Raw genomic sequence first — 71881 nt, 5'->3', positions numbered from 1 at the left:
CTCATTTTTGACCACTTTTTCTGGCTTGTGATCCCACCAGTTCTTTGCCACTGGGAAATGGTAGTTCCGGCACAAGTTCCAGTGGACCATCATCATTATTATTATTATTATTATTATTATTATTATTATTATTATTATTTTGAGCAGTGTATGTTTTCATATGTGTAGAATGAAAAAATAAAAAAGTATACAAAATGGGGGGGGTTTAAATACGAGTCACTTTCCAAGTGTTGGGATTTTAATCACCTGACCAGGTGCAAAAGTCATAAGTGCGAAAAATGGTCATAAGTCCCTTTTTTCAGTACCGTCATAACTTCAAACGGTCACTAAGGGAACCGTTGTAAGTCGAGGATCCCTTGCAGAGCATGTTGGGCTGCTTCTTTTACTTCATTTCGTTCAAAATGATCATATGCTGCAATGTCCTACTGGTCAATGACTACTTCAGCTTCAACCACAATAACACAAGAGCACGCAACAGATTCAAATACGAACCGCTCCAAACTTGACTGTAAAAAATATGATTTCAACAATCGAGTTATCGAAGCTTGGAACTCATTGCCGGACTCAATTGTGTCAACCCCTAACCCCCAACACTTCTCCCTTAGACTCTCCACGATTGACCTCTCCAGGTTCCTAAGAGGCCAGTAAGGGGCGTCCATAAGTGCACTGGTGTGCCTTTCGTCCCCTGTCCAATTGTCTTTCCTCTCTTTCACCTATCTTATATATTCTCTTCCTTTCATATATCCTCTCCTCTAAGTTCACTTTTACCCTTATATGTATTACCACATGTCTATTTTTCTTCCTATGTATTTGTGTATTGGACAAATGAATAAAATAAAAAAAATAAAAAAATAAAAGCAACCTGCCTTTATTGTGGCCATAAATCCCACCCACGAATTGGGCCTTTCCAGGCAGGCGTTAAAATCCGAAAAGCCGTGCTGGATTTATTAAGACATTAAAAAGCTAGGTTTTAAACTTGCCTGAGCAGAAGTCTGCCGTAACCCCAGATCTAACCACAGAGGCAGCTGCAAAAGGAACCGGGAGGGGTGGGGCCTTTTTTATTTTTTATTTTTTTGTGTGTGCAAAGGAGTGTGTAAATGTGCAAGTGGTGTAACCGGGAGGGGAGGAGAACGCCTGATGCAAGCTCACGGCTCGGTCGGTTGGTTCTTTAGCTGGAAAACTTTGCCTCCGCTTGCAAAACTTCTGGTGAGGCTCATGAAACCCAGCAGCCCCTCCCTCCTCTGCCCCGGAGGAGGAAAGGAGTCAGTCGCCATGCCCGGTGCTCGGCCTGGCACGTAGCAGCTACTCCTCTGGTGGAGGGGTGAGAGAAAAATACAAACAGACAGGGTGTTCTTGCAAAGCTGTCTCGCAGGATCGCCTGTGCCACGAGGCAGACAGGGAACATATATACATAGGCTCCCTGTGTGTGTGATGCATTTTATTCTTACATCTTTTCTTCTATCCTTTCCTTGATATATATTACTATATGTTTATTCTCTTCAATGTGTATTGTGTGTATATATATTTAGTCCAATACACAATACACATTGAAGAGAATAAACATATAGTAATATATATCAAGGAAAGGATAGAAGAAAAGAATATGAACACACATATACAGATAGATATATATGTCACATATTTGTTTGTTTTTTGCTGCATTTGAAAATTAAGGGAGACTAGGATAGATCTATTTTGGCCTTATTTTGGCCTCATCAGCTAGCCATACCCACTGGGACTTGAACCTGCAACCTTTGCCTTGTAAGGCAGTGAATTATCCTCTAGGGCTGGCTACAGTATCCAATCCATTCAGCTCTGCACCAGGGAAGGGTTACATATTTTTGTGTCAAATCACCACAATCCTAGGTTTAGAAAGCTTAGAACTACATTACCTTAAAAACGATCTAAGCATAGCCCATAAAATCATCTGCTACAATGTCCTTCCTGTCAACGACTACTTCAGCTTCAACCACAACAACACACGAGCACACAATAGATAGAAACTGAAAGTGAACTGCTCTAAACTCGACTGCAGGAAGTACGACTTTAGTAACCGAGTAGTTGATGCATGGAACTCACTACCAGACTCTGTAGTATCATCACCTAACCCCCAAAACTTTACCCTTACACTACCCACTGTTGACCTTTCCTGATTCCTAAGAGGTCAGTAAGGGGCCTGCATAAGTGCACCAGCGTGCCTTCCGTCCCGTCCTAATGTTTCTTTCTTACTAGTATCATGAATATAAATATTATTATATCTCTGTATACCACCAATACGTACATGTCAAAAATAAATAAATGAATGAATGAACGAATGAATGAATGAATGAATGAATAAATAAACAAATAAATAAATAAGTCAGGGTTTAACTCAGCTGCCTTATCTTAATACAGGACACTGTTACATTTTAGAGTATGCTTGTACAGATGCTGCTAAAACTGATGTGGCTTTCTTGGGATTTTTTGCACTTGAAAAAAAGAGAGAAGGAGGAAGAAGAAGGAGAGGAGGCAGCATTCTTATGCAATATTTTTTTGTTCCTTGCGTAACAGCTGGTGGGTTTGTTTTAAAGGATATTTAAAAACTGGCAGAGTGAGATTTCAATGTCAAGGGATCAACCATAGATCTAATTTCCAGTTTGCACACTGAGGGCTAGAGGCTCTTAGGTGTGCAAGTGCACAACCAGCGATGGGCTGCTGCACCCACAAAGGGGGGAGGGGTTCTGGGGCGGTAGTACGTTTATGCACTACTTATTGAATACTTATTGTCCTTCCTTCTCTAGTACCTTACTATGATCCTCAATTACTTTTAAAACAGGAAAGAATTAAATAGTATGTTTTTACCCATAAACCCTTTAATCATGATCTAGAACTGAATTTTTATAGCAATGGAAGAAAATTGAGCTACTTGCCTAATCTGTTATCATACTTATGCGTTAACCATTTGATCAATTGCTTCCTTTATTTTTCTTCGCTGGAAGCCATGCCATGTGTACAGGGGGAGTCCCCTACCTCACCCCATGGATGCTTCCATGTGCTGTTCTGCATCATTTGCAATTGGAGGCGGCGTTGAGCAAGACACTTCGATGAAAAGTTGCGTCATGTGTAGTTTACACACCATAGGAAATATGGCCAGGGTTGGTTTTCCTCCTTTCTTGAGACCTTGAGCAGAAATGTCAGCAGCTAAACCAATAGATGATAGATAGGGATGGATGGATGGATGGATGGATGGATGGATGGATGGATGGATGGACGGACGGACGGACGGATGGACGAAGGACGGACGGACGGACAGACAGACAGACAGATAATTAGATAGATAGATAGATAGATAGATAGATAGATAGATAGATAGATAGATAGATAGATAGACAGACAGATAATGTGATTGATAGATAGATAGATAGATAGATAGATAGATAGATAGATAGATAGATAGATGATAGACAGACAGACAGACAGACAGATAATGTGATAGATAGATAGATAGATAGATAGATAGATAGATAGATAGATAGATAGATAGATGATAGACAGACAGACAGATAATGTGATAGATAGATGATAGATAGATAGATAGATAGATAGATAGACAGACAGATAATGTGATTGATAGATAGATAGATAGATAGATAGATAGATAGATAGATAGATAGATGATAGACAGACAGACAGACAGATAATGTGATAGATAGATAGATAGATAGATAGATGATAGACAGACAGACAGATAATGTGATAGATAGATAGATAGATAGATAGATAGATAGATAGATAGATAGATAGATAGATAGATAGATATGGGTGGGTGGGTGGGTGGATGGATGGGCGGATGGACAGACAGATGAACAGGCAGACAGATAAATACATAAATAGAGAGAATGATAGATAGACAGGCAGGCAGACAGACAGATACATATATAGGTACATACATAGATAGATAGATAATCCTACCAATTTGTAGAACTCTAGAAAGAGTGCAGAGAAGAGCGACAGATGATTAGGGGACTGGAGGTTAAAACCTATGAAGAATGGTTGCAGGAACTGGGCCTCGTTAGTTGAATGACAAGAAGGACCAGGGGAGACACGATAGCAGCCTTCCAGTATCTCAGGGGTTGCCACAAAGAAGAGGGAGTCAAGCTATTCTCCAAAGCACCAGAAGGCAGGAGAAGAAGCAATGGATAGAAACCAATCAAGCAGCCTGGAAATAAGGAGACATTGCCTGACAATTGGAACCACTTGCCTCCAAAGGTTGTGGGTGTTTCATCATTGGAAGTTTTAAGAGATTGGATGACCCATTTGTCTGGGATGTTATAAGAACTCCTGCCTTGGGGAATGGATTGGAGTAGAAGACTTCCATGGTCCCTTTCAACTCTGTTCTTTGGTTGATCAAGGAGAAAAGCCACCTAGAATTAAAGGAGAAATTTCCTGACACCGAGAACAATTGTCCAGTGGAACAGCTTGCTACCAGAAGTTGTGGGCTCTCCAACACTGGAAGATTTTAGAAGGGTTTGGACAACCATTTTCTGGAATGGGTTAGAGTCTCCTGCTGGAAGACCTCTAAGGCACCTTCCAACTCTGTTATTCTTTTAAAACAAGGAATAGCAGCAAATAACATTTGCAGCTGTCTCGGCAAATACCATAAGAGTAAACCATACAATTATGAGCTTGCCCCCAAATCTGCAAAACACCATTTCTGGGTGGTTCCCTAAAAACCTCGGATTAAGCCACAAATCTTGTTGTGGCGAAGCACTCAAATAATTTCAGTTTCCTCCAGGCTGGCCTCTTGAAGGAACTCGTGTGTGTGGTACTACGGAATTAATGTTCCAGCCTGGTAGAAAAATGAGCGTGCCCGAAGCAGTGTGGCCAGCCCTGTGGGTGGATAAACATGTTGTGTTTGTTGGTGAAGAATTCGGATGAATTCCTTATGATGTGCAAAAGTATTTCTCCTATGCAAAGGCAGAGCAGAGGTATTTAGGATGGGCAGAGGTGAGGAGGAGGAGGAGGAGGAAAGAGGAGAATGGGGAGGAAGGAAGGAAGGAAAGGAGGAAAGGAGGAAAGAAAGAAAGAAGGAAAGAAGGAAGAGGGGGGAAGGAAAGATGGATTGAGAGGGAAAGGAATGAAAAAAGAAAATGGAAGGAAGGGAGGGAGGGAGGGAGGAAAGAAGGAAGAAAAGGAGGAAAGGAGGAAAGAAAGAAAGAAGGAAAGAAAGAAGAGTGGGGGAAGGAAAGATGGATTGAGAGGGAAAGGAATGAAAAAAGAAAATGGAAGGAAGGAAGGGAGAAAAGAAGGAAAGGAGGGAAGAAAGAAAGAAAGAAGAGTGGGGGAAGGAAAGATGGATTGAGAGGGAAAGGAATGAAAAAGGAAAATGGAAGGAAGGAAGGAAGGAAGGAAAGAGAGAGAGAGAGAAAGAAAGAGAGGGAGGGAGGGAGGGAGGAAGGAAGGGAGGGAGGGAGGAAGGAAGGAAAGTAACCAAGGAGAGAGAAACAACCTAGAATTAAGGAGGAATTTCCTGACGGTTTAAACCAGAGGCCTTCAAACATGGCAACTTGAGGACTTGTGGTCTTCCACTCCCAGAAGTCCACAAGTCTGCCAAGTTTGAGGACCTCTGGGTTTTTTAAAATCAGTTAACCACTGGAACTGCTTGCCTCCAGAACTTGTGGGTGCTCTAACACTGGAGGTTTTTCAGAAGAGATTGGGCAGCCAATTGTCTGAAATGGTCCAGGGCTGGGATGGCGAACTTCTGCCATAAGTGCCACAGGTGGTATGCACAGCCATATCTGCCGGCATGCAAGCCGTTGCCCTAGCTCAGCTCCAGTGTTCAGGTGTGCGCTGGCCAGGGGATGTTAGGCCTTCCGGAAGGCAGGGGAGACTGTTTTCACCCTCTTCAGGGTTCAGGAAAGCCTCGGAGCCTGTGGATGGCAAAAAACGGGCCTAGTGGAAGTTCAGAAATTTATTTATTTATTTATTAGATTTGTATGCCGCCCCTTTCCATAGACTCAGGGCGGCTCACAACATAATAAAACAATTCATAACAAATCTAATAATTTAAAATTTAAAATTTAAAGTATTTAAGAAAACCCCATTTTTAAGCAGACATACCTACAAACATACCATACATAAATTGTATAGGCCCAGGGGAGATATCTCAATTCCCCCATGCCTGACAACAAAGGTGGGTTTTGAGGAGTTTACGAAAGGCAAGGAGGGTAGGGGTAGTTCTAATCTCTGTGGGGAGCTGGTTCCAGAGAGTCGGGGCCGCCACAGAGAAGACTCTTCCCCTGGGGTCCGCTAACCGACATTGTTTAGTTGACGGGACCCGGAGAAGGCCGACTCTGTGGGACCTAATCGGTCGCTGGGATTCGTGCAGCAGAAGGCGGTCTCGGAGATATTCTGGTCCGATGCCATGAAGGGCTTTATAGGTCATAACCAACACTTTGAATTGTGACTGGAAACTGATCGGTAACCAATGCAGACTGCGGAGTGATGGTGAAACATGGGCATACCTAGGTAAGCCCATGACCGCTCTCGCAGCTGCATTCTGCACGATCTGAAGTTTCCGAACACTTTTCAGAGGTAGCCCCATGTAGAGAGCGTTACAGTAGTCGAACCTTGAGGTGATGAGGGCAGGAGTGACTGTGAGCAGTGACTCCCGGTCCAAATAGGGCCGCAACTGGTGCACCAGGCGAACCTGGGCAAACGCCCCCCTCGCCACAGCTGAAAGATGGTTCTCTAATGTAAGCTGTGGATCAAGGAGAAATGAGGGCATTGCATTATGGGTGTGCGCTTTGGGCACCTGAGGTTAAAAAAACGTTCGGCATCATTGGTTATAGGGTCTCCTGTTTGAGCCAGGGGCTGGACTAGAAGACCTCCCGAGTCCCCTCCAATTCTGTGATTCTATTCTGCTCTGATTCTTTCTGGAGTTCACGCAATATATGTGTCTTGAAAGAACTTCAGTTCCCCTTGTAACTCATGTGTGAGAAATTCCCAGAATTCCTTAGCAAGTCTCAACCTTCACAGGTTTAAGATGGGTGGACTTCAACTCCCAGAATTCCCTAGTCAGTATCTCTCAACTTTGACAGCTTTCAGATGGACTTCGAATCCCAGAATTCCTTAGTTAGTGTCTTGATCTTCACAATGTTGAGTGGACTTCAACTCCCAGAATTCCCTAGTCAGTATCTCTCAACTTTGACAGCTTTCAGATGGACTTCGAATCCCAGAATTCCTTAGTTAGTGTCTTGATCTTCACAATGTTGAGTGGACTTCAACTCCCAGAATTCCCTAGTCAGTATCTCTCAACTTTGACAGCTTTCAGATGGACTTCGAATCCCAGAATTCCTTAGTTAGTGTCTTGATCTTAACAATGTTGAGTGGACTTCAACTCCCAGAATTCCCTAGTCAGTATCTCTCAACTTTGACAGCTTTCAGATGGACTTCGAATCCCAAAATTCCTTAGTTAGTGTCTTGATCTTCACAATGTTGAGTGGACTTCAACTCCCAGAATTCCCTAGTCAGTATCTCTCAACTTTGACAGCTTTGAGATGGACTTTGAATCCCAGAATTCCTTAGTTAGTGTCTTGATCTTCACAATGTTGAGTGGACTTCAACTCCCAGAATTCCCCAGCCAGCGTTTCTCAACTTTGACAGCTTTCAGATGGACTTCAAATTCCAGAATCCCTTAGTTAGTGTCTCAATCGTCACAGTGTTGAGTGGACTTCAACTCCCAGAATTCCCTAGTCAGTATCTCTCAATTTTGACAGCTTTAAAGATGGACTTCGAATCCCAGAATTCCTTAGTTAGTGTCTCAACCTTCACAATGTTGAGTGGACTTCAACTCCCAGAATTCCCTAGTCAGCGTGTCTCAACTTCGACAGATTTAAGATGGACTTTCAATCCCAGAATTCCTTAGTTAGTGTCTCAATCGTCACAGTGTTGAGTGGACTTCAACTCCCAGAATTCCCTAGTCAGCGTCTCTCAACTTTGACAGCTTTCAGATGGACTTTCAATCCCAGAATTCCTTAGTGTTTCAATCGTCACAGCGTTAAGATGAGTGGACTTCAACTCCCAGAATTCCCTAGTCAGTGTCTCTCAACTTTGACAGCTTTCACATGGACTTCGAATCCCAGAATTCCTTAGTTAGTGTCTCAACCTTCACAATGTTGAGTGGACTTCAACTCCCAGAATTCCCCAGCCAGCGTGACTGCCTGGGGAATTCTGGGAGTTGAAGTCCACTCATGTTAAAATGGCTGCTTTTGAGAAACACTGCTCCAGTGTGTTGAACAAAATCAGCTGCTGGGGTTTATAGAGTTATTGTTTATACCTTAGCCTGATAAGCGATTGCTAAACCATGGCTTAGCATTGATGCGCATCACGTTCCCCAAGAAGATAATAGTTTTGCAAGAATGAAGGCTTCTAAGCTGCCTTGATTTCAGTTCAATGACAATTTTCTAGGCTCCATCATTTACCATAAATTGTTTTAAACTGTTTTAAGGGGTTTTAATATTACATTGTATGCGTTATTTTCTTGTTGTGAGCCACCCAGAGTTCCTTGGGAATTGAGCAGCAGTTCGAATACAGTATATCCTCTATAACATTCATTGTGTATTATTGTGTATTGGACAAAACAAATAAATAAAATAAAATAAAATAAAATTTCTGGGCATATGCTATTCTTGCCACAGTTAAAATATGTAACCTTAAGTATACTTTATTTTTCGTCCACCATTGGCAAATTGTGAGAAGACTGAAAAACCCGAAGAACTGGTTTTGAGACATTATTTAAGGGTCATAAAAATGCAAATGTTCATCTATTGTATGCGGATTAAGGTATCATGGTTAACATTTAAAGTATTTGTAAGGGGGGGGGGGTGTCCTGGGTTTATTTCTTAATTAATCATATTGTTTCTTTTTTATTGTTATTATTATTAAAAAGTTTTTTATTTATAATACATTTGAAAAACATAACCTATACATAACAATATACTACCATATAGGATAACAAAAAGATTCATAACGGACTATTCAGTATATACATTGATTATTCCCTTTTTTCACTCCCCTATTAATTTTCCAGATCCAGGGGAATCCAGAGCTTGATACCATGGTCTTTCGAGACTGAAGGATGCCAATGCAATTAATTTTCCAATATCTGTTTAAGTTTGAACTGATTTAGAACTTCTCCATCATACTTTCTAGCTTTTAATCTTGGTTTTCTTCTCTATCCAATTATATAATTTATTCAAGGTTTCAAAATAATCCGTATTTCATTTGTCCTTTAACTCTAGCGTCAGTTTATCCATCTCTGGGCATGTCAGAACTTTAAATAAGATTTCTTCTTCTGTAGGAGCATCAGAGTGCCTTCCGTCCCCTGTCCTATGGTCTCTCCTATATCTCCTATATCTCCTCTTCTGTCTCTTCTATCTTTTCTGCTATTCTCTCTACAGTGGCACCTCTAGATACGAGCTGCTCCACATGCGAGTATTCCAAGTTACAAGCCGCGATGCGAGCGAAATTTCTGTTCGACACCCGAGCTCAAATTCGGGATACGAGCCGAGCTTCAGGATGCTACCGCTATTTGGCGCATCGCCTCTCTGACCCAGAATCCCCTTGCTTCCAGTTATCTCGGCCATTCGCACGTGTTAGCACACAAAACAAAGTCTCGTCTCGGTCGTGTCAGTGTTTAGAGCGGGTGTATATTTTAATCTGAACTTTTTGTGTGCATTATGGGTCCCAAAAAAGTACACCGCCGCACTCGTACCGTGTTTTATACATTTTGTTATTTCTCTTTTCATTATTTACTTTATTGTTTATTTATACATGTTGCATGTACATTCATTAATTAAAAACATGTCTTTTTTCATAATTTAAGCTAACTTTGGGACTTTTTTGAGGGGTGGAACCAATTAGAATTATTTACATTAATTCATATGGGGAAAATTCGTTCGAGATACGAGTTGATCTACTTACGAGCTCGGGTCTGGAACGAATTAAACTCGTACGTCAAGGTACCACTGTAGTTATATTCTTTCTTTAATATATTCTATTCGAATATATCCTCTATAACATTCATTGTGTATTATTGTGTATTGGACAAAACAAATAAATAAAATAAAATAAAATTTCTGGGCATATGCTATTCTTGCCACAGTTAAAATACAGTATGTAATATTAAGTATACTTTATTTTTCTCATATTTGTCAATGGTTATTCCTAACAAAAAGTAATTCGGATTTCAGACTGAGTTTCATCTTGAAGATATTATTATTATTATTTTATCTATCTATTTATTTGTTTGTTTGTTTATTATTTAATAAAATATTATTTATTTTTTAATAAATTGATCACCACCATAAAAAAAGACATTGAGACTCTAGAGAAATTGCAGAGAAGAGCGACAAAGATGATTAAGGGACTGGGGGATATAACATATGACGAAGAGAAGGACCGGGATGACATCATAGCAGTGTTCCAATATTTGAGGGGCTGCCACAGAGAGGAGGGGGTCAGGCTGTTTTCCAAGGCACCAGAAAGCCAGACACGGAACAATGGGTGGAAACTGACCAATGAGAGATTCAACCTGGAAATAAGGAGGAAAAATTTGACCGCGAGAGCGATCAACCAGTGGAACAGAAGTTGCTTTCAAAGGTTGCGAGAGCTCCAACAATTGAGACTTTGGAGAGGAAATTGGACTGTTATTTGTCCGAAATGGTGTAGGGATTCCTGCTTGAGCAGCTGGGTTGGACTAGATCTAAATCTAAATCAGTCTAAAGGTCTCAGTGGGAAGCTTAAATGCTGGACTGCTTGCAAAAGAGCTATCTGGAAAATGTAGCACATGGCTGCAAAGTAGATTAGTTCCATCAGAGAACAATTCATGTTCTCGAGATTCGAAAGTCCGGCTTCCCTGCAGGAGAAATGAATGAATTTAATTAACTAATTAAATAAAAGGCATGCCTGACAGAATGAGCCCAGGTCTATAAGTAGAGATAGTCTTCTTAGATTTATTTGTTTGTTTTGTCAAGTACGTATTGGTAGTATACAAAGAAATAATAATGATTATATAAATGAGATGGGTACTAATAATAGAGAAACATTAAGAAGGGGATAGTAGGTACGTTGGTGCAGCGGATAGCCTAAGGGTAAAGTTTTTGGGGGGTTGGTGATGATACTACAGAATCGGGTAGTGAGTCCCATGCATTAACTACTCGGTTGCTAAAGTCGTATTTGCCACAGTTGAGTTTGGAGGGGTTTACTTTGAGTTTGTATCTGTTGTGTGCTTGTGGGTTGTTGTGGTTGAAGCTGAAGTACTCGTTAATAGGAAGGACATTGTAGCATATGATTTTATGGGCTATGCTTAGGTCGTGTTTAAGGCGACATAGTTCTAAGCTTTCTAAACCCAGGATTGTAAGTCTATTCTCTTGTGAATGGAGGAGTGGAGGGCTCTTCTCGTAAAGTATCTCTGGACACTTTCTAATGTATTTATGTCTGAAGTGCGGTGTGGGTTCCAGACAGATGAGCTGTATTCAAGGATTGGTCTGGCGAAAGTTTTGTATGCTCTGGTTAATAGTGTGAGATTCCTGGAGCAGAAGCTACGTAGGATTAGGTTAACAACTCTTGAAGCCTTTTTGGTGATGTTGTTGCAGTGGGCTTTGGCACTTAGAACATTTTATATGAATATCTCAAGGTCTTTGACAGAGTGAGGGTTGTCTGTAAGGTCTTGTTTATTCAGCTTGTATCTGTTGTGTGCTCGTGTATTGTTGTGATTGAAATTGAAATAATCATTGACCAGGAGGGACGTTGTCGTATATGATTTTATGGGCTTTGCACAGCAAGTCATGTTTAAGGCGATGTAGTTCTAAGCTTTCTAAGATTAAATTCTAAGATTAGATTAGTCTCTCTTGGAAGAGTGAAATATTTGGAGAAATGTTTTTTAAAAGGTAGAATGAACTCTAACATGTTCTTAGAGATAGAGACCAAGACAGCCCCCACATTTTTAGATAGCCCCAACCGGACTAGGCCAGCCTATGTACAAGACATAGAAACATAGAAAATTGACAGCAGAAAAAGACCTCATGGTCCATCTAGTCTGCCCTTATACTATTTCCTGTATTTTATCTCAGGATGGATATATGTTTATCCCAGGCATGTTTCAATTCAGTGACTGGGCATTTACCAACCAGATCTGCTGGAAGTTTGTTCCAAGCATCTATGACTCTTTCAGTAAAATAATATTTTCTCAGGCTGCTTCTGATCTTTCCCCCAAACTAACCTCAGATTGTGCCCCTTTGTTCTTGTGTTCACTTTCCTATTCAAAACACTTCCCTCCTGAATCTTACTGAACCCTTTAACATATGTAAATGTTTCTATCGTGTCCCCCCTTTTCCCTTCGGTTCTCCAGACTATACAGACTGAGTTCATGAAGTCTTTCCTGATACAGTTTTATTCCCAAGATCTTCCACCATTTTTGAAGTCTGTCTTTGGACCCATTCAATTTTATCAATATCTTTTTTTGGGTGAGGTCTCCAGAACTGGACACAGTATTCCAAATGGGGTCTCACCAGCGCTTTCTACAGCGGGATCAAAATCTCCCCCTTTTTATTTATTTATTTATTTATTTATTTATTTAATTGTTTGTTTGTTTGTTTGTTTATTTATTTATTTATTTACTTACTTACTTACTTACTTACTTACTTACTTACTTACTTACTTACTTATTTATTAGATTTGTATGCCGCCCCTCTCCGAAGACTCGGAGTGGCTTGTTAGACCTCTAGCTATGCAGCCAAGCATTCTACTCGCTTTCCCTACCGCCTGACAGTAAGACAAAAGTTCTTTAGCTCCAGGGTGATGGAGTTAAGACATTATGTCCTCCAGGATAGTGGTCACCCATTGGTGGTCTGTGGACCATCGGTGGTCCACAAGAAACTGTTGGTTGTCTGCAGAAAAATTGTTTGTATTTTTGATATTACACTAAATCAGGGGTCCTCAAACTATGGCCCCTGGGATGGTTACATCCTTCGGGGTCCTTTTGTGTGGGTCGGAGGGGGGCTGAAATTCCAACTTGGGGTCTCCTTTGGCCTCTTGGTGCTGGGCTTTGGCCAAAGGCTGGAGGGAAGCACCGCTGATGGCGAAGAGCCGGAGGGCCTCGTTCTGGTGGTGCTACATCATGGCCTGGAATTGGTTGACCATCTCAGCCCGTTGACCCTCCAGGTACTAGTACCTGAACTTGCACTCCTGCAGTTCTTCCTTCTGCTTGGAAAGCCTATGCTCCTAGTACTCAATGAGGACTAGGAGCACAGTCAATAGAGAAGCTGTATTCTCTCAACAGCTGTGTTGCTAATTTAACGACGGCAGTGATTCAGGTAACAAGGGTGGCAAGAAACGTCATAAAACGGGGCAAAAAAGTCACTTGCCAAATTTCTCACTGAGCATCATGCAATTTGGGCTCAATTGTGGTTGTACGTTGAGGACAACATCCTGATAGCTGTTATACTAAGAAGTTTTTAAAAATATAAAGTGTGGGAGTGAGAAAAAATAGAAAAACAACAAAGCCCCCCCTTAATCAGTAGAGAAATTAAGCAGGGATTTTCCTGGGATCTGTTTAATACTTTAACTGTTATTTACAGTTTCTTTGCAGTGAGTAGAAAAGCACCTGGTTTTATTTTATTTTATTTTTATTTTTTTTACTGTGCAAAAATACTGGGTGGTCTTAGCTGATTATAAGACTCACCTTTGCACCATCAGGAAAAAAAACCCTGGCCATTTTCTTGGCAATTAAAAAGGGGGAAATTATTCCCAATTTATTTATTTATTTTAGCCTGGAAAGTTCTGTATTTTTCATTTGCACATTACTAATTACTCTTGACAGACAGGGCTTTCTTTTCCACACCATTGTTGCTGGTCTGTCCTTCCTCTTTCACTTCTCTTAAACTGAGTTTAAACTATGACCATGTTTCAGTTCCTGCTGGTGGAAATAAAAGCACCTGCTAAGCGTTTTTATTTATTTATTTATTTTGTCATACAAATATAGTATTGTATTGTAGTATGTTTAACATAAGTATAAAGTCGAGATAGAAAAGATAAAAAAAGATATTAGGACCGTAACGGTAGGCAGGAAGGTGCACTTATGCACGCCCCTTACAGACCTCTTAGAAAAAGGGAGAGGTCGATTGTAGATAATGTAAGGTTGAAGATTTTGGGGTTGGGGTCAACAGAGTCAGGCAATGAGTTCCAGGCGGTGACCACTCTATTGCTGAAATCCTATCTTCTGCAGTCAAGTTTGGAGCGATTTACATTCACTGACAGGGAGCACATTATGATGTATGGTTTTATGAACAACAGTTAAATCAGTTCGGAGACGACGTAGTTGTAAATTTTCTAGATGTAGTATTTGAAGTCTGGAGGAGTAGATGGATTTGAAGATGGATGTACTTCAATTCCCAGAGTCCGGTAGTGAATTCCAGGCATTGACCCCTCTGTTGCTGAAATGGTATTTTCTGCAGTCTAGTTTGGAGCGATTTACATTCCGTTTGTATCTATTGCATGCTCTTGTGTTGTTGTTGTTAAAGGTGAAGTAGTCTAAAGGTCTAATCCTGCGGAGAAAGCCTTGTGTTTCTCCACCTTAGCAACTTTAAGATGTTTTTAAGATGTTGCTCTTAAAGCATGCTGGCTGGGGAATTCTGGGGGTTGAGGTCCACCCCTCTTAAAGCATGCTGGCTGGGGAATTAACCTTGCTTGATGCTCCAAGTCAGCCATCCTATGTACATCCCATCTATTATTTATTTATTTATTTATTTGTTTGTTTGTTTGTTTGTATGTATGTATGTATATATATATATATATATATATATATATATATATATATATATTTGTATGCCGCCCCTCTCCGTAGACTCGGAGCGGCTCACAACAATAACAAGAACAATGTAAGAACAAATCTAATAATTCAAAAAACGCTAAAAAACCCATTATTAAAAGCAAACATACACACAAACATACCATGTATAAACAGTATAGGCCTGGGAAAGATATCTCAGTTCCCCCATGCCTGACGGCAGAGATGGGTCTTAAGAGCTTTACAAAAGGCAAGGAGGGTGGAGGCAGTTCTAATCTCCGGGGGCAGCTGGTTCCAGAGGGTCGGGGCCACCACAGAGAAGGCTCTTCTCCTGGGTCCCGCCAAACGGCATTGTTTAGTCGACAGGACCCGGAGAAGGCCAACTCTGTGGGACCTAACCGGTCACTGGGATTCGTGCGAAAGAAGGCGGTCCCGGAGATATTCTACCTTGATAATCTAAGGGCAAAGTGTTGGGGGTTTGGGGATGACACTATGGAGTCTGGTAATGAGTTCCATGCTTCGACAACTCGGTTACTAAAATCATATTTTTTACTGTCAAGTTTGGAGCGGTTAATATTAAGTTTAAATCTGTTGTGTGCTCTTGTGTTGTTGTGGTTGAAGCTGAAGTAGTCGCCGACAGGCAGGACGTTGCAGCATATGATCTTGTGGGCAATTTGATGCTCATGTTGTCTAATTAACTATATTATATATATAAGGTGTAGAGAAAAAAAAAGTGACATGGTAGAAGAAAACTAACTACAGTTTTGAAACCAGCATGCCTAATTTAACGATAAAAAAGCTGAAAAATCAAACTCAACAGAAAATTGTGTTACCAGTTGTTCCCTGCAGTGTAATAATAATAATCTAGCTGAAGGCCAATGGAGCATGTGATAACAAGGCAGGAATTAAGTTTATGATTGACCCGGCTATATAGGCTGCCTGAACCCAAACAGAAGTGTGCAATACTTGGATCCGAGATACCTTTATCTCTTTTTAATCCTAATATTGCACACCACTCCGCTCGGCACGTAGATGTCTATTTTCAGGTAAACAGCAGGCGCCAGAGCTGTTTGTGACCCTCGGTTTTCAATGGGAGGGATGGGCCCAAATATTTGGTTGCTTCGTACAAACAAAGATTGGAAAAGCAGGCGCTGGTTTGTAACCTTGGGGCGCCTAAATTGCTAGACCTTCACATGCGCCTTGCCAAGAGCTTGTTTTGATGTCCGAAACCCCCACACAGTGGCTTCTTCTTGACCCAGAGAAATTTCTGCCAAGGCAGATCATGTTCTGGTCCTCTGATAAGTGGGCCTTTAGGATTTGGGGTGTTTAAAACAGGGGTGTCCGATTTTGGAAATTTTAAAATTTTGTGGAGTCCACCCAGCGGTGGGCTATGAGCCGAAACACTAAATTGTGCTCGGTGCCGCGGCTCGTAGGTTCTTGCGGGACAAGCGCGATTTCGCTGCTGCACCTGTGGAGGTAGCAAAATCGCGCACGGAGCCACAGGGGCGCCTATGTTCCAGCGAGGTTCTTTGCTTCCACGCATGCTGAAACATGGGCACAATTTTGCTACCTCCACAGGTGCAGCAGCAAAATCGCGCTGGTCCCGCAAGAACTTACGAGCCGCGGTGGCGAGCACAATTAAGTTCTGGCTAGTAGCCCATCGCTGAGTCCACCCATCTTAAAATATGCTGGCAGGGGAATTGTGGGAGTTGAGGTCCATGCATTTTAAAGCATTCTGGCTGGGGAATTATGGGTCTGAAACTCCACCCATCTTAAAATATGTTGGCTAGGGAATTGTGGGAGTTGAAGTCCATGACTCTTAAAGCATACTAGCTGGAGAATTCTGGGAATTGAACTCCGTGCCTTTTAAAGCATCTGGTTGGGGAATTATGGGAGTTGAAGTCCATGACTCTTAAAGCATACTGGCTGGGGAATTATGGGAGTAGAAGTCCACCCATCCTAAAACAGGATGGTTGGGGAATTATGGGAGTTGAAGTCCACCAATCTTAAAGCAGGCTGGCTGAGGAATTCTGGGCCTGAAACCCCACCCATCTTAAAATATATTGGCTGGGGAATTCTGGGAGTTGGAGTCCACGTCATAATACAGTACTGACATTCACGGTTTAGAGATATGGCACTTCTCAAGCTATAGCTGTGATGGACCTGCCTATTACGGTTGAAAGTCGTGGGACTGGATAAGCTAGGCCAGGGGTAGGCAAAGTTGACGCTTCTATGACTTGTGGACTTCAACTCCCAGAATTCCTGAGCTAGCATGATTGGCCCAGGAATTCTGGGAGTTGATGTCCACAAGTCATAGAAGAGCCAACTTTGTCTACCCCTGAGATAGGTGCTCCTGTGATTGCCTGGTTTAAGGACTACAAGGATTGCTCTTCCTGTTAGCAAAAACTTCAGAAGAGAAGGATTTAGGGGTAGTGATTTCTGACAGTCTCAAAATGGGTGAGCAGTGCGGTCGGACAGTAGGAAAAGCAAGTAGGATGCTTGGCTGCATAGCTAGAGGTATCACAAGCAGGAAGAGGGAGATTGTGATCCTCTTATATAGAGCGCTGGTGAGACCACATTTGGAATAATACTGTGTTCAGTTCTGGAGACCTCACCTACAAAAAGATATTGACAAAATTGAACGGGTCCAAAGACGGGCTACAAGAATGGTGGAAGGTCTTAAGCATAAAACATATCAGGAAAGACTTAATGAACTCAATCTGTAGAGTCTGGAGGACAGAAGGAAAGGGGGGACACGATCAAAACATTTAAATATGTCAAAGGGTTAAATAAGGTTGAGGAGGGAAGTGTTTTTAATAGGAAAGTGAACACAAGAACAAGGGGACACAATCTGAGGTTAGTTGGGGGAAAGATCAAAAGCAACGTGAGAAAATATTATTTTACTGAAAGAGTAGTAGACCCTTGGAATAAACTTCCAGCAGACGTGGTTGGCAAATCCAGAGTAACTGAATTTAAACATGCCTGGGATAAACATAGATCCATCCTAAGATAGAATCAGAAAATAGTATAAGGGCAGACTAGATGATCATGAGGTCTTTTTCTGCCGTCAGTCTTCTATGTTTCTATGTTGCAGGTGTTAAATTGTTAAGACACAGGGTTCCTCAGAAGTGCGGGAGGCTCCACGAGGCCTTTGCAACAATTGCACCACGGTTCCAAATTGCATCAAACATTTATTTATGCCAACTCAAGGCACCCACACACATGCACAGTCTCCTCTACAATAATAACATTACCCTTTGTGGCATAATACAAAAGCCCTTGAGTTACAACGCAATTGCAACTAGATTTCCCATTGCTGTTAAGTCAGCCACGCCCTGTTTTACAACCATTTTTTTGCAAGGTTGTTAAGCCAATTGCTGCAACTGATGAGGGAAAGGTTAAACAAATGCGGACTTTGTCAGAGGCCAGCTGGGAAGTCATTAATCAGGTGATCCTGGGCCTTTGCAAACAATGCCTGGTTATATGATCATGCAGTCAAATTTTAGATACATGACCATTGCAATGGCCATCCATGTGAAGTTGCAATGGTCAGATATGTGAGGTTGTGGTTGTCACTTTTTTCATTGTAACATTGGATGGTAATGAATGAGCTACTTTGGTTTTTTGCAGCTGGTGAAGCATTTCATTCCTGCTTCTACAAAAGCGCTTTTTTCAGACTACTCATTGCTACATAGACACATTAAATGGAAGGATGTCCATCCCGCCTGGGATCATTTCCCGCCTTTTTTCCTTTGCTCCGCCCCCTCTCCAACTGTCAAAGGAATTTCTCCCGCCTCTGCCGCCTCCTGATTAGCCAATCCAGAGCAAGGCGTCGTTTCTGGTGAAGGAACCTCTTAGGGCCTGAGGTGATTTCTATCTCGGCGTTTCCCGCCTCATCTGGTTCCCACGCGCCTCACACACGCTAGAACCAAGCTCGTGATCCACGTGTGTCCATTCGCCATTCTGGCGTTACATGGTTGAGCATGTGGGTTACATAATCCTGCCCTTTCCAAGGATCGCTAAAGTACTATCGCCCGCCGGCAAGGGCGAATGACAGTTCGGTAGGCTGCCAATCCTAATAGTCCCGCCTCCTACATGGAAAAATGAGTTGGAGAAGAGGGCGCGAACGGCGAAGCGCGTAGCTCAGATTATTACCCACCGGGTTGACCGATAGGTCGGGCGGCTGCCAATCCCAGCAGTCCCGCCCTCCTTGGCGGGACTGCTGGGATTGGCGGGAGAGGGGGCGGGTTAGGAGGAGAAGGGGGTGTGGCGGCCGGCTCTCCAATCAGCGACGGGCCGTTGGCGCGAGCGGAGAAAGGCGGCGTCCCGATTGGCCGGCGCCTCCGCCTGCCAATATATATTTGGGCGCCCGCGGCGAGGACCGCGTGCAGTGGAAGGAAAGAGAGCGGAGAGGACGGCTGCGCGCGCCTCTCGCTTTACGGGTGAGGTTACGCTGAGGGCGGGGCCTGCGGGAAAGGGCGGGGCCAGCGGGTATCGCGTATCCCAGCTGCCCTTCGCGGGGACGAACAGGCCGGGGAAGGTGAAGGTGGGTGGTTGGGGTGCATTTTTTTTTTTTGCATGCACGCACGAAGCAATGCAAACATGCACCCATTGCATTGCGTTGCTGTTGCATTGTTCCCCTTTTTTCTTTGGCTTGCGGGGCCCCGGGAGGGTTAGGGAGAAAAGGAAGGACAAGCCGGCTTGCTTGCAAAGACCCGGTTGCTGCGCCATGTGTTCTGGGCGAGGCCATTTTGGCGCTTGGAGGGGGGGGCTTGTCCCCAGGAAGAGGCCTCGCGTGTGTGCGGGGGGGGGGAAGACTCGCGTGGAGCGCTTGGCTAGCCGCCACGTGCTTCGGAGCACGTGGCACAACTGAGTGTTTAAGGAGAAGGTTGAGCTGGGGGGGGGGTTCTCTGTCATTGCACGGGCAAGGACACCCCCACACACATGGAATAAGCACCTAAATGTGTATAATAAGTCCCCAATTTCTGCTTATGTGCTATGCAAAGTGTCTCTGGGCGGCTTGCAATAGCAGAAGGCAAGAAGGGGCGACCTTGGCCACTGTTAAGACCTGGGGACTTCAACTCCCAGGATTCCTCAGCCAGCTATGCTGGCTGGGGAATTCTGGGAGTTGAAGTCCCCAGGGCTTATCAGCGGCCAAGGTTGGATAGCCTAGTCCAGGGGTAGTCAAAGTTGGCTCTTCTGTATTTGTGGGCTTCAGCTCCCAGAATTCCTGAGCCAATCATGCTAGCTTAGGAATTCTGGGAATTGAAGTCCACATGTCATAGAAGCACCAACTTTGCCTGGCCTAGGCATAAATGCATTGAAATAGCATGCAGGTGTCCAAAATGATGCTTTCGGCGCCTATCTTGCCTGGAAAGTAATATTTTTTTTTAATGGGAACTTGCTTTGCTCTTCTTATTCCTGTGACATTACGGATTCTTGAGTTTCCTCTAGTGACTTAAGGTGCTTTAATTAAAGTTGAAATTTCCTCTCTCGGCTATAATGGCTGGAAGCTTGTGAGTGACCTCTTCGTCCTCTGAGGTTGCAGAAATTGGACTCCTTGGCAAGCCCATCTTTGGATACCGGGTTAATAGCTCCTCTTTAAAATGGCTTGGTCAGGAGGAGTTAAAATATTGGAATTGTTTTTCAAGGAAGCAGGAAAATTTAAGTTCTCAAGGAGCGCTTGAGGCTCTGGTGGCTGCTGCTTTAATGAATTGCAGCCCTTGCTGACGGTTTTGCTGATTAAATAAAGGTTGGGTTTCTAAGCCAGGATTTGGCAACTTTAAAAGTTTGTTTGTTTGTTTGTTTGAGAGCCACTTTCATTGTCCTCCCTAGGCAAGGAACCAGGAAACTCAATTGAGTTCTAATCCTGCTTTAGTTGGGAAAGCTGGTTAAGTGACTTTGGGGCCAGTCCCTCTTTCAATCCAACCTACCTAGCTGGGTTGTTTTGTGGGTAAAAGGCATATTAGAGGTGTTTTAAGCCTTGAGTTATTTATAAAAATGAAGGGGATAAAAATCTAAGCCGCATTAAATTGAATTACCTAAAAGCTAACTAATAAATTTGTTCATTTTATAATTAACAGTTATATCAGTTTACATGATTAAAAAACTGACAATTATCAACTTTATTATAAATTAAATAATTTATCAGTGTAGATTGCCTTATAAAAAACCTACATTTAAAACAAAAGCTATAAAGCTAATTGAAGGAAACTTCATATTTAATATTCTGTACCCTCCCTCTTTTTAATGTTAGAATGTTTTCAAAGATTAGTTTGCTTCTAACCAGAATGAAGGGCTTTGTTCTTGGCTTTATAATACTTTAGAAACTGTTTCTTGCAATGCCTATGTGCATTTTCTTGTAGAAGAAAGCAAAATGTATAAAGCTATGAATGACCCCCCCCCCCTTCAGTGTTCTCTCCTTTTCTTCATAAGGGACTTCCTTTAGGGGATTTGCCCAATCTCTTAATTATGCTTATAAATACATAGCAAACTCTAAATAGCTATTTTAGTTGTGTTCCTTTCCTCATTCTTTCCATCATATTGCTTGCCTTTTCCTAGGACTGGCTCTTGAGTCAGCACGGGAATTGTCCACTATAACCTTAATTTTCCTAAGACTAGTTCTGTATATGGAAAAAGATATTTCCCCCTTATTTGCACCCCTTTATAGTACACCTGATGGAAAATAGAATTTAGCACCTACCTAAACTTTGTGAAGTTGCTGACCATGGTCGTTGTAAGGGCTGACTCTATTTTAACAAACAGATAGATTGGTACATGAGACTGTCAATTTAAGTCTTCCCTTTAGGAAATTTAACTTTAAATATTACCATCTGGTAAAATTACTTTAAAACCAATGGAGGAAGTAAATGTTATACAGAGAGAGAGAGAGAATCTCCCTCTACAAATATATGTTGAAACATGCTATCAAATATGCTTTAATGGTTATAATAAAGTTTTATCTACATAATGTCCTATTTATTTTAACTTCTATGAGTATGCCACAAATGCAGTCAAATATTTACTTTTTTGCATTTTTAAAAGACTTGCAGTACAACCAAGAATGTCCTGCTTGGGCAATTAGTACAATATTAGGAAGCCCTGCATGTATAAACGCATTTGTTGGAAATAATTTTGTTAGGAGATTAGCAGCTTAGTGTTTGAATTTAGAAAATTTGAATAGATGGCAGCTGAACCAGTTCACCTGTCATTTCTCTCAGATTTTTAGATTGCCGCTCTCAAATACCTTGGTTGGGCTTAAAGATACTAAAAAGTTAATATTTTGAAATGCATAGATTTTCTGTTTCTATGCCCCCCCCCCCCCCAATGGCTTTATACATGCTTACCAATTGAAGATTAACTTCTAATTATTGCAACAGTACTTTAAACTGGATGGATTAATCCAACTGCAGTCATACCTTACCTTTATAAATTTATTTATTTATTGGATTTGTATGCCGCCCCTCTCCGTGGACTCGGGGCGGCTAACAACAGTGATAAAAAACAGCATGTAACATGCTGTGTTATATTTACTTATAAATATATACTTACTTATTCCAAGTAATGTGGAATATTTAGCATATGTTCCTATCAGACATCCTGACTTTCTAAATATCAGGTGTTTGCTGTGTTCAAGTGGTAAGGAGTTCCTTTTCTGCACAGGTGACTTGTGTGCAAAAATTAACCATGATTAAAGATAACTTCTCACATTGATCCATTAACAGTTTTATCTGTATAAATACATATTAGAGTTCCTTATTTTAGTTATAATCTGGAGGGTGGGATAGAAAGATGCAATTTCTTGCTGCTTCCTCAGAAACCAGTAATTTTACATTCGTTACTTGTTCCGATAATTACGCAAGACCATATGAAAAGTATGGAGCTTTTAAATATGTTCTAGTAAGTAAAGATAATTATGAAACGCTTGTTGCAAAAGAGACTGTGTTCCATTTATTCAGTTTTTGTGCTATGAAGCACTGTGTTGCCTTCCTTTCTCTCTCTAAATTTGCAGTGGGCTATTTCTTCATATCTTCTGCTGGAAAGGTGGGGTCTGACTTGCTTCATATCTCACGCGTAGCAGTCCAAACTAGCCAGAAACATCCAGTTTTCCTTGAAACGGTTAATCTGTTCTAGCCAGAACATGTGCTGGCAAAGAGCTTTAGCCAAGAATTAAGATTTCTATCTTTGCCTGCAACTTGAAAGTGGCTTCTTGTTTAGCTGTAAAAACGCTCTCATTACATGAATTCTAAGTATGCAAACATTTAAATAACTTTTGATTTGGGGACGGGGGTTGAAATAACACAGCATGGAAGTGACCTAAACCTTGAGTTTGAGCCCAAAACTTGTTGCTAAGTGAAATATTCGTTAAGTCAGTTTTGCCCCATTTTACAACTTTTCCTGCTGCTGTTGTTAAGTGAAACACGGCAAATGTTAAGTAGGTGACTGGGTTGTTAAGTGAACCCAGCTTCCCCACCGCATGTCAGAAGGTCTCAAAAGGGGAATCACATGACCTGTAACCATCATAAATATGAGCCAGCATCCAAATTTGATCATGTGACACACATGCTATGCTGCAACGGGTCATAAGCATGAAAAAGTCTTTGAGTCTCTCCTTTTCAGGACCGTTGTAACCTTGAATGGGAATGTTGTAAGTCCAAGGGCTGGGTGTAGTTCTATCTTCCTTTTCAGGGTTTGCCTGTGTACCAAAATCAAAGAAAATATAAAAGTTTGAGGGGGAAATATAAGGGTCTGAAATAGGAGCACTGGGAATTTTAAGTTGTACAGTTTGGTGCAGTATATAGAACATCAGCTGGTTTATAAGGCAGCACTTATTGTACCTGGCTGGTAGTCAAACCCTTGTTTGAAATGTAGGCAGGCCAGCTGGAAAACAATACAGGGATGTCCTCTAGTTACCACCACAATTGAACCCAAAAGCCCTTCATGGCATCGGACCAGAATATCTCCGGGACTGCCTTCTGCCGCACGAATCCCAGCGACCAATTACGTCCCACAGAGTTGGTTTTCTCTGGGTTCCATCGATGAAACAATGTCGTCTGGCAGGACCCAGGGGAAGAGCCTTCTCTGTGGTGGCCCCGACCCTCTGGAATCAACTCCCCCCGGAGATCAGGACTGCCTCCACCCTCCTTGCCTTTCGCAAACTCCTTAAAACCCACCTCTGCAGTCAGGCATGGGGAAATTGATTCCCCTGGACCGTTCCCTTTTATGCATGGTTTGTCTGGGATGTACAACTGTTTTTATATTAAGGGTTTTAAACTGTTTTTTAAAAAATCATTGGATTTGTACTGTGTTTTGTTGTTGTGAGCTACTCCGAGTCGGAGATGGGCGGCATACAAATCTAGTAATAATAATAATAAAATAATAATAAAATGTAAGTTGCTACCTGAAACATTTGTCACCCTTATAATTAATGACAACAACACAGATAGTCCTTGAGTTAGGACCGCATCTTGAAGCCAATATTTCTGTTGCTGGGGTTGAGTTAATTTTGCCCCATTTTGCAACCTTGCCTGCCACAGTCCTTAAGTGAATCGCTGCAGTTATTTTATTATTATTATTATTATTATTATTATTATTATTATTATTATTATTTATTAGATTTGTATGCCGCCCCTCTCCGCAGACTTGTTATGTTATGTAAGTAAGGCAGCTCCCCCATTGACTTTGTTTGTCAAAAGGTCACAGGAAGGGATCACGTGACCCCCCCCCCCCCCCAGAAGACTGTGACCGTCATAAACGAAGAGCAGTTGCCAAATATCTGAATTTTGATCACATGATTAAAATGTGGGGCAATGCTGCAGTGGTCGCAAGTGTGGAAAATGGTCATCAGCCTTGTAACTTTATAGACTGTCACTAAATGAACTGTTGTAAATTGAGGATTACCTGTAGTAAGATAATCCCCCCTTTTCTCCCCCCCCCCAAAAAAAAGTAGGGGTGGGAAAACCTTGAGTTTTAACCAACCCCTCAAACAATGGTTGTTTTTTGCCCCCTTGTAGAGCAGTGTTTCCCAACCTTGGCAACTGGAAGATATTTGGACTTCAACTCCCAGAATTCCCCAGCCAGCATCCGCTGGCTGGGGAATTCTGGGAGTTGAAGTCCAAATATCTTCCAGTTGCCAAGGTTGGGAAACACTGTTGTAGAGGGCACTATTCAAAGCAACTTGTGGTAAAACCAGTTATCAAACATCGAGCCAATTGAATCAATCCTTCCACACACACAGTAAGGTGGACTTTAGTATTTTAATTCATTTAGTGAGCGAAGTTACAGCAGCGCTGACAAAATGCGACTTGCAACCAATTTAACGCACCGTTGCAGCCTCTGGGGTCACGTGATTTCCCCCCTTTTCACAAGCAAAGTCAGTGGGGAAGCCGGGTTCACTTTGTACAACCCCGTCGCTAACTTTTAAGAATTGTGCAATGTGCAATCCTCAAAACTAACAACTCTGGTGCAGAAAGGTCATAAAACAGGGCAGAGCTCACTTAGCCTTGTTAGCAAAATAATTCTGGGGTTCAATTGTGTCGGTAAGTCAAGGACGTATTTGCAAATCACTGTCTAATAAAGTTTAGGGGAAGTGGAAACCAAGGGGCATCATTGTTGGTGTCTGTCTAACGCAGGGCTCTCCAACCTTGACTACTTTAAGACTTGTGGACTTCAACTCCCAGAGTTCCTCAGCCGGCAAAGCTTAGTTTTAAAGCAAAGCTGGCTGTGGAACTCTGGGTGTTGGAGTCCACAAGGTTGGAGAGCCCAGGTCTAAGGCACACGGTGAGATTATATAATTGCAATTGCAATTTAAAAGCTATTTGCGGTGGTTTGAGTACCTTGAGAGCTCTCAGCTTGCTGACTATGCCTTGAAATGCTGCTATTAACAAAAAAAAAGAGAGAGATGGGAAAGGGAGTGTATATGTGTGTTTTTATTTATTATTTTGATTTCTATGCCGCCCTTCTGCACTGCTCTGTGCTAATCCTCCTTTTGGCCAGATCTTTTAATCCCTAGAATTTGTCCTAAATCTACATTTATGTTGATTTTGTTTGTGGGAATTAAGCCTCTGCCGTGTTGGCCTTCAACTCCTCCGCTTTCCAAGTTTGCCTATAGTTTATGCTTCTAAAGACCCACCTTTGCCGGCAGGCATGGGGAAACTGACATACCCCAAGCTATTATGGTTTATCTAGGTTGTGTGATTGTTTTTCTTTTTATAATCAGGGTTTTAAATTGTTTTTAACATTAGATTTGTATTGTTGTGAGCTGCTCTGAGTCCTCGGAGAGGGGCAGCATACAAATCTAATAAATTTATTATTATTATTATTATTACTATTACTATTATTATTATTATTTATTTTCTAAACCTAGATATTGCTGAATGACACCAGGCTCTTGTAGCCTCAAACTAAGCTGCCCATGTTTGCATTGCTGTCATGAAATGCAAGAACACGTTGGGTTAATTTCCTAGACTTGGGTTCTATATTGCAGTGTTTCCTAACCTTGACAACTTGAAGATATCTGGACTTCAACTCCCAGAAGTCCCCAGCCAGCATTTATTTATTTATTTATTTATTTATTTATTTATTTATTTATTTATTTATTTATTTATTTATTTATTTATTTATTTATTTATGGGATTTGTATGCCGCCCCTCTCCGGGGACTCGGGGCGCCTAACAGCAATAATAAAACAGCATATAACAATAATCCAATACTAAAAGCAGTTAAAAACCCATTATTATAAAAACCAAACATACATACAGACATACCATGCATAAAATTGTAAAGGCCTAGGGGGAAAGGGTATCTCAGTTCCCCCATGCCTGGCGGCAGAGGTGGGTTTTAAGAAGCTTACGAAAGGCAAGGAGGGTGGGGGCAATTCTAATCTCTGGAGGGAGTTGGTTCCAGAGGGCCGGGGCCGCCACAGAGAAGGCTCTTCCCCTGGGTCCCGCCAAGCAACATTGTTTAGTTGACGGGACCTGGAGAAGACCCACTCTGTGGGACCTAACTGGTCGCTGGGATTCGTGCAGCAGAAGGTGGTCCCTGAGATTTGCTGGCTGGGGACTTCTGGGAGTTGAAGTCCAAATATCTTCAATTTGCAAAGATTGGGAAACACTGCTATATTGAACCACGTGGGTGCCGCTACCTGCTAAATGTCCTGCTTTCTGACAGTTGCCAGGCGATTGTTAGCATAATGTCTTCAATCAGCCTTTTGCTATTATGCTGGACATGCGTCAGTGCCTGGAAACCTTATTATTCATTGATAATACAATAACTGCAAAAGCAGTGGGTGCGGTTCGTGAATCTCTGTGGGGAAGGGATGCCGTGCTCTATTCAGAAAAATAACAGAGTTGGAAGGTCTTGTAATGCAACCTCCCAGCTCGGGCAAGAGACTGTCCGTCATTTCAGACAAATAGCTGTCCAGTCTCTTCTTAAAAACCTCCAGTGATGAACTCCCACCATTTTTTCCACTGATGAATTATTCTTACTGTCAGGAAATTTCTCCTTAATTCCAGATGGCTTCCCTCCTTGATTAGTTTCCCTCCATTGCTTCTTGTCTTTCCCTCTGCTGCTTTGGAGAATAGCTTGACTCCCTCTTCGATTTATATTCATATTGTTTCCGGATTTCTTATTTGAATCCTGTGATTATCATTTAAGTGTTGTACCTCGTGATTCTTGACAAATGTATACAGTGATCCCTCGAGTATCGCGAGGGTTACGTTCCAAGACCCCTCGCGATACTCGATTTTTCGCAATACAGTGGTACCTCGAGATACGAGTTTAATTCGTTCCGGACCTGGGCTCTTAAGTCGAGCAGCTCTTATCTCGAACGACTTTTCCCCATAGGAATTAATGTAAATAATTTTAATTGGTTCCAGCCCTCAAAAAACTCACAAAGTTAGTCTAAATTATGCAGAAAGACATGTTTTTAATGAAGAAATGTACATGTACATATAAATGAATAATGAAGTTTCTTTCACTTAACTTGTAAACTTTCTTAAACTTTTAAATTTACATATGTTCAACTTCTCTGCCACCCAATCCTGTAGGACAGAGGTCCCCAACCCTTTTTGCACCAGGGACCGGCTTTAAGCGATCAAGAGAGGAATGGGTGAATGAATGGACGGAGGGTGGGAAGGAAGGAAGGAAAGAGGGAAGGGACAGGAACAGAGGAAGGAAGCAAGGAAACTTATGAAAGGGGAGAGTAAGAGAGGAATGAGTGAAGGGAGGGAGGGAGGGAAGAAGGTGGGAAGGAGAAAGAAAAGAAGAAATAGAGGAAGGGAAGGTAAAAGAGAGAAAGAAAAAGAGCAAGAAAGAAAGAAAGGGGGAAGGGACAGGAACAGAGGAAGGAAGCAAGGAAACTTATGAAAGGGGAGAGTAAGAGAGGAATGAGTGAAGGGAGGGAGGGAGGGAAGAAGGTGGGAAGGAGAAAGAAAAGAAGAAATAGAGGAAGGGAAGGTAAAAGAGAGAAAGAAAAAGAGAAAGAAAGAAAGGGGGAAGGGACAGGAACAGAGGAAGGAAGCAAGGAAACTTATGAAAGGGGAGAGTAAGAGAGGAATGAGTGAAGGGAGGGAGGGAGGGAAGAAGGTGGGAAGGAGAAAGAAAAGAAGAAATAGAGGAAGGGAAGGTAAAAGAGAGAAAGAAAAAGAGCAAGAAAGAAAGCTGCAAGCACCCCCCCCCCGAGCCTCCCAGGCCGGCTGCAACCTTTTAAAACATGCGCGCCGCTTCGCAGCTGTCTCCTGAAGCCGAACGCGGAAGTTAGCATTTGGCTTCAGGAGACAGCTCCTTGGCGCTTGTATCTCGAATTTGGGCTTGTAAGTAGAACAAAAATATCTCTCCCCTCCCAGCTCTTATCTCGAGTTGCTCTTAAGTAGAGCAGCTCTTATGTCGGGGTTCCACTGTATAGTGGTGCGGAAGTAAAAACACCATCTGCGCATGCGCGCCCTTTTTTTCATGGCCGCACATGCGCAGATGGTGTTTTTACTTCTGCACCTGGGAAGACCCAGGGAAGGTTCCTTCCACCGCCCAGCAGCTGATCTGCTCGGCAGCGCCGCAGCAGCGAGGAGCCGAAGATCCGGGTTCCCCCGCCGCCCACGCAAAGGGGAAACCCCGATCTTCGGCTTCTCGCTGCTGCCGCGCCCGCCGCTTGTCCGTCCGCCGCTTGTCCGCCGCTTGCCTGCCCGCCGCTTGTCCGCCCGCCGCTTGTCCGCCTGCCTGCCTGCAACAGCAGCGAGCAGACGAAGATCGGGGTTTCCCCGCCGCCCACGCAAATGGGAAACCCCGGCTCCTCGCTGATGCGCCCCGCCCGCCCGCCGCCCGCCAGCAAGAGGGGGAGAGATAGAGAAAGAGAGAGAAGGAAAGAAAGAGATGAGAGAGGGAGGAAGAGAGTGTGAGAGAGGAAGAAGCAAGATAGAGAAAGAGAGAGAGAAAGAAAGATGAGAAAGGAAGGAAGAGAGTGACGTCATCGGGTGGAAAAATCGCGATATAGCGTTTCGCGAAGAACGAGATCGCGAAAATCGAGGGATCACTGTATTTTCTTTTATGTACGCTGAGAACTTACGCACCAGGGACAAATCCCTTGTGTGTCCAATCATACTTGGCCAATAAAGAATTCTATTCTATTTTATTTATTATTAGAGTTGAAAGGGACCTTACAGGTCATCAAGTCCAACCCCCTGCTCAAGCAGGAAAGCCTACACCTCCCCAGCCAGATGGCAGTGCAGTGTCCTCTTGAAAACTTCCAGAGTTGGGGCATTCACAACCTCCGGTGGCAGGCCGTTCCACTGGTTGATCGCTCTGACCCCCAGGAAGTTCTTCCTTATCTCCAGGTTGAATCTCCTTGGTCATCTTCCAACCGTTGTTCCTCGTCTGGCCCTCTGGTGCCCTGGAAAATAGTGTGGACCCCTCCTCACTGTGGCATCCCCTCGAGTACCTGTAGACTACTATCATGTCCCCCCTGGTCCTTCTTTTTACTAGAGTATCCATGCCCAGTTCCAGCAACCTTTCTTCGTATGGCCTGGTCTCTAGTCCCCTTATCATTTTGGTTGCTCTTTTCTGAAATGATAAGGGGACTAGAGACCAGGCCATACGAAGAAAGGTTGATGGAACTGGGCATGGATACTCTAGGAAAAAGAAGGGCTTATAATATAATATTATGTATTAGAATATAATATTAGAATATAATATTAGAATATAATCGAATATTCTATTCTTTGTGGCAGCCCCTCAAATATTGGAAGGCTGGTGTCCTATCACCCCATGTTATTCTTTTCATTAGACATACCCAATTCCTGCAAACATTCTTCGCATATTTTAGCCTTCATGTAATCTAGTATACATTAAATTTACACTACATTAAATATAATCTAAGATAGAAGTTATACATTAAACTTGTACAACACAGGATGGTTCACAACAATGAAGTACAATTGCACTATTAAACAAATTTTAATAATTTCTAGAGGTCCGATAGCTATACCTTTGTAAATTAGCTTTCATGCTCATGAAGCCTTGCTAAGTGACTATTTTTTCTGACTTCTAGGTACCAGTTAAGTGGCTGAAGAAATCTGGAATTATGGATCACGCCAGGAAAGCAATATTTAACATGGTAAGGCTGTTTATAATAAATAATAAATACTTTATTGTCATTGTATGTATATACACAGTATCCCCATACAGCAAAACTCACACGACACCTAAAGACCAGTCCCAACATAATAACAATCCAAAAAAAGCATGCCCCACCCACCACAAATTCACCACCCTGAACCACCCAAACACCTACACAACAGACCAAGTAATACTGTCCAGCAGCTCACTGATGGTGACCCTTTCGTTCATTGTTAATTGCGAGTATAGCTCTGGGATAATAACTATTCAGAAAACGTGGGGTCCAAGTTTTAATTGTTCTGTATCTTGTGCCAGAAGGCAACAGTTCAAAAAGATTGTAAGCAGGATGAGAAGAGTCTTTGAGAATGTTGTGCACCTTCCTAGAACAGCAAGATGCGGAGATGTCATCCAGGGCAGGGTAGCCGGAGCCCAATGATGTTCTGGGCAGTTTTAATGATTCTCTGTAGAGCTTTTTTTTTACAGAACTGTTCCCATACCATGCAAAAACGCCATATGAATGTGCTAGACTAAGATTAGAATAACATTGTCGTAGAATAACATTGTGGTGTTGTTGGCCCCATCCGTCATCTGTTAGACATTAATGGCTGTGTGTTGCATTATTTTGAGGGGACAGTACATCTACATTGTTGTTCTGTCGGGCTCTCTGGTAGACTCCTCCCAAAAATTCACAGGTACAAATTTCAGACACACACACACGTTTGAAATTCATTTATAATGAAAATTCAAATAAACCAAGCCCTCTTTTGGTATAGCAAAGAGCACTCGTCTCCAGACAAACTGGTAATTTGTACAAGTCCCTTATCAGTTCTGTGATACTTAGCTTGCAGCTGTGAGGCAATTCACAGTCCTTCTTCTTTCACAAAGTGACACACACTTTGCTCTGGTTTAGTTTCAAAGCAGGGAAAAATCAGCACACAAAAGGTCAAAGTCAGTAAAGCAGTCACGAAACACAACGATCAGATAATCCTCCACAATGGCCAAACCCACAGGCCGCTCTTTATAGCAGCCTCACTAATGACCACAGCCCCACCCAGCCACAGGTGGCCTCCTTTTCTTTGATAATAATCTCTCAGTTGTTGCTGCCTATGCATCGCTCTCCGCATGCGTGGCTGTATCATTAACTCTTGTTCTGAATCCAAGGAGGAGACAGATAATTGATCTCCTTCTGAGCTGTCTGCCCCACTCTCCTCCCTGTCACTCATGTCTTCTTGGTCAGAGGAGCCTTCATCATCAGATTCCACCGGGGAGGCAAAACAGGCCTGCAGCATGTGGATGTCTCCCCCACATCCACAGTCCTTGGGGCAGGAGCAGGGCCAGAACTAAACACAACACATTGTTATACAAGATGTATGCTCACTACTTTACATTGTAGCCAAGCGTCATTGTCAACCTGAACAGGAGGGGTGGGGGGAACTGGAGGAAGGCTGTTTCCCTAACTGAAAATGCATTCCACAAATGTTTCTTTTACTGATTGTGTCCTGGGGTATTGGAGTCAGAAGGCAGTGGGGTGTGGGTCACAATCCGCCAACGTGGTTCATTGGACAATGTGAATTATGGCATGGCCAATGAAAAGGGTTAATTCAGGTTGAATTCAGTTCTGGCTGCATCAGACTCTTGCCGAGATGTCGCTTTTAATACATTTTTGTATTTCTTTTGGACTTTGTCTCCTGAATTAATTACAGGGTCTTTCGGAAACTTCACAGCCATTTCTTCAGCCACATGAAAATATATACGGAGAGGGGCGGCATACAAATCTAATAAATAAATAAATATACACTTAAATATTTACAAAATGTGAGGGGTTGTATTCACTCCTGTGACATATTGTGTGTGGGTATATGCATAATTTTGTATTTATTTATCTTGTCATGTTCATGTAGAGTATATTACAGGTGGTGACCCTTTGAGAGCTGGATGCAACAAAATTTTGTTTAAATTTATGCCAATGAGTGTACATTCAAAGTGACCATAAAGTTATTCTAAGTCAGTAGCCACTTACCTGCCTGCGGACCTTAACCACCCGAGACTTGCAAGTGTCCGTTGCCTTCCTCGCTGACTTGGTTGTTGAAAGCTGGCTGGGAGTTACGAGGAGGTGCTGGCTTCATGGTCCATGGTCCTCACTTAACAATCATACGGTGTCCCACGCTTTGCCCACAAACATTAGCAAAGGAAATTCCACACATCCAGTTGCTGTTGTAACTCAAGGGCTGCTTTGCAATCAAGAAACTCCTTCCATTGAAGGTGGCCCTGGTTCCTTGCAATCCTTGCCAAGTGGCATGCCCTTAAGAAGGCTTGCTTAAAATTGCCGAATGCTTATTGGCTAATCAGCAGAGCTGGGGTGCCTGATCGTTACTCCTACAGGAAGCGAGCTGAGGGCACCTCCGACCACAATGCAATTAGCTAGACCTTGAGAAGCGCTTGCAGGCAGAAAGGAGGAGGATGTGGCTGTCTCCGATTTAATGCTGGCTTCATTTCACGGCTGTTTCTCTGTGTGTAGAAAGAACCGTTTCAGCTCCTGTGACTGCAGCACAAGAGAGCAGAGATCTTCAAACATGGCAACTTTTATGCACTTCCAGCTGGAGGATTCTGGGAGTCGAAGTCCACAGGTTTTAAAGTTGCCAAGCTTGAAGACCCCTGCAATAGAGAGAGAGAATGAAAGGGAACCAGTGTTTTTTTCCTAGTGATGAAGACACCAGGCTAAAAACTAGAAAACAACAAGTTTTATTTATTTATTTATCAGATTTGTATGCCGCCCCTCTCCGCAGACTCGGGGCGGCTAACAACAGTAAAAAGACAATGTAAACAAATCTAATATTAAAAGTAATTTTAAAAACCCCAATTTAAAAAACCAATCATACATACAGACATACCATGCATAAATTTTATAAGCCTAGGGGGAAGGGAAAGTCTCAATTCCCCCATGCCTGACGACAGAGGTGGGTTTTAAGAAGCTTACGAAAGGCAAGGAGGGTGGGGGCAACTCTGATATCCGGGGGGGGGAGTTGGTTCCAGAGGGTCGGGGCCGCCACAGAGAAGGCTCTTCCCCTGGGTCCCGCCAAACGACATTGTTTAGTCCCGGAGAAGACCGACTCTGTGGGACCTAACTGGTCGCTGGGATTCGTGCGGCAGGAGGTGGTCTCGGAGATATTCTGGTCCGGTGCCATGAAGGACTTTATAGGTCATAACCAACACTTTGAATTGTGACCGGAAACTGATTGGCAACCAATGCAGACTGCAGGCCACTGAAGCTGACTTGTAGATCTGAAGGTCAGCGGTTCAAATCTCATCACCGGCTCAAGGTTGACTCAGCCTTCCATCCTTCCGAGGTGGGTAAAATGAGGACCCGGATTGTGGGGGCAATAGCCTAGCTCTGTTTTTAAAAATGCTATTGCTAACATGTTGTAAGCCGCCCTGAGTCTAAGGAGAAGGGCGGCATAAAAATTGAATAAATAAATAAATAAATATCTGGGGAAGCCCATGACTGCTCTCGCAGCTGCATTCTGCATGATCTGAAGTTTCCGAACACTCTTCAAAGGTAGCCCCATGTAGAGAGCCTTACAGTAGTCGAACCTCGAGGTGATGAGGGCGTGAGTGACTGTGAGCAGTGAGTCCCGGTCCAAATAGGGCCGCAACTGGTGCACCAGGCGAACCTGGGCAAACTAGTCTTTAGGCATGAAAGCCATCTATCTGGGTGACCATGGGAGAATCACCAGGAGATGGTGAGTTCTAGGTCCCGCCTTAGCCATGAAAGCCGGCCTGGCAACTTTGGATCACTCGCCAGGAGACACTGAGTTCTAGTCCCACAAAAGCCAGCTAGGTGACTTTGCCAAGAAATTAAACAAGACAAAAAAAATATGCATAACGACATCAAACACATTACACAATTTATGTATAAAAGGTAAGATTTGAATCTTGAAGGGTGGTTATTTAAGAGGTGGTTATTATACTGCAAGAGGGAGCAGGTGCATCTCTCTAGGGCAGTGATGGCAAACCTATGGCACGGGTGGCACGCAGAGCCATATCTGCTGGCAGGCAAACCGTTGCCCTAGCTCAGCTCCATTGTACATGCGTGTGCTGGTCAGCTGGTTGTACCTGGTACAGAGGCTGTGAGAGGGTGGTTTTGGCTTCCAGAGAGCCTCCGGAGGGATGGGGAAGGGTATTTTTACCCTCCTTGGGCTCCAGGGAAACCTTGGGAGCCTGGGGAGAGCGAAACACGAGCCTACTGGACCCACCAGAAGTTGGGAAATAGGACTTTTCCAGCCTCCAGAGGGCCTCTGGGGGACGGGAGAAGCTGTTTTCACCCTCCCCAGGCATTGAACTATGAGTGTGGGCACTTGCACATGTGCGATAGTGCGAGCCCACATTCTTTCGGCACCCAAGGAAAAAAAGCTTTGCCATCACTGCTCTAGAGCAGTGTTTCCCAACCTTGGCAACTTGAAGATAGTTGGACTTCAACTCCCAGAATTCCCCAGCCAGCAAATGCTGGCTGGGGAATTCTGGGAGTTGAAGTCCAGATATTTTCAAGTTGCCAAGGTTGGGAAACACTGCTCTAGAGAGTTTATGGACCAGTGTGTCAAAACGTCTGACAACTGGCGCACCTTCAGAAATTTGAGTAACTGAAAGTGCCGCCCAGTTTCATCAACTCTTTGCCAGCCATCAGCCAAAGTCATCTGTGTATAAAATTACAGCTATTACGCTCGGTTCCCTCCTTCACTTTCACTCGAAAAACGAGTCGGTTGAGAACTTAACGGCTTCGCTTCTGCATTTTGTTCTCCTGCAGAATATATTCTGTTGTTGCCATCGCAGCTGGTGGAATCAAAAGCCTGCAGGTAGTCCTTAACTTACAACCCTTCACTCAGTGGATGAAATTGCAACATCACTGGGGGGAAAGGGGACTTACAACCGTTTTTCCAGACAACCATTTTGGCATTCCCGTGGTCAAAATTCAGGCGCTTGGCAACCGACATCTATAGGTAGTCCTCGAGTTGTGACCACAATTGAGCCTAACATTTATGTTGCTAAGTGAGAAATTTGATAGGTGTTAGGTGAGTTTTGTCCCTTCTTATTATTGTTGTGAGCCACCCTGAGTCTGCAGAGAGGGGCGGCATACAAATCTAGTAAATTATTAAAGTATTATTATTATTAACTTTCTTGCCACGGTTGTTAGTATTGTATTTGTATTTATTAGATTTGTATGCCGCCCCTCTCCGAAGATTCGGGGCAGCTAACAACAATAAAAAAGACAATGTGAACAAATCTAATATTAAATAAAAATAATCTTAAAAACCCCAATTTAAAGAACCAATCATACATACCAGCATACCATGTATAAATTCTATAAGCCTAGGGGGAAGGGAAAATTTCAATTCCCCCATGCCTGACGACAGAGGTGGGTTTTAAGGAGCTTGCGAAAGGCAAGGTGGTTGGGGGCAACTCTGATATCTGGGGGGAGCTGGTTCCAGAGGGTCGGGGCCGCCACAGAGAAGGCTCTTCTTCTGGGTCCCGCCAAACGACATTGTTTAGTCGATGGGACCCGGAGAAGGCCAACTCTGTGGGACCTAACCGGTTGCTGCGATTCGTGCGGCAGAAGGCGGTCCTGGAGATATTCTGGTCCGATGCCATAGTGAATGACTGCAGTTGTAACCCAGTTGTTACATGGTTATTGAGTGAACCTAACTTTCCCATTGACTTTGCTTGTCAGAAAGTTTAAAAGAGGATCACATGACCCTGGGAAACTTCAACCTCCGTCATAAATGTGAGTCAGTTGTCAGGCATCCAAATGTAAATCACATGAATGGTCGTAAGTGTGAATAATGGTTGTAAGTTACAGTTTTTCATGTGACCACTGTAAACTTTTCCAGTTGATCAGCAGTCAGTGAAAGGAAGCTACATTTCTTAATGACCATATGATTTGCTTAGCAACTGCAGTGATTCACATAACAACTCTGGTCATAAAATGGGACCCAACTTCACTCTTTCGCTTAGCAGTGTAAATTTTGGATTCTGTTCTGCCTGTGAGTCGAGGACCCACCTGTACCTGAGTCAACCAGCTGACCTTCTTGCTTAGGATTAAAATAAAAAGAGACTTAGAATAACTTTATTGTCACTTTGAATGTATATCAATCAGCATACATTAAAATGAAATTTCGTTGCATTCAGTTCTCAGAATCACCACCTCTAATATAAACATGAGAGTGAGATCATCCAAGGGCATGGGGTGAGGTATCATCAATATGCCGATGATACCCAGTTATACATCTCCATCCCATGTCCAGTCAACGAAGCAGTGGAAGTGATGTGCCGGTGCCTGGAAGCTGTTGGGGCCTGGATGGGTGTCAACAAATTCAAACTCAACCCAGACAAGACGGAGTGGCTGTGGGTTCTGCCTCCCATGGACAATTCCATCTGTCCGTCCATTACCCTGGGGGGGGAAACTACTGACCCCCTCAGAGAGGGTTCGCAACTTGGGCGTCCTCCTCGATCCACAGCTGACATTGGAACATCATCTTTCGGCTGTGGCGAGGGGGGGCGTTTGCCCAGGTTCGCCTGGTGCACCAGTTGCGGCCCTATTTGGACAGGGAGTCATTGCTCACAGTCACTCCTGCCCTCATCACCTCGAGGTTCAATTACTGCAACGCTCTCTACATGGGGCTACCTCTGAAAAGTGTTCGGAAACTCCAGATCATGCAGAACGCAGCCGCGAGAGCCATCGTGGGGCTTCCAAGATTTGCCCACGTTTCTTCAACACTCCGTGGTCTGCATTGGCTGCCGATCAGTTTCCGGTCACAATTCAAAGTGTTGGTTATGACCTTTAAAGCCCTACAGGTTAGACATTATGCTAACAATCACCTGGCAACTGTCAGAAAGCAGGACATTTAGCAGGTAGCGGCACCCAATTGGTTCAATATAGCAGTGTTTCCCAACTTGAAGATATTTGGACTTCAACTCCCAGAATTCCCCAGCCAGGTTGGGAAACACTGCCTCTGTAAAAAGAGGTGTGCTGTCCTGCTGAATTTATATTCCTCCAAGAACAGGACATGACGTTTAGAAATACAAGATCTACCCACCACCCTTAGAATAGCAAAAGGCACAAAGCTCAGGACCATTGCGCAAAACCTCAGAAACCTAATGAAGATCCATCCATCCATTTTGTGATCTGTTCCTTCCAGCTCTAAGCTCCTATGAGCCCCATCCTGTATAACAGGAAGCGAGAATTGTACCATTTTGTACAAGGTCCAATCTCTCTCCTGTTCTCCTTCTAGTTCGGAGCAGAACCTCTCTCCTACACTCGCTTCAGTTTGGCCCGGCAGCCGGACGGAGACTGCAGCCGCGTGGAAATGAAACTCTCGGCAGAGGAAGAGGAAGGCGGGGAAAACGGCATGATCGACCACCTGCCCCCCAGGAAGGCCAAAGCCAGGAACCATCGGCACCTCTGCTGCGTTTGGGGCGGGGTGGGCCTCGTCTTCCTAATAGGTAAGGTGGCCAGGGCTGCAAATGGCTTAAGGCAGTAGTTCTCAACTTTTCTAATGCTGCGAACCCTTAATATAGTTCCTTGTGTTGTGGTGACCCCCAACCATAAGTCTAGCACCAATTCTGCTGCACGAATCCCAGCGACCAGTTAGGTCCCACAGAGAGTGGGTCTTCTCCGGGTCCCGTCAACTAAACAATGTTGCTTGGCGGGACCTAGGGGAAGAGCCTTCTCTGTGATGGCCCCGGCCCTCTGGAACCAACTCCCCCCAGAGATTAGAATTGCCCCCACCCTCCTTGCCTTTCGTAAGCTCCTTAAAACCCACCTCTGCCGCCAGGCATGGGGGAATTGAGATACTCTTTCCCCTAGGCCTCTACAATTTTATGCATAGTATATCTGTATGTATGTTTGGTTTTTATAATAATGGGTTTTTAACTGTTTTTAGTATTGGATTATTATTATATGCTGTTTTATTACTGTTGTTAGCCGCCCCGAGTCTGCGGAGAGGGGTGGCATATAAATCCAATAAATGAATGAATGAATAAATAAATAAATAAATAAATTCTCCCAATAGAGCTTGAAGCTGATTGGCAGGGAGGTCAGAGGGACAACCCACTGTAAGCGCCTGATTGGTCGGATTGTAAAAATACGTTCCAAGGCACCAGAATAGAAGATTTAATTCCTAATACCGTGGAAAATGGTGACCCCTGGGAAGTGGTCGTTCCAGCCCCAAAGGGGTCCCGGCCCCCAGGTTGAGAACCACGGCCTGACTTTCTGGCGAGCAAAGTCAGGGGGGGAGGGGAGAGCCAGGTTCACTTAACAACCCATGTTACTAACTTAAGAACTGTAATGATTCGCTTAACAACTGTGGCTAGGAACATAAAATTGGGCCTGACTTGAAAGCACGGTCACTTAGCAATAGAAATGTTGGGAGGGGGCAGTTGTGCCCATATAGTCGAGGACTGACGTGCCAACTTTTTAAAATAATCGTGGAGTTATCAACAGCTGTGTGTGAATTGTGCTGTTCTTTCTCCATGTTAAGTCTTCACCCAGCAAATGCTGATGTCTTCCGTCTTCTCACCTTTTGCCAGGGTTTTTGTTCGGCTACATAACGTTCCGTGCCCGGATGCCACCACCGGCAAAGTGCAACGGGGCGGTGTCCTCGAGCGATGGTATCTCCTATTCGTCTGAATCCTCCGACGCCAACAATCCCCCACCCGAAACGGTGCTCTATTGGGGAGACCTGAAGAAATTACTGGCCAGTAGTCTAGGCAAGGCCACCTTCGAAGCGACCATCAGGTAAGAGTCGTTCTGATAGCCCCGTGAGATGGGATAGCCAATGGGGCGACCTTTGAAGAGTGTTCGGAAACTTCAGATCGTGCAGAATGCAGCTGTGAGAGCAATCATGGGCTTTCCCAAATATGCCCATGTCACACCAACACTCCGCAGTCTGCATTGGTTGCCGATCAGTTTCCGGTCACAATTCAAAGTGTTGGTTATGATCTTTAAAGCCCTTCATGGCACCGGACCAGGATATCTCCAGGACCGCCTTCTGCCGCACGAATCCCCGCGACCGATTAGGTCCCACAGAGTTGGCCTTCTCCGGGTCCTCTCGACGAAACAATGTCGTCTGGCGGGACCCAGGATAAGAGCCTTCTCTGTGGCGGCCCCAACCCTATGGAACCAACTCCCTCCTGAGATCAGAACTGCTCCCACCCTCCTTGCCTTTCGTAAACTCCTTAAAACCCACCTCTGCCGTCAAGCATGGGGAAATTGATTCCCCCGGGCCGTTTCATTTTATGTCTGGTTTGTTTGGGATGCACGACTGTTTTTATAATAAGGGTTTTAAACTGTCCTTTTTTAACCATTAGATTTGTACTATGTATTTTTGTTGTAAGCCGCTCCGAGTCTTCGGAGAGGGGCGGCATACCAATCTAATAAATAATAATAATAATAATTATTATTATTATTATTATTATTTTAATACTCAGCAATATAGGGACAGATCTGGTTCACAATTCAAAGTTTTATTTCAGATAAAAGGCGTTTGCAAAGCCGGTCTCCAAGTCTCTGCCTTTTGTAATCCGTACATTTTATACCCTCCACTCAATGCACACCACAGCCCTCCCAATACGCCTTTATTCTCCTAAGTCACTGCCTAAGTTATTCTATACTTTACAGCAGTGATGACGAACCTCTTTTTCCTCAGGTGTTAGTTCATGGGTTAGTGCCCACACCCATAATTCAATGCCTGGGGAGGGCGAAAACAGCTTCCCCCATCCTCCAGAGCCCCCCCTCCCCCCGGGAGGTTGGAAATGGCCTGTTTCCCAACTTCTGGTGGGCCCAGTAGGGTCGTGTTTCACCCTCCCCAGGCTCCAAAAGCTTCCCTGGAGCAGAAGGAGGGTAAAAACGTCCTCCCTCAGAGCCTCTGCGCGAGCCAAAAATCACAGGCGCATTGGAGCTGAGCTAGAGCAATGGCTCATGTGCCAGCAGGCTAAATGAGACGTTTGGGAAAATCCCCAGACTTCCAGTTTGCCCACTGGGCTGTTTTTCCCACCCCGGAGGGCGAAATGGCCTTTCCCAAGGCTGAAAATCAGCTGCTACCACCACCGTTCCCTGTAGGCTGTGCATGCCTGCGCCAGCGCACCCCAAAACGCCCCCCTGCACCCTTTTCCAAGGGTGTGCATGGAGCCGCAGCTGCCCCCTCACGCCCCTGGCTACTCGCCGCTGCCACCCGTCCGCCCGATCCGCCTCTCTTTCTCCTCCGCTTCCCGTCTTGGGGCGTGGCTCCTCCCGCAGCGGGAACGCCCGCCCTGCCACTCTCGCAGTCCCTTTGCCGAGAGCGCTTTCGTCCCAAGCTCTTAGCGAGGGGGCTGCAGGAGAGGCGGGACAGGCATTCTCACAGCGGGGGCCGGCGAAGGTGATTTTCAATGTCGGGCGCGCGAGTCGGCACGCGCTCTCCCCATCCCCCTGCCAGCCCACCCGGAACATTCAAAGTAAGAAAAACCTTTATGCCGCCCTGAGTCTAAGGAGAAGGGCAGCATAAAAATCAAATAAATAAATAAATAAACAAACAAACAGTTTGTGTGAAGATGCTGGTCTGATAGAACTCCTGACTTTTGATTCCTTTGGTTTTCTTACAGGAAAATATCCAGTGAGAATCACGAAGCCGGCAGTGTCCGGGACGAGGTTCTGGCCTACGACATCCAAAAACAGTTTGAATTGTGCAACTTGGACAAAGTCTGGGAAGATGAGCATTACGTCCCTCTCCCAGCCAGGTAGGAACTTTGGCTCAAGAGTTCTGTGGGGGAGGGGCTGGGGGGCTCCACTCGCCCTCAGAAAGTGGCCGTTTGGGTTCCTGACCTGACGATCAAGTCTCCTGAAAAAGATGACAGGAATCCCTCGCTACTTCACGGGTTTCCAAAGGGGGCTTAAATCCATTAAACCCATTGAAAATTCATAAAATTCTTCTACAGTACTCCTGCACTCTATTAAAGAAACTGGTAGGATATCCCATGTAGTTCCAGCTGAGAAACATTATAGAATGACTGTTTAATGCAAAGGGTGGGTTTTATTATTATCATTATTATTATTATTATTATTATTATTATTATTTATTGGATTTGTATGCCGCCCCTCTCCGAAGACTCGGGGCGGCTAACAGCAGTAACAAGACAGCATACAATAATAATCCAATACTAAAAACAATTAAAAACCCATTATTATAAAAACCAAACATACATACAGACATACCATGCATAAAATTGTAAAGGCCTAGGGGGAAAGAGGATTTCAATTCCCCCATGCCTGATGGCAGAGGTGGGTTTTAAGTAGCTTACGAAAGGCAAGGAGGGTGGGGGCAATTCTAATTTCTGGGGGGAGCTGGTTCCAGAGGGCTGGGGCCGCCACAGAGAAGGCTCTTCCCCCGGCATTGTTTAGTTGACGTGACCCAGAGAAGACCCACTCTGTGGGACCTAACTGCTCACTGGGATTCATGCAGCAGTCCAAATACGCATTAAATACATAAAAAACTATCTTTCCTCTACTTCACGGAAATTCGTTTTTCACGGGGTGGGTGGGTCCTGGAACGCATCCCCCGCGAAAAACGATGGATTGCTCTACTTAGAAAAGGAAACCAGTTTGGCCTAGTAGTTAAGGCACCAGCCTAGAAAGCAAGGAATGGTGAGTTCAGGACCCTCTTTAGGTCTGAAATGCTACTAGGTGACTTTGGGACAATTGCCCTGAGACAGGGTCCTGCCCCCACCCCCTCACCCACACGTCAGGGTTGGTGTAGACAGCTTCATTCAGTCTACCATGTAGATCAGTGTTTCCCAACCTTGGCTACTTGAAGATATCTGGACTTCAACTCCCAGAATTCCCCAGCCAGCATTCGCTGGGCATTCGCTGGCTGGGGAATTCTGGGAGTTGAAGTCCAGATCTCTTCAAGTGGCCAAGGTTGGGAAACACTGGTGTAGCTAACCAAAAACAAAAACAAAATTAGCAGCCAAACCATGTGCTGATGCTGACAACATGTGAAATTGACTGTCAATCAGCGTTGCTTCCTAAGTGGACAGTTTGATTTCACAGAAGTTTGATTTACTTGGAGTTATATTGTGTGGTTTGAGTGTTCCCTTTATCTTTTTTGAGCAGTACACATAATATAAAATGTCACTTTGAAGCGTGCAGTAATGGCCACAATGCTATTTTTTTTTAGGCCTTCAAATGTAATTTCTTTGGAAGATGATACAAACACAATCGTGGAGAGACCCAGTGCTTTCGTAGCCTACAGTGGAAATGGCCGGGTTTCGGTAAGTCTCTCCGAGAGCTCAGTGGCTTTTATTCTTCCCAACTGGACACTATGGAAGATTAGAAAAAGTTTCCCACAATGGTGTTTCTCTCTTTGATAAAATAATACTTGTAGTTGTCAGGGGTTAGAACTTAGTATTTTTTTTTAATTACTATTTTTATATTATCGTTGTTCTGTTGAGCTCTCTGGTAGAATCCTCCCAAAAATGCACAGATACAATTTCAGACACACACACGTTTGAAAATTCAAAACAATGTTCTTTATAATGCAAATAAACGAAGCCCTCTTTTTGTATAGCAAAGAGCACTCGTCTCCAAACAAACTGGTAATGTGTACAAGTCCCTTATCAGTTCTGTGATACTTAGCTTGCAGCTGTGAGGCAATTCACAGTCCTCCTTCTTTCACAAAGTGAAACACACTTTGCTCTGGTTTAGTTTCAAAGCGGGGAAAAATCAGCACACAAAGGTCAAAGTCAGTAAAGCAGTCAGGAAACACAACAATCAGATAATCCTCCACAATGGCCAAACCCACAGGCTGCTCTTTATAGCAGCCTCACTAATGACCACAGCCCCACCCAACCACAGGTGGCCTCCTTTTCTTTGATAATAATCTCTCAGTTGTTGTTGCCTATGCATCGCTCTCCGCATGCGTGGCTGTATCATTAACTCTTGTTCTGAATCCAAGGAGGAGCTAGATAATTGATCTCCTTCTGAGCTGTCTGCCCCACTCTCCTCCTCCCTGTCACTCATGTCTTCTTGGTCAGAGGAGCCTTCATCCGCAGATTCCACCAGGGGCAAAACAGGCCTGCAGCACGTGGATGTCTCCCCCACATCCACAATCCTTGGGGCAGGAGCTGGGCCAGAGCTAACCACAACAATCGTACAAAATAGTATTTGTGTGTGTGTGTGTATTACTATAGATATAATAATGCACATACAAAATACTATTTTATTGTAATTTTTTGGGGTCAAACCACCTTCTGTCCTTCTCATCTTTCCACTGTTCCTATCAACCTATTTCCTTAGCTGCTTATGACTGTAAATTCCTTGTTTGTATTTTATGATTTAGGTTTTTAATTTAGTATCCTATTACAACAGGTCATTTGCTTATTGAGTACCTTATGATACATCACTGAGCATTGCATTTTAGGATTAATGGTGATTGCATTTTATGATGATGGTTGTGATATATCACTTACTGCTTGTATTGCACACTGAGGGCTTATGCAACAGAGACAAATTCCTTGTGGGTGTCTTATTACACTTGGCCGATAAAGAGCAAAGAATTCTATTCTGTTAATTTCTTCAAAGATTTTTCCTTCGTCCAGAGAACATTGAGGTGGAACACCACCCAAAATCTCATTGCCTGCCTTATAAGGTCCACCTCTGATGTTGGCCAACTTTGATTTTAAGTTTTATATTTACTTTTATTTGTGGTCCGACTAACCTTATCTCTTGTAGGGCAAACCGGTTTACTCCAATTACGGCCGTAAAGATGATTTCAAAGTCCTTCTAGACAAAGGTGTCGTCCTGAATGGCACAGTGGTCATTGTGCGAGCTGGCATTATTACGTTTGCTGAGAAGGTAAAATTATTTTTATTCATTTCCCCATTTAGAAATTACCAATGTCCCTCACAAGATTGAACGGAAGACGGGCTACAAGAATGGTGGAAGGTCTTAAGCATAAAACGTATCAGGAAAGACTTAATGAACTCCATCTGTAGAGTCTGGAGGACAGAAGGGAAAGGGGGGGGGGCAGGATCGAAACATTTAAATATGTTAAAGGGTTAAATAAGGTCCAGGAGGGAAGTGTTTTTAATAGGAAAGTGAACACAAGAACAAGGGGACACAATCTGAGGTCAGTTGGGGGAAAGATCAGAAGTAATGTGAGAAAATATTATTTCACTGAAAGAGGAGTAGATGCTTGGCACAAACTTCCAGCAGATGTGGTTGGTCAATCCACAGTAACTGAATTTAAACATGCCTGGGATAAACATAGATCCATCCTAAGATAAAATACAGGAAATAGTATAAGGGCAGACTGGATAGACCAGGAGGTCTTTTTCTGCCGTCAGTCTTCTATGTTTCTAAGATTGTGACTCTGAGCGGTCATATACGGAAAAAAGGACATAAAAACAGTGTGCCTGTACTACAAAGCAGGTTAAAACAAGGAGAACATACTGTATTTTCATAGTATAAGACGCACCTTAATTTGGGGGGGGGGGGGATCTATCTACCAGGTATTCATCTGGCTAGCGTCCTTAATTTGGTCAACTTCAGCACATTATTTTATCCCCTGGTTAGGGATGAAAAAAACCTTATTTGGAGCAAGTAGCAATGAAAACAAGCCTACGAAGACTTAGTCTGGGGGTGGGGGGGGAAATAATCCAAGAGAGTAGGAATGGAAAAAATCCTGCAAGCCGGGAAGTTGGCCTTCTCCGGGTCCCGTTGACTAAACAATGTCGTTTGGCAGGCCGCAGGGGAAGAGCCTTCTCTGTGGCGGCCCCGGCCCTCTGGAATCAACTCCTCCCCCCGGAGATTAGAATGGCCCCCACCCTCCTTGTCTTTCGTTAACTACTAAAGACCCATCTACACTGCCAGGCATGGGGGAGTTGAGACACCTTTCCCCCAGGCTTTTTTTATATTTATGTTTGGGTATGTATGTGTCGTTTGGTTTTTAAATATGATAGGGTTTTATATGCTTCTTTTTTAATATTAGATTTGTTTCACTATAATATTGTTTTTATTATTGTTGTGAGCCGCCCCGAGTCTTCGGAGAGGGGCGGCATACAAATCTAATAAATTATTATTATTATTATTATTATTATTATTATTATTATTATTATTATTATTAAGTTCATTAGCACCTGGTTAGGGCTGGAAAAAAAGCTACATTCTGCGTATAAGTCTCGCCCAAATGGGGTCTTTGGGGAATGTGAGCAAAGAAGTGTCCCTTCACTTGCCAACTTTGTATGCCACTCAACCGCTTTTCCACAAAGCATTAAAAAAAACACACACACCCCATGTCTCCCTCTAGGTGGCCAACGCCAAGGCTTGGGGGGCTGTCGGGGTGCTGATCTATCCAGATACTGCCGACTACAGTAACCTTGGAGAAAACGTGGCGCTGTTTGGACATGTGAGTTTGGCCGTTTTTTGTTGTTGTTTTTTTGTCGGTGAACTTCCGTGCCTCCGTTTTAAGAGCCGTGGACTACGACTCCCAGAATTCCTCAGCCAGGCCACGTTAAGGGAGTCAGGTGGTGGTTATGCAAATCAGGCTCCCCCGTGGATTTTGCTCATCAGAAGCTTGCAAAAGCTGATTTGATTTGGTTTGATGTAATTTGATTTAATTGACTTGTATGTTGCCCAATCCCGTGGGAACATTGCAACCGCCATAAGTACATGCCAGTTGCCAGGTGTTTCTGTCAGCATTCCACCGTGGTCTAACATCCAGTGATAGAAATACTGTATTTGAACCAGAGTATATGTGGCAGGGGTGGTTTGTTCAGACAATAATACAAGCCAACATATAGTAAAGATATTATTTACAAGATATACAATATCTCCATAATATTACACAGTAATTATAATACAGTCCATAATACAGCTCTTATTCACACACAGATGGTACATATACTATTACGCACACAGCAATATAGTATATTCTCGTATTCTACAGGAAATACCTTTACATCTTACATTGTATTTCACGTTTGATGTGTATGTGCTGTATGGTTTTTAATTGTTGAGGTTTTTATATATTTTATTATTAGATTTGTTCCATTGTTATACTGTTTTTATTACTGTTGTGAGCCGCCCCGAGTCTTCGGAGAGGGGCGGCATACAAATCTAATAAATTGAATTGAATCTTAGTACACAGCTTTTGCACACAAAGCAGATGTAGTATATTCTACACAGTATATTGTGCACAGCTCAGATATTAATACTAACCAGCATATATACTCATGCCCTCATCACCTCGAGGTTCGACTACTATAACGCTCTCTACATGGGGCGACCTTTGAAGAGTGTTCGGAAACTTCAGATCGTGCAGAATGCAGCTGCGAGAGCAGTCATGGGCTTTCCTAAACATGCCCATGTTACACCAACACTCCGCAGTCTGCATTGGTTGCCGATCAGTTTCCGGTCACAATTCAAAGTGTTGATTATGACCTATAAAGCCCTTCATGGCATCGGACCAGAATATCTCCGGGACCGCCTTCTGCCGCATGAATCCCAGCGACCGGTTAGGTCCCACAGAGTTGGCCTTCTCTGGGTCCCGTCGACTAAGCAATGTCGTCTGGCAGGATCCAAGGGAAGAGCCTTCTCTGTGGTGGCCCCGACCCTCTGGAACCAGCTCCCCCCGGAGATTAGGATTGCCCCCACCCTCCTCGCCTTTTGCAAACTCCTTAAAACCCACCTCTGTCGTTAGGCATGGGGGAATTGAGATATCCCTTTCCCCCTAGGCCTATACAATTTATGCATGGTATGTTTGTGTGTATGTTTGGTTTTTAATAAGGGTTTTTAAAATTATTTTAAACATTAGATTTGTCATATGCTGTTTTATTATTGTTGTTAGCCGCCCCGAGTCTACGGAGAGGGGCGGCATACAAATCTAATAAATAAATATGGCTACATTGCAGCCTAGCTCATAATTGCTACCTCGCTCTTAAAGTAATATCTGTTATTTCCTACGAACATACAATGCTGGTTTATCTTCATATATTGGAAACCCAACCAATACAGTACGTGGTACTGACAGTTTCGATCATGTGACCACGAAGAGGCTGCGATGGTCGTGGGCGTTAAAAATAACCGCCTCTCAGTCACTTTTTTCAGCACTGTTGTGACTTTGAGTGTATGGTCACTAAACGAACTGTCATAAGTCTAGGACTTACCTGAGCAAATGAGACCTCGGAGCTGGTGGCATGAAGCACATGGGAGGAAAAACTCAATTTATCTGCTTTTTTGTGATGCCTCTTCCCCCCTCACATTGTCTTGCAGGCTCATCTTGGTACAGGCGATCCATATACACCAGGATTTCCTTCTTTCAACCACACTCAGTTCCCTCCCGTTCAGTCTTCAGGCCTCCCTGGCATCCCCGTCGCAAGTATTTCACGCCGGGCCGCACGGAATTTAGCCAGGTAACCAGCCCACCTGTTTTCAAACTTCTCGTCGTAGATTGTGGGGGTCACCAGCAGCCAGGACCTGTCTTACCAGGTCTTCTTCCTCTCAGAAAATTAAAATTGAGAAAGAGAAATTCCACGATTGCAAGGTTGTGTTAGTGACAGGTGGTTGCAGCACAACCATCATCATTGTCCTGGGAGGGGGGGGAGGGATTGGTTTTTTTCACCCCGTAACAGTTAAAAGGAAAAGGACATTACCAATAGCACCTAGATTTATATTTATAAGTAGGATGCTTGGCTGCATAGCTAGAGGTATAACAAGCAGGAAGAGGGAGATTGTGATCCCGCTCTATAGACCCCATTTGGAATAATACTGTGTCCAGTTCTGGAGACCTCACCTACAAAAAGATATTGACAAAATTGAACGGGTCCAAAGACGGGCTACAAGAATGGTGGAAGGTCTTAAGCATAAAACGTATCAGGAAAGACTTCATGAACTCAACCTGTAGAGTCTGGAGGACAGAAGGAAAAGGGGGAACATGATCGAAACATTTAAATATATTAAAGGGTTAAATAAGGTCCAGGAGGGAAGTGTTTTTAATAGGAAAGTGAACACAAGAACAAGGGGACACAATCTGAGGTCAGTTGGGGGAAAGATCAGAAGCAACGTGAGAAAATATTATTTTACTGAAAGAGTAGTAGAGGCTTGGAACAAACTTCCAGCAGACGTGATAGATAAATCCACAGTAACTGAATTTAAACCTGCCTGGGATAAACATAGATCCATCCTAAGATAAAATACAGGAAATAATATAAGGGCAGACTAGATGGACCACGAGGTCTTTTTCTGCTGTCAGTCTTCTATGTTTCTATGCCACTTCGCAGTGCATTCCAGCCCTCTCTAAGCGGTTTACAGAGTCAGCCTCTTGGCCCCAACAATCTGGGTCCACTTTTAACCCACCTTGGAAGGGCAGAAGGCTGAGTCAACCTTGATCAGGACAGGATCGAGTGCTAGCAATGGGCAGAATTAACCTGAATTAGAAAAGAGGGAGAGAGGGAGGAAAGGCAATAGCACTTAGACTTCTATGCCGCTCCGCAGTGCTTTCCAGCCCTCTCCAAGGGGTTTACAGAGTCATCCTCTTGCCCCCAACAATCTGGGTCCTCATTTTACCCCCCTCGGAAGGATGGAAGGCTGAGTCAACCTTGAGCCAGTCGGGAACGAACTGCTGGCAGTGGGCAGAGTCAGCCTGCAATTGCTGCATCCTAACCTCTGCATCAGGGAGGAAGGAAGGAAGATAAGAATGAGAGGTGGTGCAGTGGTTAGAGTGCAGCCCTGCAGGCTCCTTCAGCTAACTACTAGCTGTAGTTCAGCAGTTCAAATCTCACCACCGGCTCAAGGTTGACTTAGCCTTCCGTCCTTCCAAGGTGGGTCAAATGAGGACCCAGATTGTTGGGGGGCAAGAGGCTGATTCTTAGGGCTGGAAAAACACTGGGAAGCAGTATATAAATTGCTATTGCTGGGAAGGAAGGAGAGAGAGAAAGAAAGAAAGAAACCAGGGTGGCACAGTGGTTAGTGTGCAGGCTCCTTCAGCTGACTGCTAGCTGTAGTTCAGCAGTTCAAATCTCACCACTGGCTCCAGGTTGACTCAGCCTCCCCTCCTTCCCAGGTGGGTCAAATGACCCAGATTGTTGGGGGGCAAGAGGCTGAGTCTGTCAACTGCTTAGAGAGGGTTGGAAAAGCCCTAGGAAGTGGTATATGTCTAAGTGCTATTGAAAGAGAGAGAGAGACAGAAGAAAGAAAGGAAGAAAGAAAAGAAAGACGAAGGAAGGAAGAGAACCAGGGTGGCACAGTGGTTAGAGTGCAGCACTGCAGGCTACTTCAGCTAAACTACTAGCTGTAGTTCAACAGTTCAAATCTCTCCACCGGCTCCAGGTTGACTCATCCCTCCCTCCTTCCGAGGTGGGTCAAATGAGGACCCAGATTGTTGGGGGAAAGAGACTGATTCTGTCGACCGCTTAGAGAGGGCTGCAAAAGCCCTAGGAAGTGGTATATATAAGTCTGAATGCTATTGCTCCCCTGTTCCTTTTAAATAACGAGGGCGAGAAATTTGGGTTTAAACTCTGACGATTTTGAACGTGTCAGCCTATGTTGGAGAAGCGCACTTAGATAAGGTAGAGTAACATGTCCCGGTTGCGCTTTCAGTGTCCTGGACGGATCAGACTGTCCCAGCACGTGGCCAGTCACAATCTTTCGCAAGTGTGCTACCTCCCTGGCAGGAAAGAACGTGAGGCTTGAGGTTAACAACCAAATGGTAGAGAAGAAAGTCCTGAACATCTTCGGCGTGATTAAAGGTTTTGTGGAACCAGGTAAGCATCAGTGGCCTCTCGGACAGATGGGGGTGGTGGTTGGTGGGGTCTGAGCAAGAATGGGACAACTCACTATGGCCATCTCCCCACAAGACAACTCACTGGGGGACAATTTTAACAATTCTTATTTAATTAAAGCCTTAATTAGACCACACATGGAGTACTGCATCCAATTTTGGTTAGGACACTACAAAAAAGACATTGAGACTCTAGAGCAGAAGTTTTCAAACTTGGCAAGGGTAAGACTTGTGGACTTCAACTCCCAGAATTCTCCAGCCAGCTATGCTGGCTGGAGAATTCTGGAAGTTGAAGTCCACAAGTCTTACCCTTGCCAAGTTTGAAGACCTCTGCTCTAGAGAAAATGCAGAAGAGAGCAACCAGGATGACTGTCTCTGACAGTCTCAAAATGGGTGAACAGTGCAGTCAGGCGGTAGGGAAAGCAAGTAGGATGCTTGGCTGCATAACAAGCAGGAAGAGGGAAATTATGATCCCGCTATATAGAGCGCTGGTGAGACCACATTTGGAATACTGTGTTCAGTTCTGGAGACCTCACCTACAAAAAGATATTGACAAAATTGAATGGGCCCAAAGACGGGCTACAAGAATGGTGGAAGGTCTTAAGCATAAAACGTATCAGGAAAGACTTCATGAACTCAATCTGTATAGTCTGGAGGACAGAAGGGAAAGGGGGGACATGATCGAAACATTTAAATATGTTAAAGGGTTAAATAAGGTTCAGGAGGGAAGTGTTTTTAATACGAAAGTGAACACAAGAACAAGGGGACACAATCTGAAGTTAGTTGGGGGAAAGATCAAAAGCAACGTGAGAAAATATTATTTCACTGAAAGAGGAGTAGATGCTTGGAACAAACTTCCAGCAGACGTGGTAGATAAATCCACAGTAACTGAATTTAAACATGCCTGGGATAAACATATATCCATTGTAAGATAAAATACAGGAAATAGTATAAGGGCAGACTAGATGGACCAGGAGGTCTTTTTCTGCCGTCAGTCTTCTATGTTTCTATGACTGGAAACTAAAACATACAGAGAGCAGTGGCAGCAACTGGGCCTGGCTAGTGTAGCAAAGAGAAGGACCAGGGGAGACATGATATTTGAGGGGCTGCCACAGAGGGGAGGGGTCAGGCTGTTTTCCAAAGCACCCAAAGGCCAGACGAAGCTGACCCAAAGAGATTTAACCTGGAAATAAGGAGAAATTTCCTGACACAACAATCAACCAATGGAACCATTGTGCTAGAGGAATCGTTGTAAGATTAGCATTCTACCTTTCCATATTAAAGGAAGGAATAAGTGTGTTTTTAAAAAAATTACTCAATACAGTACTGGATTGATTTTGGGTTTTAGCTGCTGGATTAATGGCAAGCTTCTCTCCCCCCCCCCCCCCTTAGTCACTCTTCTCTATCTTCCCATCATTCTGTTTTAGTAACCCCATAGTTGTATTTATTGCATTTCAGTTTCATTGTTTATCTATCTGTTCTATTGTCACTCTTTTCATTTTATTGTAGCCCTACAGCAGTGGTTCTCAACCTTTCTAACGCCATGACCCCTTAATACAGTTCCTTATGTTGTGGTGACCCCCAACCATAAGTCTAGCGCCAATTCTCCCAGCAGAGCTTTAAGCTGATTGGCAGGAAGGTGAGAGGGACACCCCCCACCGTAAACGCCTGATTGGTCCAAGTGTAAAAATATGTTCCAAGGCGCCAGAATAGAAGCTTTAGTTCCTAACACCAGGGGAAATTTGTCTTTTCCCAGGGTCTTGGGCGACCCCTGTGAAACAATCGTTCAAACACACATACCCCCATAGTGGTCCTGATCCCCAGGTTGAGAACCACTGCCTTAACAGCTTCCAACTGTCCTGTTGACCCTCACCCTAGGACTTTCTGGCTGTCCCCTCCCTCCTGTTCCATTGTAAGGTTGGGATTCAGTGAGCCGTTTTCTCTTGCAGATCGATATGTCGTGATCGGAGCTCAGCGGGATGCCTGGGGCGAAGGAACGGTGAAATCAGCGGTCGGGACGGCCCTGTTGATGGAGCTGGCCCACACCCTCTCCGGGATGGTCAAAAACGGTAAGGCTTTTGAGAAGAATCCTAGAGTGGTCCAGCCCCTTGCTCAATGCAGGATTCACTAAACCATCCCAGAAAGATGACTGTCCAGTCTCTGTTTGAAGACCTCCAGTGAAGGCGAGCCCACCACCTCCTGTGGCAAACTCTTCCACTGGTTTACCACCCTTTTTTAAAATCAGTTTTTTTCTGATATAGAAACATAGAAAACTGACGGCAGAAAAAGACCTCCTGGTCCATCTAGTCTGCCCTTATACTACTTCCTGTATTTTATCTCAGGATGGATCTATGTTTATCCCAGGCATGTTTCAATTCAGGGACTGTGGATTTACCAACCACGTCTGCTGGAAGTTTGTTCCAAGGATCTACTACTCTTTCAGTGAAATAATAATTTTCTCATGTTGCTTTTGATCTTTCCCCCTATCTCATCCAAATCTGCTCCCTTGCAGTTTCATCCCATTGTTTCTAGTTGTTCCATGTGCTAATGAGAACAAGGCTGATCCCTCTGCTCTGTGACAGCCCTTCGGATATTGGTAGACAGCTATCGAGTCTCCTGTCAATCTTCTCCTTTGCAGACTAAACATCCCGAGATCCTTTAACCATTCCTCATAGGACGTGGTTTCCACACCACTCTCCTTTGAACTTGCTCTAGTTTATCAATGTCCTGTTTAAATTGGGGGGCCCAGAACTGGAGAACAAGTGGGGGGAGAGAGAGGGAAGAAAGAAAGAAAGAAAGAAAAGTCTGCTGTTTCGTTTGGAAGGGGGCCGAACTGAACGGGATCACCAATTTCTCTCTCCTGTGCATTTCAGACGGCTACAAACCTCACAGAAGTATCATCTTCGCCAGCTGGAGCGCAGGAGAATTTGGAGCCGTCGGCGCCACGGAATGGCTAGAGGTAAGAGCTGGGGTTTTTAACACTTTCCATGCTACGGAGCCACTTTTGTGTGTGTGTGTGTGAGAGAGATTTTTGCACTCACAAACATCAGAAGTGCTTCCAGGTTGAAAGGATTGGCCGGGTGACCTCACCGTTGCCCTGGGGAGACACCCATTTGGGGGGCTCCTTTCAAATCCCTGGCGGGAGCTGGAGCAAAAGATAAGAACTCAACTCTGCCCCCCGCGCTGGGGTCTCGAACCTGGCTTGCGAACCTCCTGCCCAACACTCCCAACTGCTTGAGTCAACATGCTCCTTTTTTGTGTGTGTGACAGGAGTGACTGTACAAATTGAGTCCACAAAAAAGTGAATTTATAAGTGGTGGAATAGTTTACAAAATGCTGCTTTTTTCTTTTTCTGAACCCTCTCAGGGCTACGCCGCCTCTCTGCACTTGAAAGCATTCGCTTACATCAATCTGGACGCCGCAGTTTCAGGTAACGTGTCTTGTGACGCTCAGTCAGGTTGTGGGAGTCGAAGTCCACAACTCTTGAAAATTGCCAAGGTTGGAGACCCCTACTCTAAAATTCCGTTCCTGTCTTAGCTTCAGACTTGAGGTTATTTTAATTGAGAAAATGACTTAGCATCTTCCCATCAGAATAATCGTATCACCTTGAGGTTCAACTACTGCAATGCTCTCTACATCACTGTTTCCCAACCTTGGCCACTTGAAGATATGTGGACTTCAACTCCCAGCATTTGCTGGCTGGGGAATTCTGGGAGTTGAAGTCCAAATATTGTCAAGTTGCCAAGATTGGGAATCCCTGCTCTACATGACCTTTGAAGAATGTTTGGAGACTTCAGGTGGTGCAAAATGCAGTCGCGTGAGTGGTTTTGGGCCTTCCTAAGCATGCCCGTGCTTCTCCAACACTCCAGAAGCTGCCTTGGCTACCGATTGGTCTCCAAATGCAATTCAAAGTGTTGGTTATGACCTATAAAGCCCTACATGGCATCGGACCAGATTACTTGCAGGACCATCTTCTGCCTCATGTAATCCTGTCAGCTAGACAATGTCGCCTGGCAGGACCTAGGAGAAGAGCCTTCTCTGTGGCAGCCCCAGCCCTCTGGAATCACCTCCCCCCCAGAGATTCGTACCATCCCCCACCCACCCTGCCTTCCTCAAGGCTTTAAAGAGCCATCTCTGCTGACAGGCTTGGGTCCACTAAATTTTAATATCTAGCCTTGGCTGATGAATGCATTTATTTATTTAATTTATTTATTTATTTAGTTTATTGGATTTGTATGCCGCCCCTCTCTGTAGATTTGCGGAGGCTAACAACAGTGATAAAAAACAGCATGTAACAATCCAATAATAAAACAACTAAAAACCCTTATTATAAAGCCAAACATACCATGCATAACTTGTAATGGCCTAGGGGGAAGGAATATCTCAACTCCCCCATGCCTGGCGGCATAAGTGAGTCTTGAGTAGTTTACGAAAGACAGGGAGGGTGGGGGCAGTTCTAATCTTCAGGGGGAGTTGGTTCCAGAGGGCCAGGGCCGCCACAGACAAGGCTCTTCCCCTGGGTCCCGCTAGACGACATTGTTTAGCCAACGGGACCCAGAGAAGGCCAACTCTGTGGGACCTTAGCGGTCACTGGGAATTTATATGTATGATTGGGTGAATGTGAGCCACTGGTTTTAAGAAATTGGGGGTTTAGAATGTTTTCAGACTTAGATTTCTATATGTTTTGTATTTGTTCTTGTTGTGAGCCTCTCTGGGTTAGGAGGAGAAGGGCGGCATAGAAGTCAAATAAATAAATGCTCCTGCACAGAACCCCAGAGACGTGCAAGACAACATGGGAAGATTTTGTTGTTTATTTATTTGTATCACAATTTTGTTAATTTTATAAGTAACTCAAGGCAGCGAACCATTTCCTGGCTCCCCAGTCTAAAGTTGGCCAACCTTTTTTTGTATGCCGCCTGGTCGCTCAGGACCTCTTTGACCTTCAAGCATCTTCTTTCCCTCTCGCAGGATCCAAGGAATTCCGGTTCTCTTCCAGCCCCTTGTTGAAGAAGCTCCTGGAGGAAGCAGTCACAGATGTGAGTAGCACACGTCTGTTTTGTGGGGAGGGGGGTTTTCTGAGGAAATAATAAGTGAGCCAAGTAGCACTGTTGCCTCTCATGCTTCCTGCAGGAACAGACAGAAAGACGCACCCTTCCCTTGGCCTTCTCTCTCTCTCTATTTGGTTCCTTCGTTTTTACCCTGCCTTTGCTAACTTTATTTTATAAAAGCTCAAGGCAGCGAATGTATCTCACGTTTCTTGTTCTGCCATAACAATCTGGTGAGGTGGGGGAGAAGGAGAAAATATTATTTTACTGAAAGAGTAGTAGATGCTTGGAACAAACTTCTAGCAGATGTAGTTGGTGAATCTACAGGAAATGAATTTAAACATGCCTGGGATAAACTCAGATCCATCCTAAGATGAAATACAGGAAATAGTAGAAGGGCAGATGAGATGGACCAGGAGGTCTTTTTCTGCGGTCAGTCTTCTATGTTTCTATGAGAGGGAGGGGCTGGCTCAAAGTCACCCACCTGCCTTTCATGCCTATGGTGGGACTAGAACTGACCTTGATCTAAAGAGCCAGTTTGTAGAGATGTTTTACTAGATAAATGGTCAAAGCAATGGAAACTGCAGTTTAATGTTTCCAAATGTAAAATAATGCACTTGGGGAAAAGGAATCCTCAATCTGAGTATTGCATTGGCAATTCTGTGTTAGCAAAAACTTCAGAAGAAAAGGATTTAGGGGTAGTGATTTCTGACAGTCTCAAAATGGGTGAGCAGTGTGGTCGGGCAGTAGGAAAAGCAAGTAGGATGCTTGGCTGCATAGCTAGAGGTATAACAAGCAGGAAGAGGGAGATTGTGATCCCCTTATATAGAGCACTGGTGAGACCCCATTTGGAATAATACTGTGCTCAGTTCTGGAGACCTCACCTACAAAAAGATGTTGATCAAATTGAAGGGGTCCAAAGACGGGCTACAAGAATGGTGGAAGGTCTTAAGCATAAAACTTACCAGGAAAGACTTAATGAACTCAATTTGTAGAGTTTGGAGGACAGAAGGAAAAGGGGGGACATGATCGGAACATTTAAATATGTTAAAGGGTTAAATAAGGTCCAGGAGGGAAGTGTTTTTAATAGGAAAGTGAACACAAGAACAAGGGGCCACAATCTGAGGTTAGTTGGGGGAAAGATCAAAAGCAACGTGAGAAAATATTATTTGACTGAAAGAGTAGTAGATGCTTGGAACAAACTTCCAGCAGACGTGGTTGGTAAATCCACAGGAACTGAATTTAAACATGCCTGGGATAAACATAGATCCATCCTAAGATAAAATACAGGAAATAGTACAAGGGCAGACTAGATGGACCATGAGGTCTTTTTCTGCCGTCAGTCTTCTATGTTTCTATGTGGACATGAGGCCTGATTTCTAGAATGTTTTGTCCAGGTTGGAAATACTGTATCTCCCTGGGCTGTCTCGTATTGGGAAACTCTCTCTCTTCCTGGGATCCTGCTGCCTCTGGTTCTCTGGATTTATTCTTTATTGCTTATAACTCCTCCTGTATACAAATACAGTGATCCCCCGGTTATTGCGTCCCCGACCATTGCGAACAGGCTAATTTGCGATTTTTCAACCCGGAAGTCAAAACACCATCTGCGCATGCGGGCCCTTTTTTCTATGGGCACGCATGCGTAGATGGCGCCGGGCAGATCAGCTGCTGGGCGGCTTCCCTAGGTCTTCCCCCTCTTGCTGGCGGGAGGGCGAGCGGCGGGCATCAGCAAGGAGTTTCCCCACCGCCCACGCAAACTCCTCGCTGCCGCCCGCCCTTCGCCCGCCCACGCCGTTCATTCTCGCCGCTTTCCAGCTGAGTCCTGAAGCGAATTCGCTTCAGGACTCAGCTGGAAAGCGGTGAGAGCGAGCACGAGCGAACGGCTTGTCCGCCGCCCGCTCGTGCATCGCCCGCCCACGCCGTTCATTCTCGCCGCTTTCCAGCTGAGTCCTGAAGCGAATTCGCTTCAGGACTCAGCTGGGAAGCGCGAGCGAGCGGCGCCAGCGAACGGCTTGTCCGCCGCCTGCCTGCCCGCTAGCGAGGAGCCGAAGATTGGGGGCGGCGCAGCTGTTTTAAAACGTCGCCGCTGGCATGGGGGGCTTGCCAGCACCCCCCGGACCCCCAACCCGGGTTTGGGGGGCTGCTAGGAAGCCCCCCATGCCGGCGGCGACGTTTTAAAACAGCCGCGCGACTTCCCAATGAGTCCCGAAGACAAATGCGGAAGTTCGCCTTTGACGTTTGTCTTCGGGACTCAGTTGGGAAGCCGCGTGGCTGTTTTAAAACGTCGCCGCCGGCATGGGGGGCTTCCTAGCAGCCCCCCAAACCCGGGTTGGGGGTCCGGGGGGTGCTGGCAAGTCCCCCATGCCGGCGGCGATGTTTTAAAACAGCCGCGCCGCCCCCAATCTTCGGCTCCTCGCTAGCGCTGCGGAAGTAAAAACACCATCTGCGCATGCGCAGATGGTGTTTTTACTTCCGCAGCGCTACTTCGCGAAAACCCGCTCGTTGCGGGGAGTCCTGGAACGGAACCCTCGCAATGATCGGGGGATCACTGTATATAAAACATTAACTCTTAGTTACAATGGGAATGATTGACTTGTCACATACAGCAAGCAGAACAGAACCCTGTCAGCAGGATGGCTAAAACAAACAGAAGAGCAGAAGGATTTCAATTACCTACAGTCAATAAAAGTTAAACAATTATTTCCTTAAACTAATCAAGGAGGCAGGAGTTGCCTCAACTTCAGCATGTAGCTTCTTAATCCAGTCGTGGTTGGCTTGACCTTTGCTCTTAGCTGAATAAGCAGGCAACCTTTTCTCTAAATCAGTGTTTCCCAACCTTGGCAACTTGAAGATATTTGGAGTTCAACTCCCAGAATTCCCCAGCTAGCATTTGTTGGCTGGGGAATTCTGGGAGTTGATGTCCAAATATCTTCAAGTTGCCAAGGTTGGGAAACACTGCCCTAGATACAGAGAGAATTGTATGGACTTAAATACAGAATGCAGTGTTCCCTCACTTTTCACGGGGTGTGTGTTCCGAGACTGCCCGCGAAAGTCAAATTTCCGCGGAGTAGAGATGCGGAAGTAAATACACTATTTTTGGCTATGAACAGTATCCCAAGCCTTCCCTTAACACTTTAAACCCCTAAATTGCAATTTTTCATTCCCTTAGCAACCATTCAGATTATATTACTCACCATGTTTATTTATTAAAGTTTATTTTAAAAAATATTTATTAAAGGCAGACAAAAGTTTGGCGATGACATATGACGTCATCGGGCGGGAAAAAACATGGTACTGTATAGGGAAAAAACCCGCGAAGTATTTTTTAATTAATATTTTTGAAAAACCGTGGTATAGACTTTTGCAAAGTTCGAACCCTCGAAAATCGAGGGAACACTGTAATGAAATGCTTTATTGAAAAGTAGGTTTCCCTATCGTTGCAATAATTGATAATAACCTACAGTTGGCTTTCATATCTAACTCACCATCTCCTGGTGATTGGCCCAAGGTCACCCAGCCGGCTTTCTTGCCTAAAGTAGGACTAGAATTCGCCATCTCCTGGTGATTGGCCTAAAGTCAGGCAGTTGGCTTTTCTACCTAAGAAGGGACTAGAACTCTCACTGGTGATTGGTGAAGAGGCACCTGGCTAACGTTTGAGCCTAAGGCAGGACTAGAACTCCTGATTGGTGCCTTCACCTGGTGGTTTTTATAAGGTGGGTGGATAGGTAGATAACATTGATTGATTGACTGACCCTGTTCTGGGCTGTTGGACATCTGTTGCCTTCTGGTTTGAGATCTGGGGCAGCAGGAGTTTCAGGCAAGGGAGAAGGATTGTGGAATTGAGCCCCACAGGAGTTTTAAGTCTCTCAAGGGTTGGATTATCCCCGTGATGGAAGGAGTGTGATTTGTTCCTCTTTGTCCTTTTCCAGGTCTCCTTTTCGCCACTCAATCTTCGGGCTGCTTTTGCAGGCAAAGAGTAAGTAAAGCTTTGGCACTCGCCGATTCTTTGGGGGCCACGACAGGACTCCTGCTGTCTTGATAGTCAGATTGTATAAACATTAAATGTTTCCCCCATAAGAGAAATCTGCAAACTTTCTGGTCTTAGGCACGACTAGAACTCACATTCTCTTGGTGATTGTTCCAAAGTCACGTAAGGTGGGATTAGAACTCACCGTCATTATTATTGTTGTTGTTGTTGTTATTATTATTGTTATGTCAGTACAACACAGCAAACGAGATCACTATGCTGGATTTTGTATTTCATCACCAGTCGGGCGCTTCCCAAGTACCTAGGACTGCGTGATGTAGCGGCGAATTATGTTTGCCGATCCCAGTAAAGCGGCCTTTTGCAATTGACAGATGGAGATTTTGTCAATTCCGATGGTTTTCAAATGTGCGCTGAGATCCTTTGGCACTGCGCCCAGCGTGTCAGGTACCACTGGGACCACTTTCACTGGCTTATGCCAGAGTCGTTGCAGCTCGATTTTCAGATCTTTGTATTTCACTAATTTCTCCAGCTGCTTCTCCTCAATTCTGCTGTCTCCTGGGATTGCGATGTCGATGATCCATACTTTCTTTTTCTCCATGATCACAATGTCTGGTGTGTTATGCTTCAGAATTCGGTCAGTCTGAAGTCGGAAGTCCCACAGTAGTTTTGCTTGCCCATTTTCGACCACTTTTTCAGGCTTATGGTCCCACCAGTAAAATCCAATAAATCTAATCTAACCCGTTCTTTGCCACTGGGAAATGGTAGTTCCGGCACAAGTTCCAGTGGATCATCTGTGCCACAGCATCATGTCATTATTATTATTATTATTATTATTATTATTATTATTATTATTATTATTATTAATTAGATTTGTATGCCGCCCCTCTCCGTAGACTCGGGGCGGCTCACAGCAATGATAAAAAACAATATACAATGACAAATCTAATAGTTATAATCTAAAATAACAATAATACATTTTAAAAAGTCTAAAAACAAGAAACCCCAATATATAAAAAACATACATACAGTCATAACATACACAAAAATACCTACATAGGCAGGGGGAGATGTTCCAGTTCCCCCACGCTTGACCGCAGAGGTGGCTTTTAAGGCGTTTATGAAAGTCGTCTGGTTTCGACGCCAGCTTCTTCCCCATTAGGCCACACCGGCTTTCTAAAAAGTTCCATAGCGGAGGATGAAACTTTCTTTCCCCCTCTTGTCTTTCTCTCAGAGTCCCATTCAAGTTGGATGACGCAGCGAGAACATTCATCGCCTCTTCAGGCATCCCATCCATCTCCTTCAGCATCAACAACGTGAGTCCTGACTTCGCCCTTCAGTGCTGTAGCTTTGCAGCCTCTGTTGACGTTGGGTGAAAGCTGCTCTCAGAACTGGGGGGTCTTGCTGGGCAGCAAATTCCAGATTAATGTGGAAAATACCCATCCCACTCAGTAGCTGGGCTTCGGAGCGATTGTGTTCACCAGCAAGCCCTTTGATGACATAGTCTAAGCTAGGGCTCTCCAAGGTTGTCCACTTGTGGACTTCAACGCCCAGAATTCTGAGCGTTGGAAGTTCACAACTTTTAAAATTGGACATACACACACACACCCCTGCTATTGTGGGGCAGGCCTACAATTGAGCCCAGAAGCCCTGTTGCTAAGTGTTCTGTCGAGCTCTCTGGTACAGTGTTTCCCAACCTTGGCAACTTGAAGATATCTGGACTTCAACTCCCAGAATTCCCCAGCCAGCATTCGCTGGCTGGGGAATTCTGGGAGTTGAAGTCCAGATATCTTCAAGTTGCCAAGGTTGGGAAACACTGCTCTGGTAGACTCCTCCCGAAAATGCACAGATACAATTTCAGACACAGACACGTTTGAAAATTCCAAACAATATTCTTTATAATGAAAATTCACTTAAACCAAGCCCTCTTTTGGTATAGCAAAGAGCACTCATCTCCAAAGAAACTGGTAATTTGTACAAGTCCCTTATCAGTTCTGAGATACTTAGCTTGCAGCTGTGAGGCAATTCACAGTCCTTCTTCTTCCACAAAGTGAAACACACTTTGCTCTGGTTTAGTTTCAACGCGGGGAAAAATCAGCACACAAAAGGTCAAAGTCAGTAAAGCAGTCACGAAACACAACGATCAGATAATCCTCCACAATGGCCAAACCCACAGGCTGCTCTTTATAGCAGCCTCACTAATGACCACAGCCCCACCCAACCACAGGTGGCCTCCTTTTCTTTGATAATAATCTCTCAGTTGTTGTTGCTTATGCATCCCTCTCCGCATGCGTGGCTGTATCATTAACTCTTGTTCTGAATCCAAGGAGAAGAGAGATAATTGATCTCCTTCTGAGCTGTCTGCCACACTCCCCTCCTCCCTGTCACTCATGTCTTCTTGGTCAGAGGAGCCTTCATCAGCAGATTCCACCGGGAGCAAAACAGGCCTGCAGCAGGTGGATGTCTCCCCCACATCCACAATCCTTGGAGCAGGAGCTGGGCCAGAGCTAACCACAACACTAAGTAAAATAGCTGTTCAGTGAATTTTGTCTTATTATTACCACCTTTCCTTCCATGACCGTTAAATTAATCTTTGCTTGTCAGAAAGTCACAAAGGGGGATTTACATGACACTCCAGTCGTCATAAATAGGAGCCAATTGCCCAGCATCTGAATTTTGATCATGTGACCATGGAGATGTTGCATAAGTGAAAAATGGCCGTGTCACTTTTTTCAAAGCCATCGTCAGGTTGGAAGGTCACTAAATAACACTTAGCAATAGTACTCAGACTAGCACTTAAATAGCAGTAGCACTTAAAACTAGACAAACCCAATTCCTGCAATTGTCCTTCATATTTTTGTTGCTCTTCTCTGCACCCTTTCTAGGATTCCAGCATTTTTTAAAATATTGTGGTGACTATAGTGTATATAATGTGAATAAGAGTATGAAATTATGGGATAACAGGAAACAGTGTACAGTGTTCCCTCACTTTTCGCGGGGGATGCGTTCCGACACCACCCACGAAAGTCGAATTTCCGCGAAGTAGAGATGCGGAAGTAAATACACTATTTTTGGCTATGAACAGTATCACAAGCCTTCCCTTCACACTTTAAACCCCTAAATTGCAATTTTCCATTCCCTTAGCAACCATTTAGATTATTTCTCACCATGTTTATTTATTAAAGTTTATTTTAAAAAAATATTTATTAAAGGCAGACGAAAATTTGGCGATGACATATGACATCATCGGGCGGGAAAACCATGGTATAGGGGAAAAACCCGTGAAGTATTTTTTAATTAATATTTTTGAAGAACCGTGGTATACACATTTCGCGAAGTTCGAACTCGCGAAAATCAAGGGAACACTGTATACAGTCAAACCTCGTCTTACGAACCTAATTGGTTCCAGGGGGAGGTTCGTAAGACGAAAGGTTCGTAAGACGAAACAATGTAAAGTCAATTAATCCGTGCAACCAAAAAAAAAACCACCGCAAAAAAACCGCTGCCGCCCGGCTGTCACCTTGTTTTAAAAGGTGACAGCCGGGCGGCGGGGCTTCCCAGCACCCCCCCCCCTCCGAACTTTTGCCGAACTTTCGGGGTCGGGGGGTGCTGGGAAGCCGCGCGGCTGTTTTAAAAGGTCACAGCCGGGCTGGGGGGCTTCCCAGCACCCCCCCCAACCCCGAACCCGGAAGTTCGGCAAAAGTTCGGGGTTCGGGGGGGTGCTGGGAAGCCCCCCAGCGCGGCTGTGACCGTTTAAAACAGCCGCGCGGCTTCCCAGCTGTCTCCCGAAGCCGAACGCCAAAGCCGAACCGTGTTCGGCGTTCGGAGACAGCTAGGAAGCGGCGCGGCTGTTTTAAAAGGTCACAGCCGCGCTGGGGGGGCTTCCCCCGCCCCAAACCCTGAACTTTTGCCGAACTTCCGGGTTCGGGGTTCGGGGGGGTGCTGGGAAGCCCCCCAGCGCAGCTGTGACCTTTTAAAACAGCCGCGCGGCTTCCCAGCTGTCTCCGAACGCCGGTTCGTAACTCGAAAAAAGTTCGTAAGAAGAGGCAAAATTTTTCTGAACCCCGGGTTCGTATCACGAGTTGTTCGTAAGACGAGGGGTTCGTGGAAGGACTCACCGTTTTGTTTCTCCCTCGCAGGGCGGAGACTCCTATCCATACCCCTATTTTGGCACGGCGGAGGACAACCCAGGCAACCTGCTCGCGGCCTTTAGCAACAATATCAACCAGATGGAGAAGACGATGCGGTTGGCGGCTGAAATAGCCGGCCGGATGGCTCTCAGGTTGACCCACGACCGGGAACTCTACCTGGATTACAAGAGCTACGACGGCTGGCTGCACAATTTTGTCCGGAGCCTGCTCCCTTACCAGAGAGACATGAAGGTAAAGGGTGCAGGAGACGGTTGGTTATACCAGTGTTTCCCAACCTTGGCCCCTTGAAGATATCTGGACTTCAACTCCCAGAATTCCCCAGACAGCATTTGCTGGCTGGGGAATTCTGGGAGTTGAAGTCCAAATATCTTCAAGGGGCCAAGGTTGGGAAACACTGGGTTATACGACCGAGGGGTGGTGGTAAAACAGACACTGGCAGCGGCTGGGGAGGGCTCCCATCTCTGGAAAGCCTAGAAAATAGAGGTGGAATAGACTCTGTCGAGCCGTATCCGACTCTGTTTCTTAGCCACCTAGGCTTCCTGATAAGATAATGCAGCACAGACAGAGTCCCCAAACCCTCTTTTATTTTAACGGCTGTGAATTCTCTTCATTCCCAGCCGTAACAGGCTCAGGCTCAGGGTCTCGAAATTGGGTTGTCGGTTTTTCAGTGGACAAGCTCAGCATCTTTAATAATAATAAATTTATTGTCATTGTCAAAAACAACAAATTGTCGTTGGCAACGAAAGTCGTGTGACACCCAGAGACCAGTCCCACCATACATCAAATTAGAATAGGTAAATTTAAAAATAGAATAAAAAATAAAATAAAATGTCCCACCCACTACAAATTCCCCACCCTAAACCACTCAACCATCTACATGACAAACCAAGTAATATTGTAATATAAGTAATTTAACCGCTGAGGCATTATGCCGACCTATAGAAAGAAGGGGTATTTATTTATTAAATGTATATGCCACCCACTTCGGTGTCAAAGCAACTCTGGGCCGCAGGGAACAGCGTAAAAATGAAGTCCGAAACATATTAAACTGAACAGATTACATTAATTAAAATCCAAAGTGCGTTCATTTGCAAATGCTGTGGGTAGCCAAAGATGGATGGATAGATGGAGAGATAAATAGAAGAGAGATTGAGAGGTTCATGGACGGGCAGACAGACAGACAGATCAGTGCTAGAAGGAAGCTGGGCTTTGGAGAATGGAGGACGGAGGAAGAAAAAAGATTGTGGGGTCCATGGCGCTCTCGAGCTTTTTGCAGACATATCATGACCAAACTACGTAGCATCCGTACTAAAAGAGAGGAAAGTGTTCACTGATGACCAGTGTTCCCTCTAATTTTTTTGGGGGGTGGGCGGAAAAGTATAGTGTCTGAGCGGCAGTCCCTTTGGGTTTGGGCAGCACAGAAATAATAAACAAACAAACAAACAAACAAACAAATAAAAAACCCACCCTGTTTTGCCTCAGAGAATTTCAAAATAAAATACTGTACTGTGTGTCTATAAAAGTGAGCTCATAATAGGGCAACTCTATCAATATCAAAATGCCACTTAAATAGTTGAGCTAGTTTCAAACTAGATTTTGATTTTCTTTCTCTCTTCCTTACTCCCATTCTTTTTCTTTCTCTTTTCCTTCCTCTCTTTTTTCCATCTGTTTCTCTCTCTTCCTCTCTCTCTCCTTCCCTCTCACTCTTTCCCTCACGGCTTCTGGGCAGGTTTGGAAAACTCTGAGCTGATGATGATTTTTAAGTGCGCCATGGCTCACTGCTCAGCTTAGAGGGAACTATGCTGATGACATCACCTAGTTGGGTCATAAAATGTCTGGACGGAAATCACCAAGCTCAGCATCCAGCCACCCCTAAGATAATAATAATTAATAATAATAATAATATATTAGATTTGTATGCCGCCCCTCTCCGAAGACTAGATACCCTGGACATCTGGGCTATTAGGGCTACAACAGAGATTGCCCGGTTTACATTGCCAGATTTTAGGGCAGTGTTTCTAAGGTTCAACCCGGGGGTGGGCTACTGCCCAGACAGGGGGAAACGCAGTGGGGCAGCGAAAATGGAGCTCCACCCCAGAGCCCCCAATTTGCACGGAAAGAAGTTGAAAGAAAAGGCAGGGTGTCCTGCATAAGCCCCGCCCACAGTGTGGTAGTAAAACATTTGGTAGCTCTTCACTGGTGCAACCCAAGCATCAAAATGTGTTAACTGCCGTTTGCGACTAGAGCACAAATGTCGTTAACGCTTGACAAATCCCTGAAATAAAATTGCGAGGCAGCTCTGTTGCTGGTCCTTGTTGTTTAACCTACCGGTTGTGTATAGTATGATTGAGTAGTATTGTTTGTTTTTTAACAATAGGGGGTTTTAGCCATAGTTTTTAATTATTGGATTTGTTGTACATTGTTTATTGTTGCTGTGAGCCACCCCGAGTCTTCGGAGAGGGGCAGCATACAAATCTAATATATTATTATTATTATTATTATTATTATTATTATTATTATTATTATGTCAATACAACTCAGCAAATGAGATCACTATGCTGGATTTTGTATTTCATCATCATCATTATTATTATTATTATTATTATTATTATTATTATTATTATCAATATAACACAGCAAACGAGATCACTATGCTAGATTTCGTATTTCATCCCCAGTCGGGCGCTTCCCAAGCACCTAGCATTGCGTGATGTAGCGGCGAATTATGTTTGCCGATCCCAGTAAAGTGGCCTTTTGCAATTGACAGATGGAGATTTTGTCCATTCCGATGGTTTTCAAATGTCCGCTGAGATCCTTTGGCACTGCATCCAGCGTGCCAAGTACCACTGGGACCACTTTCACGGGCTTATGCCAGAGTCATTGCAGCTCGATATTTAGATCTTCATATTTCACTAATTTCTCTAGCTGCTTCTCCTCAATTCTGCTGTCTCTTGGGATTGCGATGTCGATGATCCGTATTATTATTATTATTATTATTATTAGTAATATTATTCTCTTCTGCTGCAGCAACGGGGTTTGATGATCCAGTGGCTCTTTGAGGCCCGCGGGGATTTTACTCGGGCAACCACTGCACTGACCCAGGATGTGAAAAACACAGACCTCTTCAACAGGGATGCGTCCCGTCTCCTGAATGACCGACTGATGAAAGTGAGCCTCCTTCGATTTTCTTCTCCCTTCTCTCTAACTAACCTTGGTTCTGTCTGAGCGAGTCCTGTTGGTTGCCATGAGCCTTCAGAAGAATAGAATAGAGCTGGAAGGGACCTTGGCGGTCATCTAGTCCAACCCCCTGCTCAGGGAATGGAGCACCCACAACCCCTGAAGGCAACGTCTGTTTCACTGATGGCTTCTCCGTAGTTTCAGGTTGCTTCTTTCTTAGTTTCCATTATTTCTTCCCCGATTTCAGCTGTTTTGGAAAATAAATTGGAACAGACCTAACCTCAAATATTGAAGTATGGCCATCATGTCTCTTTCCCAAGTTTGTCTTTTCTCTAAACTGGCCCAACCCAAATCCTGCAACCGTTCTTCGTGTGTTTCAACCTCCAGGCCCTCAGTCACTCTTCTCGCTGTTTTCCCCCCCAAAGTCTCAACATTTTTTAGTTGTGTCTTCTTAACTAAGTGTTGCTGGCGAGCGAATTTTGGGAATTGAAGTCTACGCGTCTTAGTAGCCACCTTTTTTTATATATATATTAGATTATTAGAGTTGGAAGGAAGGAGGGACCTTGTAGGCCATCTAGTCTAACACCCCCCACCCACCCCGTTCAAGCAGGAGTCCCAACACCGTACAGGGTGTCAATCCAGAAGATTGACGACAGAAAAAGACCTCCTGGTCCATCTAGTCTGCCCTTGTACTATTTCCTGCATTTTATCTTAGGATGGATCTAATGTTTATCCCAGGCATGTTTAAATTCATTGTGGATTTACCAACCACGTCTGCTGGGAGTTTGTTCCAAGCATCTACTCCTCTTTCAGTCAAATGATATTTCATAGAATCAGAATCATAGAAACACAGAAGATTGATGGCAGAAAAAGACCTCCTGGTCCATCTAGTCTGCCCTTGTACTATTTCCTGTATTTTATCTTAGGATGGATGGTTGATTATCCCAGGCATGTTTACATTCAGTTACCGTGGATTGACCAACCACGTCTGCGGGAAGTTTGTTCCAAGCATCTACTAATCTTTCAATAAAACAATATTTTCTTTCAGTAAAATAATATTTTCCAGCAAACCAGGGAAATCAGCAGTTCAGGAAATTATCAGGGGATTATCTGGGAATTTGTGAAAAATAATGGAATAAATCAAGGAAAATAAACTATTCAGATGTTTAAAAGTCAGGGAAAAATCATGTAAAAAAAACCCCCCGCGCTGCCTGGCAGAGTCAAGCAAAAGTGAGCATACCTCTGGCAACAACTTGCTTCCTCAGCTACTGATATTTCTCCACGGCTGAGCCGCTTGGTATGACATCATCTACGACCTATCTAGATTGGAAGTTATAGGGAAATGTCATGGAAATATCAGGGGATTTCAAAATGCTTTCCCCCTGGGCACCTTGACCATAGCAATCTAACCTCCCTTTGAAAGTGTTTGCAAAACCCCTGCCTTCAACGCTGCCTTTCTTTGCATTTGCAGGTGGAGTACCTGTTCCTCTCCCCCTACGTCTCCCCCAAGGACACGCCCTTCCGCCACATCCTCCTGGGCTCCGGATCTCACACCACCCAGGCCCTGCTGGATCACATCGGCCTTCTGAGGACCAACGCGAGCGCTTTCGACGAAGACCTCTTCAAGAACCAGCTGGCTCTCTTGACTTGGACCATCCAAGGAGCAGCCAACGCCCTCGCCGGGGACATTTGGGACATTAATAACGAACTCTGAATCCACTCCCCCCCTTCCAAAAGAGCACCCCCGCCCTCTTTCTCCCAACCCGTTGCACAGTTACACCTTTAGCTTTTCAGCAGAATTTTAAAGAGGCCCCAAAGCCCGAGGAGGAATAGTAGGGAGAGATTTTTAGATGTAAATTGATGTCTCTGCCCAATGTTGCTGATAAGCCCCCTTAGCAACTCTGTTTTTCGAGTAAGCAAATCCCAGCGTCCAACTGGACAGAAAGTCCATACGCTGACCACGTTCCAGTTGGCATTAAACTCAAGGCTCAAATCCGAATCCCTCGACTGCTTGGGGAGGCGGGAACCAAATTTGAGTCTCCCAAACATTACGAAGAGCCTTTGCATCAGCCCTGGAATGTGGAGCCTTCTGCTTTCTGTCCAGTTCCTCTCTGGCCGCTTACTCGGGGACATGAGGTCAATGGGAGATAGGTCCGGCGGGCACGATTTAGGAATCGGCAACGGGAAGTCTTTTTTGGAGAGAGCTGGGTTTGTCTTTTGTCTTCTTGCTTTGTGGCCTACTGGGAAAACCCACCACGAGCCTTCCCGTCGGTCACACTGGGGAGAATGAGGGTGAATTCACCTGGACTCTTGGTCCTGAGAGATATTTATTAGTTATTTATTTATCAGTGACAGTGTTCACTATAAATGCTATTTGTGTTCTACCGAATATAATTATCGGAAGCAGTGACTTCCATAATTATGACAGTTATACTGTCGTTTTTTTGATATAAGTAATTAAAAGCAGCATCTGCTAACCATGAGGAGGAGAACTGGAGATTTGGGGGCCCTCGAGCCTTCACTGGCTTGCAGGAATGGCGGTGAACACCGGGGGGGGGGAGAACCCCAAGGTTTAGAAACGGGGAAGCAAATTTCCCTCCACCGCGGCGTTTTAAGAGCTCACCTTGGAGAGGTTCTGCAGTCGCCGCCTCTTCTGCGGTGCGGAAGGCAGAAAACAACCCTGGCGCCCTCCAGATGTGCTGGGCTGCGCCCCGGGATTTGAGCAGCTGTGCCTGCTTGAAATTCTGCTTGGAGGGTGGCCCGTTTGACACCCAGGTTTGGTCTCGATCCCTCCAGATCAGGGGACGGGGGGGGTCTTCTAACCTTGGCCACTTTCAATACATGTGGACTTCAACTCCCAGAATTCCCCAGCCAGCCGTGTCCCGTTTCCTCTTCCCACCTAAAGTGGAGAGATTGCAGAGGAAGGGATATACGAGAGTAAGCCATGCCGGCTGAGGAATTGTAGGAGTTGAAGTCCACAAGGCTTCCCAGTTGCCAAGGTTGGAGACCCCTGGTCTGGATTGTCGCTTCACTCGACAGACCCAGAGGGATCTTGTCCACGTTCCTTAAGATTTCTGCCTACCCAGAAGTGGCCAGTGACTGCAGAGCCCCCCTCCCCACGTGGGTTCTGACCTAGGGCCTCCCCCCTTGCTTTTCCCACAAGGGCTAAGTGGAAGGGAGTTGGCTGCAGGGTCTTGTACCCACCTGGGCCATCGCAGAAGAAAAACCTCCAGTCCTGCATAGTGACGGTGAAACCCATTATCGGGGGCAGGGTCTCCCATAATGTCCAAGAACCAGGTAGCTTTTGTCTACCGGAGTGTTATATCGGAGGCAGTGACCTCCATATGTTGCACTGAAAAGGGTGTCTTTATAATTATCGGGGACAGTGTTCCCCATAATTTTTTTTATCTAAATGCTCGTCGCCTGCAGAGCATGGTCGTTAGTATCTAACATGAATTATTTGAAACCTGGTACAACTGTCTCTTTCTGTCTCCAGGTAGGGTGAGGGGAAGGGTCCTTCGGCGCTGGCTGTGCGAGAACCTGTTTTAGGGGAGGGGGCATCGCCGACACTGGCTTGGCCAGGTTTGCCCTGCTTACCCAGCGCTTAACCGAAATCTCCCCCTTCAGCTCAGTTGCTCGGCCCCTCCTTGCTCTAAGGAAGCAGAGTTGGCCGCCTTTCCTCTCTTGACCAGGAATCCTGGCTTGTTCTCCAAACAGCTTCGAGTCACGCAGGAGTGGTGCCGGAGGGAAGCTAGAGCCCCGTGCGTTACTTAAAGGCGTAGACTTTCTCTAAAACATTCATCTATGTCCCCTTCCCACCCACCCCCCTCTCTCTTTCTCTTGTTTGTAAAGCTTGAAGTGATTTCCTGGGTGAATGTACGCATGGGAATCGCTTGTGATAAAAGAGGAATCATCGGGATTTAAGTCAGAAACAGGCCAGGAAGAACCTGCAAAACCAGGGACAACAGATCTGTTGGTATTTTTTTTTCCTGTTTCGCATCGCTAGCCAAAAGATCTCTAGTCTAAAAGAAGCTGTAGGAGCCTTTTAAGGCAGGGGGGCTTCAAACGTGGCAGCCTTAAGACTTGTGGACTCCAACTCCCAGAATTCCATGCCCTGTTTTCTAAAATTCAGAGATTGCAGAGGGAAGGGATCACAAGAGAGTAAATTATGCCGGCTGGAGAACTCTGGGAGTTGAAGTCCACAAGTCTTAATGTTGCCTAAGTTTGAAGGCCTCTGTTTTAAGGTGGCTTTGAACTGAATTTGACTTGCCCTGGCTTTCCAAAACGCCATAGCTTGCTTGTGTTTTCTGCTGTTGGCACGGAGGGGCCCAACAATTTAAAAAAAAAATAGAATTTGTACACAGAAAACTGACTGAGATGGAGAATAATTCCAGGCATGCTTGCTATAAAAAAAATACCTTGGTGGGATTTTGGGTGAGCTTGGAAAGAGGAAAGCGCGCCCATTTTTTTAGCCCATCTCCGGGTGTCGGTCATTCAGTTCAAATCAAAGGCTGTTGCAATTTCAGACCTGTTTTCGTTTGTGTGAAGAAGAAGAAGAAGTCGGCTTTGTCAACCCTCCCATGCGAGGTTTCCTTCCCTGCGTTCCATAAAGCAGAGGCCCCAATGTCTCTTTGTGTGTGTGTATATTGTTTCCATAGCACTGCATGCACCCCGGGTGCGTTGAAAGCATTAGAGGTAGTTGTGAAGGAAAAGAAAGAAAGGAAAATTACACGAATAAATGCTGGTGTTGATCCTAATATGCTGCAACCTTTTCCCTCTAGAGTTAGACACCGCTGTCTTTGATGCAATCACTGTTTGAAAAATGTAAAACCTGACTTGGCTCTTCCTTCATTAAAGGAAAAAAAACCCAAATTGGCAGCTTGGAAAATGTGATTATTTGGGGGGAGATTTGCAGTGGGGTGGCGGGAGGGATAGTGGGTGTGTACCTCTGCTTACGAACTTAATTCGTTCTCTGACCAGGCTCTTAAGTACAAAAGTTTGTAAGAAGAAACAATTTTTCCCATAGGAATCAATGTAAAAGCAAATAATGTGTGTGATTGGGGAAACCACAGGGAGGGTGGAGGCCCTGTTTCCTCCTAGGAGATTCCTAGAGAGGCCCCTCAGAGGCTTCTCCCCGCCTTTTCCGGTCCTGTTTCCTTCCAAGAGATTTCTAGAGAGGCCCCACGGAGGCTTCTCCCTGCCTTTTCCAGTCTTGTTTCCTTCCAGGAGATTCCTAGAGAAGCCCCATGGAGGCTTCTCCCTGCCTTTTCTGGTCCTATTTCTTCCCA

General features: G+C 44.6%; 1 protein-coding gene across 2 annotated transcripts; it reads left to right on the top strand.

Moving 5' to 3' along the window:
• Positions 1 to 19179: 19179 nt before the first annotated feature.
• Positions 19180 to 71465, top strand: TFRC (transferrin receptor). Of its 2 annotated transcripts, none has more exons than XM_070753833.1 (19): positions 19180 to 19269; positions 30366 to 30431; positions 37717 to 37927; positions 39014 to 39221; positions 41066 to 41200; positions 42637 to 42730; positions 44190 to 44312; positions 45766 to 45864; positions 47730 to 47869; positions 50055 to 50218; positions 52185 to 52304; positions 53109 to 53194; positions 53602 to 53665; positions 55204 to 55271; positions 59210 to 59256; positions 60500 to 60581; positions 63405 to 63647; positions 66444 to 66584; positions 68065 to 71465. In XM_070753833.1, the coding sequence occupies exons 2-19, from the start codon at positions 30399 to 30401 to the stop codon at positions 68305 to 68307; spliced, it is 2301 nt and encodes a 766-aa protein (XP_070609934.1). In that variant the 5' UTR covers positions 19180 to 19269; positions 30366 to 30398; the 3' UTR covers positions 68308 to 71465. The 2 variants fall into 2 exon arrangements, with proteins under 2 accessions (XP_070609934.1, XP_070609933.1); XM_070753832.1 differs by lacking the exon at positions 19180 to 19269 and adding an exon at positions 19313 to 19373.
• The last annotated feature ends 416 nt before the right edge of the window (positions 71466 to 71881 follow it).

The sequence above is a fragment of the Erythrolamprus reginae genome, chromosome 5, assembly GCF_031021105.1.
Source record: "Erythrolamprus reginae isolate rEryReg1 chromosome 5, rEryReg1.hap1, whole genome shotgun sequence".
In the NCBI taxonomy this organism is placed as follows: domain Eukaryota; kingdom Metazoa; phylum Chordata; class Lepidosauria; order Squamata; family Dipsadidae; genus Erythrolamprus; species Erythrolamprus reginae.
The sequence above is the reverse complement of the archived record's forward strand: the minus strand, read 5'-3'. Positions and strand labels throughout refer to the sequence as shown.

What these genes read in the sequence shown, in the direction of transcription:
- TFRC (XM_070753833.1), top strand. Translation starts at nt 30,399, where the DNA reads ATGGATCACGCCAGGAAAGCAATATTTAACATG. An exon ending in GCCGCACGGAATTTAGCCAG is followed by an intron (nt 47,870 to 50,054) that starts GTAACCAGCCCA and finishes TTGCGCTTTCAG; the next exon opens with TGTCCTGGACGGATCAGACT. An exon ending in GCTGCTTTTGCAGGCAAAGA is followed by an intron (nt 59,257 to 60,499) that starts GTAAGTAAAGCT and finishes TCTTTCTCTCAG; the next exon opens with AGTCCCATTCAAGTTGGATG.